Genomic DNA, 72,089 nt, shown 5'->3' with positions numbered 1-72,089 from the left:
TTAAACCGATTACTGCCAAGGCGATGAGACCACCATGACTGGCTCAGACCAAGTTGGATCCACCCTCTGAGGCTTCTGCCTCCTTCCCTGAAGGACACAGATACATGTTGAATAAAATCAGGACTTTGTTAGCAAGGAAGAAGTGCTAAGGGCTTCACAGTGTATTTCACTTTTCTCCCTTTCATTTTTCAAGTAGTTGTGTCTAATATTACTTGTCACAATTATAATTACCTCTCGACCCTAGACTTGCTGTAATCCTTTTTTCTTATGTGTAAATATATGCAGAGATAATATAAAAATAGGCATAGAATGTATTAATTTTTTATTGCTGTGTATCAAATTACCAGAAATTTAGCTTCTTAAAGTAACAGGGGATTATGATATGAGGACCTTATTCAGATTGCAGTTCAAACAAAACAACTACAAATACGTTTGGAGACAATGTGGGAAATTTGAACAGGTACCAGGTATTAGATGACATTAAGGAATTATGGTAATTCTGCTAGGTTTGATAACAGCAGTGAACATTGTAAGAAAATGTTTATAATTTTTAGAGATCTGTTCCAGAGTATGTAGGGGTAAAATAATGGCTCGGCTCTAATTAATAATTCAGAGAGAAGGAAGGAGAAAAGGAGGAAGGAAAAAAGGAAGGGAGGGAGGGGAAAGAGAGAGACACTAGACAAAGTAAATGTGGCAAATTCTTGATAAGAATTGAATCCTGTGATAAGTATATATGGTAATTCATTATCTTATTCTATTTTTCATATGTTTTAAAATTTTCATAATGAAACATTTTAAAATGAGATTTACCAAGTTGCTGTTAAAATTTAATGTGTTTAGGTACTTACTTCTCCACTCGAATGCCTTTGCAAAAATTAAAAGAATAATGTAGTAGGATGCTTATCGTTCTATATTTTTAATAAGAAGAGACTTAACAATGAAATGATAAGTGTGCTTAAAATAGATACCTTCTAGATCAATTTTAAAGTTACATTCCTCTAAAAGCACTTTAAAAGTCAAATCTGAATTGTTATTAAGTCCACGGTCTTGGCATTAGTCTTGAATCAAAATTTATTTCCCTTTCTCTCAGTGCTTTCAGAATATTTTTTTGAATTCATTTGGCAAGGTATCTGAAACTTTGCCTTGATTTATTCATAAATCCCTGGGTTCTGCCTGCATATTTGGCAGCAAGACCATTATGAAACTAGTTTCTGAGTAGACCCTGTCCTTCCATATATCGGAATCATTCAGAAAGACCCAGACATAAAGGGTGTTATAGAGGCAACCTAAGTAAATAGATTGTGGTGGTAGATGAGCTAAAAAGTAATAGAAAGATGCTTCTGTGCTGGCTCCTGCCCTGCTATGAAAATGCAGATATTATTTGCCTTTGCGATAATGCAACCCAACCACGTACATGGATGGATTACCACGGCCCCACTTTTGTCTTTTGTTTTGTTTTGTTTTCATCTGATCTCTGTGGTGGAATGTTACTTCACCCTGATCAGTGTACAACAGAATGACTACCTGTCTTAAATGTTATTAGTAAGGCTTTTCTATTTGTATTTATGCAGTAGCGTTGATGGAATTTTGTTATGAGTTGAATTATGTATCCAACACATTCAGATATTGAAGTTCTTACCTAATGCCTCAAAATGTGACTTTATTTGGCAGCAGGGTCATTGCAAATGTAATTAGTTAAAATGAGGTCAATTAAGGTGGGCTCTCATGTGATATGACTTGTATCCTTATAAAAAGAACACTGTGTGATGAGAAAGAGACATGCACAGAAGGAAGACAAAGTGAAGACATAGTGAGAAGGTGGCCGGCCATCCGTAAGCCAAGGAGAGAGACCTCAGAAGGAACCAACCCTGTCGACATTTTGATCTTGGATGTCTAGCCTCTAGAGCTGTGGGACAATAAACCTCTGTTGTTTAAGCCACCCAGTATGTTGTGTTTTGTTGCGGCAACCTCAGAAAAGTAATGCAAACTCCAGACAAAGATTAGATGTCTTCTCATTTATATTGCCATGTGGAGTCTTTATTTTTTGGCTACATGCTTCAGGCATTCTTAAAATCTACATCAGTAAAATATCCTTTGGGGTGTGTCTACAAAGCACTAAGAAAAGTGAAATATCCACTACTTTTGACTGATTCATAACCATTTATAACCCAGGACAGAGGAATCCCTAGTAGCTATCTGAATTGTCTTTCCTTATTGGCCACCTCTGCTTTGGCAGTTTCTACCCTTCATCACCCCAGTTAGTTTTCTTTCTTTTTTTTTAATGTGCGGAGTAGAGGGTGTATTAAGAAGTACTGAACACAAGATTATAATAGTTGTATTTGAAGAAGTATTTTTATGTTATAAAATTACTTTTTTTGGATGACTATATCTCTGCAGTCTAGTGGGAGAGAATAAAAATAGAAAAGACTTCACTACACAGCAAAGAAATAATAGGAAGTTTTCTCTGTAATGTGAGTCTTGTTTCCATTATTCGTTACACGACAAATGTGTATGACCCTGGGTAAGTCCCTGAACCCTTCTGAATTTCAGTTTACTCATATGCAAAATAGATACAACCAATTATAAGAATATTTAAGGTATAAAGTAAGATAGTTGATATGCATAAGTTTTGAAAATATAAAGCACTATGGAAATGTAAGACATTAAAATTATTAAGTCTATGAAGGCAGAGTCTGAATCCTAGTATAAACAAATATTCTTATAATACTTCCTAGCATATTGCCTTGTATATGGAGGAAATTCATGATTGTGAAACTAAACTAACTGCTGAGAATAGTTGTAGCTTAAGAGAACCTAATAATTCATCCTTCCTCCAGAAGTCAACTGAAGTTAAACACACAATAGCATTCTAATACTGGTGGTGATAGATTGTGTTTTTCAAAGAAGTGCTTCCAATCTTGTCCCATATGCTCTTCTTATAATGTGGCTGACACTCCTCCCACGTGGATGACGGGTCTGTGTTCCCTCCCCTTGTGACTGTCCTGTCCAACAGGGGATAGTGGAAGTGATGTTGTGTGTCTTCTGAGAGTAGGTAATAAAAGGATATAGCATCGTCCCACTTCCCCATCTCTCTCTCTCTTTTTGTCTTTCTATCTCTCTGTCTCTCTCTCTCTGTGTATCTCTAGGTCTCTCTTTCTCTCTCTCTCTCTGTCTCTCTTTCTATCTCAGAACACATGCCTTTGGGAGTCATCCATCATGTTACAAGAAAGCCCAGGTCACATGGAGAGCCATGTGTGGATACTGCAGTCAACAGCCCAGCTAAAATCTCCTCCTGCATCAGCTGTATGACACACAAGTGAATGAGTGTTCTCTTGATTGGAGCCGCGTTTTCAAGTTCTAGCTGAGATCCCAGACACCGTGGAGCAGAGATGAGCTGGTCTCACTGTGCCCCATCGGACTTTCAGACTCACAGAAAGTGTGAAAAATTACAAATGACGATTTTGGGGGGGGTGTTTGTTATGTGGCAACAGATAACCAATACATTGGTGAAAGAAGATTAGACAAAGGAGAGCCTCTTTATTACACCCTCAATTAACAAGTTACCCTCTGAGTTCAAGGTGAAGAAGCTACAGAAGGGCTGCAACTCACTTGGTCTTCCTTATGAATAAAAAAGGAATTGAAGATTATACTTTGAAGGGAACAGGAGAGGGAGAGGGGCAGTATCCTTGTTTCCCTGGAGTGACTTTGCCCTGATTATTCTACCATGGAGAGGAGTGAGTGCAGAAGCACTCTAGGCATGATATCAAAATGGGATCAGTGTTCACCAATAGTGAACATGCATCATCAAAAAATCAGAAAAGGGGAAGCAGACAATTATTTTTAACTCTTATTTAGTAGCCATTTTTTAAAATAGAAAGGTCAATGTGTGTGTGTTTAATATTTCTAGCACACATTGACCCACTCCCCAGTTATAACCTTCCCCTCTCTTGCCTGACCTACTTCGTGTTCAACATCGCTATGATTATGAAAATGAGGGACATGATTAGCATCAGTAGTAGTCACTGGACCACTGAGAACACATGCAGTGGTTTCAAAGGAAGAAATTGGGGACAGAACTCATAATACTGAAAGGTGGAATCTGGTTCTGAGTAATGAGGATGTGGTTTCTAAAATCATCTGATCTGCCCCACCAGAGCTGATATAACTTTTCTTCATGGAAAAAATAAGCATGAAAGCAGCCAGTGGTTCTTCTTAATCTGGTGCTATTTGAAAATTGTATGACAGCATTAATATTTGCTCCTTCCTTTTAATTGACTTCTTTGGAGATTTAATCCACAAAGCTTCCCTCTTTGCTTTAACCACCTCCCACCCCAGTACTTAGTTTTCCTCCAGTGTCTATGCTGCTATGTCAGTGTTTTTCACTACTTTCTCATAGGAGGATGATATTTTGTCCTGGTTTCAAATTTCATTTTAGTTTTTACTCAAGACTTCTGTACTTAGGGATCATCATCTCATGTAAGAAAAATATTGACATCTTCAAAATCTGTTGTAAAATTAGATGAATATCCAATTTAGAAATTTGCTGAGGTTCTTCAATTCACCTTCTAGTTTTGTTCAATTGATAAATCTCCTATTAAAAAATTCAGAGGTGAAATATTTTACAAACCTCACACTGTTTATGTCTTCCATAAAAAAAAGTAAGTGCAAGGTTAATGCTAGGTAGTCTTGTATGAAGTCAAAGAGGTGTATCAGCCCCTCTACTGGAAAAGAGCACTGGGGGAGCTGTCTACCACTGATCTTCCCCAGCCACAAATATGTTCTCTTTCATTCAACCTAGTCCAAGCTTGTCTCTTTGTCAAAACTTGTATTGGCCATTTCAAAATAGAGAGGTGCCACTTATTTACCGAAGAGTGCTCTAAAAGATTACTGACAAATTATAAGCAATTTCCAGTGCCTGTAAATGTTTCTGGTTGGTCGTTGAGATTGACCTTGAGACCATCTTAAGCAATCTGGGTATTTGTCTTTCATATATTTCTCTGATGGGTATGAATATTACTTGCATTAAAAATGATGGATGTGGGCAATTTCGTATTAATTGCCACAGGAAAAAAAAAAGTCTTAATACCTTGGGATGGGTAGCACTGACCAGAGAGAGAGAGAGAGAGAGAGAGAGAGAGAGAGAGGAACTATATTTCGGCTGCATATTTTTCCTGGAAATTTTTGCATAAACAAGGTTTGAATTGATGCTTTAGAATAGTGAGAAAAACGTGTCATTGGCAATTATCCTAGAATTACAAAAACTGCAAGAAAATGATGAAGTCACCTATTCAACTTAAAGTAATCTCCAGGCACAAGAAAGAAAATAGGACATTTATTCTGTCTCACACTTTTCTTGGATCTGTTGCTGAGGAGCTGAATCTCAGCAGGTTCTAAAAACAACTACATTTGTGCTTATTCTTACTTATTCCTTTCAGAATTTCTCTTATAACCGACATAAGCACTTATCACTTTATAATTTGCATTTCCCCATACAGTCTCCATGTTTAAAATTAATTAAAGAAATTTGTAAAAATATTCTACAAACTCAGTTCTGACTACCTCAGTGTGCTTTAAAGATGGGACTATTTGGCATACTTTAAAGTCCTGTTAGTTGTGTGTGCATGTGTGTGTGTGTGAACTTAGTGAGCATTCTTTTTACTACGTATTGAAAGAAATTTGGTAAAAGTAATTTACTAAAAAAGCGTATGTGTATAATGTTTAATTAGCTATATTACATTAGACAGACCTAACAAGAGCAAGTTATTTGTTCGTCCAGGCAGAATATTTACAATTTCAGTCCTGTTTCAATACATTTATTTTTTCTTTCTCTGAACCATATACCACATGCTTTCCCTTCCGAGAGCTACAGCAGAAAGTAGTCTAACCGTGGGATGAGAGTCGGGGATAAGTGTGAGTACGGGGTGAAAGTCATATGATTATATGTGCTGTTCAAGATGCCATAGAGTGGATACAAGTCATATAATGAGTCCACCATTACCCCTAACAATGACAGGGAGACAGTTTTATTTTTCTATTCCACTTTATGTGTACATACACAGGAAATAAATTTACCCTGTAAAAAATATGAAGCACAGGCTCAAGAGGTTATTAATTAAAAGCGTAAGTACTGGTTTTATAGCTCAAGATTATTATGAAGCTGCAAAGAATAGCTCTGATGGAGTGTTTCTCAAAAAATTTTGAAACGTGTGTTTCACTTTTAATAATCAAAAAGTCTTCATTTGCAAAGAAATGATGTGTTTAGGACTCACTGTCCTCGTGAACTAATCTTGTTGAGAGACTCCCTGGTCTCATCATGTGGCACTCGACACCTCCTTGGGTCCCATGTTTCTTCTCTTCATATGACCTTGTAGGTTTGTAATGAAAAAATTCCCACATACTTCTGTTGTGCAGTTTCGGCCACAATAGTAATAGATCTGACCCAAAGGAAAGGATAAGAGCTCTCAATTTTCTTCATAAACTGTGGACTGACAAATGGATAATTAGGTGTTTTTACTCTTCTTAATGCCAAAATCAGATCAACCGTTAAGGACAGTCAGTTGCTAAGTAGGCAAATAACAAAAATATAGTGCCACACTGGGTTAACAACCACAAAAATATCCATTTAAGGACTGTGTATCAAATAATGGAAGCTTAAAAATGCTTGAGTTAGAGAAAGCAGGACAGAATAGTCTCAAACTGCAAACACATAGCTCTTTTGAACATCAGCAAAATTTACCTCTGAGTCTTTGTAGTGTTCTATCTTATCCTCAAAGAATTTATATCCTAAACCTACAGATGGGCAAACATGTTATTTTAATATCTTCTGTTTAGTTTTCTTGAAAATTTCATTTTGGAAACTCCCTATTTGAGTTTTTAAATATCTCATGACTAAGGGATTGCATTAGTCCCATTACTTAAACAGTTAATTTAAAGAAATGATCGAAGATATATGAGTTACAGACAGGGGTGACTTGAATTAAGATGTGGGCAATTTTAATCAAGACATGCTATATTCAGTAAACTCTGTAAGATCAGTGAAGGGAAAAATGTGTTAAGGTTAATCAGTTTTGAAGAAATGTAACTAGTAGATAATGTGCCCTGATTTTTTTCTCTGTGACAGGAGTAATAAGCACAATCACTGTTCATCTATATTTCACTGGGCATAAATGCAAATTTCACATTTTCCAGAAGAGAGAATTTTATTACATTATATTGATTTAGAAATAATTCATTAACCTCTACTCCTTTTTCTTTACATATCAATCTGTCTCTATTCAAGGTTTTGTCTTCATTTTTCAACAAGTTACTGAGAAGTGTCTTATATTGCAGGCTATTAAAAGACTGTTTTTTATACATTCAGTTTTGTCATTCTTGGCACAAAACTGGTACTGGTTTTCTGTACATTTTTGGATATCGTCTGGGTGTTCAGGAATGCTTGTTATATTTCCTTGAAGTTGAGGATTTTGACAGTTTTGTATAATGCAAAATATTTGTTGCGCTCTTCTGGACCTCCACCAGTTTTTGAAAATGAGGTATGTTTATATGTTGATTTTTTTCTTCCTCTTCCAAAGTCAGGTGTGTATAATGTTGATGGCTATAATGGAACTGAGTCTTACATAAGCTCAGTGATTTTCAATAGAGGAGAGGTCTTATGATCTACCTCCTCCCCTACCCTGCCACCTCCAGGACAGTTGTTGACATCTGAAGACATTTTTGATTGTCATGAGTACATGGATGGAGGTTACTACTGACATCTAGGGATAAAGGCCAGGGATTCTGCTAAGCATCTTACAATACACAGGGAAGTCCTCTGCAACAGAGGATTATCTGGCCCAAAATGTTAACAGTGCTTGAGGTTGAGAAACCCTGTTTTAGATGATTTGCACTGAAGGCTGGAATCCACTTTTCAGAAGTGTGAAATCAGATACAGCTTAATTTCTCTGTGCCTTTCTTTCCCTTTTCCATTAAAGCTGAAATTTAAACACCAAGTAAACAATCAGAGATGCACAAAAGTATCTAGGCCCAAGGATGCTTACCAAAATTTTACACATAATGGTAAAAGGTAGAAAACAACCTAAAAGTCTAACAATACAAAGTTTATAGTATTAATCATGTTTAATATATAATTGGAATATAAGAGCATAAAAACTTATAGGTGAGTGTTGGAATAATATGGAAAGTGTTGAGTGTATAAAGTGAAACATTATTGTACCATGTGACATATACAGAGCGATCTAACATTAGAAAAAATATATATGTTGTTTGTTTATTCTCATAGACAAAAGTTGAAAACAAAAAAATGTTAGTTACTTCTGAGAATATGGGTCAATTCTGCAGCTAATAAGTACTTTTTATTTATAAAAATAGGAATGACATTTTAAAAAGTGTGGATAACAATTTCATGTGGTTGTGAGAGCACACACTGTGGGGCGTGAGAGATGTGATCTTGCACACAACTGCTGTGTGACTTTGGGCTTCAGTTTTTTCATTTTTAAGTAATGCTCCCTTTAAATGGTTGTTTTAAAGATTAAATGGCTAAATTGCACAGTCAAATTTAGCTCTCTTCTTCCTCCAATGAGATAATTTGAGGCATTATTAAGAGGATTCTTGAAGGTGTTTTCCTTTTTATGTATTTCCAGCAGTGACTAATAGAGATCTCAGATCTCAGTTGGGCCCAGAAATGTAATTGCTAATTGATTTGTGAATGAATTGGTCTGATGTCATATTCCCATCCCCACCACTACCCTGGTTCCCAGTTTCAATTCAGTTTGATTTAATTCTATTCAGTTCATCAGTTCAGTTCAATTCAATTCAATTTTGTTCAATTCAGCTCACAACTCTTAATGGGAAACTTATCTATTTATATGATAAATGCAAATATGAATAAGACAAGATCCCTCTTCATCACAGCCACACAGCTTAGCAAGCAAGGCAGATGGATATACAAGAAATTCTAATATAAAGTGGCAAAGAACTTGAAACTGTGAAGTGAGTGGACAAGTAAGGGAAGGGTGGGAACATTTTATAAAACTAAGGGCAAGTGTTTGGTGTAGCCTTCAAGAATGGGAGGAGTTATTGGTGGAAAAGGAGAATTTTCCTTTGTGTTGCACAGACACCTTGGAGGTGTAGATTTCAGACATCTTCAGGAAGAGTAGAAGGTCCGATACGACTGGTATGTAGTGGACAGTTCAAGAACAATGAGAATTAGTCTGAAAAAGAAGATGGGTAGATTAGAGACATGCTTAACTATCAAGTGAAGGAAAACAGGTTTTATTTTGTGTGCAGTGTGGAGTCACTGAAAGTTCTTAATGAGGAAGTGACATGAAAATAACTCTGATTAGTGAACTGAGCAAGATTTAAAAGCTAAATTTAACACCTATTGTATCTTACATAAAAGTAGGCTAACTTACTACTACAGTAAGCATCTTGAAGCAAACCACATGTTTAGTATTTTTGTAACGAATTAGAATTAAGGAATTCTAGACAAAACTTAGGGCAAGAACAGTATCTTATGCTCTGGTCCTGATAAATGTTGATTGAGGGTCTAGTGATAATGATTGAATCCTGAATAAAATTATTATTTCTGTCTCTAAAATGATCAGATAGAATTAAACTTTGAAATTCATCTACTATACAGTCAAGAAATAAATTAATGCCAATGCTTAAATTACTAATTCCAAATATTCCAAGTGAAGGTACATGATTTGGAGACACTTTTGAGTATATATTTCATGTCGCCAATCTGTAGGATTTTTTTTTTGAGAAGATTATGCTCTTGGCTTATAACATTGTTGGTAAATTCATTTTCAGAAAGTAGAAAATCTTACTTCTATAGTCAGAAAAATTGGTCTTTATCAATTCTAACTTCAGTGCTTATGTTATTAATTTTAAAGAATGGCCTGGGGAAGAAAACTAAAAAGAGTTTGCTTATCTGAGGAAAAACATAATGGACCAGAGGACCTATCCACTTTCTTTTTAGATGAGTCTGTGGAATACATTGGCTCATTACCAAAATACATATTTTAAGAATTATACTTCTTTCTAAGCAGTGGTTTGCAGTCCATTTCCAAGTCTAAGGTGATTTAAATTACATGATTTCTCTGTGCATTTCAAATAAGGTTTTTAATATTTTAGTTTTAAGTAATAAAATGCCATTCAAGTGTGTAATTTATTACTAAACGTATTAATATTTATAGCCAAAAAATGATTTTCCTGAATGGTGGAAAAAACCCTCAATATCAATTTTTGCCTAGAAAAAAAAGGAACAACAATGAAGAATCCTGTGACAGAAGTATATTAAACATATATATTTTCTTTAGACCAAAAAATAAACTTTCCATCCAGCGGTTTTCTATAGGATCCTGCACTCTGAAATTCTAAGTTAAGTTTAATTGGTAGATTAAGTATTTGGAGATGTTTATGTGGTTGTGTATCACTTTGTAAACTCTGATTTTGGAAATGAAGAAATCAACTTACTGAAAATGCTATTTTACCTACTTAAATAAGGGTTTATGATGTCTACTGACATCAATCATTAATTTATGCATTCAATAAATATACATTCAGACCTTGATATGTACCGAACCCTGTTCTAGGCACTGAAAATATAGTAGTGGAAAGGCAAATCCTCAACTTCCATGGCCTTATGGAACTTACATTTCAATGGAAATCAAAAGTATTTCCTTTATTTTAATATATATTACTAAATGAAGAGTACAACTCATTTTTTATAGATATTATTCATTTTCAAATGCTGTAAACTTTCGATAGATTTCTACTGTTTGCCCAGGACTGTACTGCACCATGAAGTCTCTGAAAAGAGGAACACAAATGCCAGTGACTTTGAAGAGTTGATGACTATTTCTTTATTTCTGTCTCCATTCTGGGGATTTAACTTATTTCCCACTTAAATTACCTTGAATTACCACAGTACTCATCTGGTCCTACCCCTGCTTTCAGTTGCCAACTCTCACAATCCAGGATGAAATCAGGATGAAAACCACTGTTAGATTCACCTCCCTGAAGACCGCATTTCCAATGTCACTTCCTGCTTGAGAATCTTTAATGTTCAATTACTTTCAATGAGATCAAGACTTAATCCTAAAAATCTGTGTCAATCAGGGAAGCAGGACCATTGTGTATATTTTAGATGAGGTAGTCATTTTAAGAATAAGACCTAAACAATTGTGCAAGAAGCTGGGGAAGTGAAAGTCTGAAAGGTGAGTTGGAGCGTGAGAGAAGTCCCTCAGCAGCCCTCCTGAAGTCAGATGCATCCCTGCTGGAGTGGAGCCATGAGGGGACCTGCTGGAGGATGTTATGGAAGGCTGTGCCTCTGCATCAGGTGATGGGTCTGAAGCTGCACTTGGTGAGCAGAGCTGACAGGTAGGGAGAAGAGCTGGATGGAGGCAAGAGCAGAGTGGAGGAAAGTAAGGACTCGCCGCACCTCTCTGACTCTTACTATCTCTGACCTTAATGACCTTAATGAGGGTAGTGGCTGCTGGCTCATAGCCACCTTCCTAACATCATGCAAATTCTCTTTTGGTCACCTCTAACTTGAAACTATGGAAGACGGTGATTCTGTGAAGCATAGTTCCAGCCTCGCCAAATTTATGTAATACTATCAGCTTTTTTCTTCTTTTTTTAAATAAATTTATTTACTTATTTTTGGCTGCGTTGGGTCTTTGTTGCTGCGTGCGGGCTTTCTCTAATTGTGGCGAGCGGGGGCTACTCTTGGTTGCGGTGCGTGGGCTTCTCATTGCGGTGGCTTCTCTTGTTGCGGAGCACGGGCTCTAAGCGCGTGGGCTTCAGTAGTTGTGGCACGTGGGCTCAGTAGTTGTGGCTCGTGGGCTCTAGAGCGCAGGCTCAGTAGTTGTGGCGCACGGGCTTAGTTGCTCTGCGGCATGTGGGATCTTCCCGGACCAGGGCTCGAACCCGTGTCCCCTGCATTGGCAGGTGGATTATTAACCACTGCGCCACCATGGAAGTCCCACCATCAGTCTTATCTCTTCTGATTTCCCAGTCTCAAGTGCTTTTTTTCTTCTCTCAAACTGGTTTCCTTACTTCATTTCATAGTCCTCTGACTCATCCTACCATTGGGCTTTGTTAACATCATCTCATATATCTGAAATACTTATCTACCTTCTCTTTGCTGATCTGCAAACTTACTCCCTGATTTAGATTATTCATTGAACACCAGATTACAGAGACTTTGACTTTATTTAGGATTTTAATAGCACTTGTAAATATACTATAATCTGTATTTGAAATTCTCTTTTCTACTACTTTGAAATGGCTGCAGAATTTTGAGAAGGATGTGATTAACAATGTGAAAAAAATAGATTTGCTCAGAGGAAATGTTCATTGATCTTGATAAAAACAGTTATGAACAACCCAATGTTGGGAGTGGGAGAATTTTGCACAGGCTTACAGAAGACCAGGTGATCTAAAAGTAGGAGGAAAAAAGGTAACCTTGGTAAAGGTATAATATTTTTCAATATGGTGGGTCTAGACAGATAGATGAGGAATAAATGAAAGGGATGCTCATTATGCAGCAAGGAAAAGGAAAAAGTTTGGAGGTTAGGTTTACCAGAAAGCTGGAAGAGTTGTTTTTTTTTTAAAATTAATTAATTAATTAATTTATGGCTGTGTTGGGTCTTCGTTTCTGTGCGAGGGCTTTCTCTAGTTGCGGCAAGCGGGGGCCACTCTTCATCGTGGTGCCTGGGCCTCTCACTATCGCGGCCTCTCTTGCTGAGGAGCACAGGCTCCAGACGCGCAGGCTCAGTAGTTGTGGCTCACGGGCCCAGTTGCTCCGCGGCATGTGGGGTCTTCCCAGACCAGGGCTCGAACCCGTGTCCCCTGCATTGGCAGGCAGATTCTCAACCACTGTGCCACCAGGGAAGCCCTGGAAGAGTTCTGAGAAAAACAGCAAGATGAAAATTTCGGTTTTCACTTTTCAATATGACCTCATATTGATATCTGTAAAAACAAACAATAATAATAAAGAAAGTGGCAGCTATTGCTGTATCACTTGACTCATGCCGGGACCTGTTCTATGTGCTTTCCATATGTTAACTCAGTATTTTGTTCATACTCCAGAGAGGGAGGTACTCTCTCTTACCTTCATTTTACAAAGAACGAAAATGTGGCACAAAGAGTTTTAATTTTTTTGCCTGCACTATTATAGCTAGCAAAATATGGAGACAGAATATGAACTCAGCCAACCTGGCTTCAGAATCTATGTTTTTTTACCATTGCACTATATTGTTTCTCTATTTAATAGGCATTTAATTTGTGGAGTAAATAAAAGCAACTTATTTTCCTCCTGACTATCTAAGATATCCCAAGAACAGACTATTAAGAGTTCTAAACACTCAGTATCATCAACATATCAGCTTGGAAATCAGAAGAGAGGTCCCTCTACCTTTTTACTGTTAAACCCTTAATTTTTATATGTGCCTTTTTACTTTTCAATTCATCAAACTAGAGCAGCAAAGTATGACTCACAGACCAACAGGATCAGTATTGCCTGGAAACTTGTTAGAAATGCAGACTGTCATGTCTCGTCTCTTACTGAATCAGAGTTTGCCTTTACCAGCGTCCCCTGGTGATTTACATGTATGTTAAAGATTGAGAAAAACTACTTTAGATTACCTTTTAGAGTAAAGGTCTTCACAAACCACACCTGACACATTTCACAGCATTTTTTCCCCAACTATTTCTACCTTCTACCCAGGTTATCATACTAGCAGCCCATGAACTTCACATATCCCCTGGGGAACTTCGAAAAAAATACAGATTCTTGGATCTCACTCGAGATCTGTTGAATCTGGATTTCCTGGGAAAGGGCTGGGAATTGAAGTTCTTAAAAACTTCTTGAGTTTTTCTGAAGCAGAGTCCAGGCTCTAATGCCTCTTTACCCTCTATAATAAAAAGTGCAGAGGAAATACATGCGTTCATCAATCTCCAGACCAAAGGTCACCTTCTCTCACATGCTTCGCCCAAGTCTTCAGGTGAAATTGTTATTATTTCTTACATGTTAAGTAAACTTCTGTGATTGCACCTAGTACATCACATTAATCTATTTACATCTCTATTTCACGTCCTGGGTAGAGCTGTGAATAAGAGCTCCATACATTTCATTGAATCAAGGAATATATAGGCAGACGTGTTATGAGCATATAGCCACGTGAGTGGCTTTTGGTAACAGTGGTGATTTCTTACTATTGACCATGACTGCCCGCCTTCCCATCTGCTTTCCCTCAGTGGTAGACTTTTCACGGTCACATTCTTGAAGTTCCTTGTAGAGGAAAGGTCTGTGAATCATTTTATAGCATCATGTTGGATCATCATTTTTATGACAAATATTAAATATTTGTAATTATGTATTAGAGGAAAATGTATAGACACCAAATTATCTCCTTAAATAAGTTTTCAGAAATAGTTCATGAATAGCTTCATGTCAGAAACTAGCCAATGCATTTAATTTGTTCTTAGTTACAAAAAACTAGGTAATTAGGTTTACTTACTAATGCTCAAAGACTTTTTTTCCCTTCTCCTTAGAGCTCTAAGAATGATCTGATTGTTCAAGGGAATGAAAAATATGTTTTAAAAATTTTCTAAAGGAGGATTCCTTTAGAATCGGGAATGTCTAGGACTATACTTTGACCTCCTTTTAGTCTTTTTTTTTTTTAATGGCCTTCTTATAGAACTCTGGATGTTAGGAACTTCAAAGAGTGACTCATGGGAACTACACTTTCAACTTCCACTTCTAATTCTTAAACTTAGACCTTCCCAGTGGAAGTCAGAAATTGGGTTTCCTGTGAGTCTCCTGATTATTTAATTTATAATTTCTCCTCCTATTTGGCATACCAAAGTTAGCTAAAGCAACTTGGAAATTAGGCCATGTTACCACGAGATGACATCAATAAAAATAAATGAAAATCTCCCTTGCCATGTAAAGTTTGGCTTCCTTGTTTGTAAAAAATGTTTTACTACAGGCTAATTAAAGAGACATTTTTACCAGTTGGAATCAGATGAAATATCCACTATCTTGTGTAGCTTTTATTCTTCTTAAGGTTCATCTTAATTAACTTTAATTAACCCAGTTGTTCCAATTGTAAAACAAAGTTGTCAATTTTAGACAACATAATCAAAGGTATAATTATTGGGGAAATATATAAGCATAATATATCCTCTTTCAAATATAGTCAGAGTAAATGTTTCTTCTTCCTTAGGAAAAAATACTTCTACTGATTTGGCCCAAGATGAGGTCCATCATGTAAGGCAAAACTTCCTAACCACTAAACATAACAGAGTTTATGGACCCAAACCTCTATTACTAAGAATAAGAGGAATGTTTATACAAGAATGACACTGAAAAATAAAAATAAAAATCATTTATAAAATGTGTAAAATCCTAGCTATAGTATATATATATATATGCATCTCCACACCTCATTTCAGTAGCAGGTCACATTAAGAAGTGCAGAAGACAAGACAAATGTGGGGAAGTCAGAGAAGCTCCAGATATGAAAATGATTTTATAGGGGGGTTAAATTAGAACCAATGGAATAAAGATCTAATGACCAGGATACATTTTGAGAAAGAGAAGTGCAGTTCCAATCATATCAATAGAGTTAAAAGGGGGTAAAAGTCACCACAATTGATGAAAAGCCTTAATAGGCTTCCACCTAGTGAATTAACCAGTAGTTTGAATCAACCAAATTTATTTAGCATCACCTGAAGGAGACAGCTTATTTTTATTTTTTAATTTATTTTCTTTGTTTTTAAAAAATTAATTAATTTTTAAAATTGAAGTATATTTGACTTACAATATTATAATTTAAGGTGTACCACATGGCGTTTGATATTTTTATACATTACAAAATTATCACCATGATGATTCTAGTTGCTATCTGTCACCATACAAAGTTATTACAATATTACTGACCATATTCTTTTTAAAAAAATTTTTACCGGAGTATAGTTGATTTACAATGTTGTGTTAGTTTCTGCTGTACAGCAAAGTGAATCAGTTATACATATACATATATCCACTCTCTTTTAGATTCTTTTCCCATATAGGTCATTACAGAGTATTGAGTAGAGTTCCCTGTGCTATACAGTAGGTCCTTATTAGTTATCTACTTTATATATAGTAGTGTGTATATGTCAATCCCAATCTCCCAATTTATCCCTCCCCCACCTTCCCCCTTGGTAACCATAAGTTTGTTTTCTACATCGGTGACTCTAATTCTGTTTTGTAAATAAGTTCATTTGTACCATTTTTTAAGATTCCACATATAAGTGATATCATATGATATTTGTCTTTCTCTTTCTGACTTACTTAGTATGGTAATCTCTAGGTCCATCCATGTTGCTGAAAATGGCATTATTTAATTCTTTTTTATGGCTGAGTAATATTCCATTGTATATAAGTACCACATCTTCTTTATCCATTCATCTGTCGATGGACATTTAGGTTGCTTACATGTCTTGGTTATTGTAAATAGTGCTGCTATGAACATTGGGGTGCATGTATACTTTTGAACCATGTTTTTCTCTGGATATATGCCGGGGAGTGGGATTGCTGCATCATATGGTACCTCTATTTTTAGTTTTTTAAGGAACCTCTATATTATTCTCCATGATGGTTGTACCAATTTACATTTCCACCAACAGTGTAGGAGGGTTCCCTTTTCTCCACACCCTCTCCACTGTTTATTGTTTGTAGACTTTTTGATTCTGACCGGTGTGAGGTGATACCTCACTGTAGTTTTGATTTGCATTTCTCTGATAATTAGTGATGTTGAGCATCTTTTCACGTGCTTTTTGCCCATCTGTATGTATTGACTATTTTCTTTACGCTGCACGTTATATCCCTGTGACTTATTTATTTTATAACTAGAACTTTGTACCTCTCAATACCCTTCACCTACTTGGCCCAACCTTCCAATCCCTGTCCCTCTGGCAACCACCAGGTTGTTCTCAGTACCCATGAGACCCTCTGGGTCCATCCAGGCTATTATAAATGGCAAGATTTCACTCTTTTTTTTATGGTTGAGTAATATTGCATTGTATACATACAACATTTTCTTCATCGATTCATCTATCAATGGACACTTAAGTTGCTTCCATATCTTAGCTATTGTAAACAATGCTTCAGTGAACATAAGAGTACATATCTTTTTGAATTGGTGTTTTTGCTTTCTTCAGACAAAAGAAGTTTCATCCAAAGTGAAATTGCTAGGTCATATGGTAGTTCTATTTTTAATTTTTTGAGGAATGCTACAAGCTTGAATTACATTTCTTTGGCCTTTTAGAGAGACTTTGCTTAATCAACACATACATGTTCGTCTTGGCAAAGCTTCTCCTGCTCCTTTAAACAATGGACTGTATATGTTTAAGGACCATGGCTACTTACTTACCTTGTCATTTTTTTGTATTAGTAAGCTAGTATTAGGTGCAGAAAGAGATAAACATCATAAAAAATTAATGTTTATTGCATAATCAATCATGGGATACGCCAGCAAGGACGTCTTCAGTTTGAATTGGCAACAAGATGAGTATAAGAGGCCATTTGTATAGCAAAAAAACCAACTACTCATGCTTCCTAACAAGTCTATCAACACTTGCCTGATTTGCTTATTATAAACTCCAAAGGGCCAATGTTTAAAAAGAATGAAAAAATTGCCCAATTCATTATCAAATAAAAAAATGTAAATGTTCGAAGACTCTCCCAGGGCAATGTTCTAAATCACAACAGCTAGCATCAGTTATTTTTATGTATAATCTTGCAAATATTTTCAAATGAGGATTTTTTTCTCTTATACAACATTTGCATCTTACTGTGAACACATCATCCTTGGATTAGTAATTCCTTATCTTAGCAGGTTCTTTGTTTTTTAAATGTATAATATATACTTAACACTACATAATAAAAGTATAATATTATATAGTAATGAATTGGATCCCCACAAAAATATATTTCAGTAATCAGTCCTAGAGATAAAGACTTTTATGAATATAAGATGTAAACTGAATTTTCACTACATAGAATAAAATATAATGAAAACTCTAGAAATGGCATCTCTAAAGTTCACAAGTTGGAACTGAGATGCCCACTGGGCTCGAACAAGAAAGGGGGCACAGGGAAACACACACCCACAGAGCAAGTGCTTTGAAAATATCCAAAAAATAATAGAATGATAGAATTTGAGAGATGTAAGTGATTTAAGAAGAGCATTTAGTCTAACCCCTTTATTTCCAGACAAAGAAACTAATATTTAACATCCCACTATTACTACTAGAATTTTCAGAAAATTGAAGCAACATGTGTAATGGCAATATTTTACTTAAAAAATGATCCCCAATGTTTAGCAGCTAGTACAAATAAAGGAAAAAAAATGAAGTGCTTATTAGATTCTAAGAAGAAGCTTAGAGGTCTGGAAATTTTAAGAAGGAGCTGAGAGGTTTAGAAAAACAGAAGTCAGAGAACCAAGTACAAGCCTAGGCTATACCAACAAGATTTACATGACTTTGGTTTAGTCACTGAGCTTTTTTTGAGCTAGGGTTTCCTGGCCTGCCTCTTGTGAGGTTTTGTGAGGCTTGGTGAATATGTTCACCATTCATCCAGTGATGTAAGCCAACTTCCTCCCATTAACTGTAAGTCAGTTTGCCAAATGGTCTCCCTAAACCCAAGTCAAATTACTTAATATTCTTCTACATATTTGCAAATTTGATGGATAGAAATGTCTCCTTTAATTTACATTTTCTTGCTTATCAATGAGTTGATCACCATTTCTATATTCATTTCCTATTTTATTCTGTGGTATAACTATTTTACTGGGTGTGCATATCCTTTAACTATTTTTCTACTGGGTGACTGGTTTCATTAATTTGAGGTGGCTTTTTAACATGTAAAGAATATTACTTTTTTATGTTATGTACATTAAAATGTGTCCGTACAGTCTGTGACTCCTTTTTTAACTTTCTTGATGGTGGTTTGGCTTTATAAAATTGAAAATTTCAATGTGGTCAAATTTGCCAATATAATTCTCTACAACCACTGAATTGTACGTCTTACTCAGAAAGACTCTCTATATCCCTAATAAAACTATTATCCTATATTTTCTACTACTATATTTAAGAATTGTAACACATGTTGTTTTCTTTTACTTGATCTGGAACTTGGTTTTGTTTTTTGCATGTCATGATGTAAGGCTGAAATCTTATTCCAGTGTTTGAGACACTCACGTGTTAGGGTTATGTTGCTATTTACTGGCTATGTCTTTGCTTTATCAGTGACTACGGTATGATATACAGTCAAATCAGTTAGACGTATGTATTAGAAACAAGTGCAGTAACACTAACTTGGAAAAGAGACATGTCTCGTTTGAGTCCCTTTTGTTTGAGGAAACTCAGTCTTTACCAAGAAGTGAAACAATCTGGCTGTTCTGTTCTCTTAGTTGTTCTAAGAATGTTGGAGAACATTATGATGAAAGGGCCATTCTTAACCTGAATTTAGCTTAGACGTGTTCAATACTTATACTAGCACTAGCACTCTATGAGATTTCCCCTAAGACAAAAATTGAGGTAGTTCTGAGTATAAGCTTATAGATGTGTATAAATGTTTAAGCAGATATAAACTGTTTCTGTGGAACTTGTTCCATTTTCCAAGAGAGATCAGAAGCATTCTGTAGCATTGCTATTAGAATGTTATTCCATGAAACTCAAATGAATTCAGCCTCACAATTGCAGATACTAAGAGTTAGATATGAATTAACATCTATACGGAATCATATTGAAAACATAGTTTTCATGCTTTTAGATCATCCCCTCTTTGTGAGATCAGGAACCTAGTCCCAGTTTTCCAAATTTAGGATTTAAAAGCTGAGAATTTGGAAGCACAAAGATTTTTCTGCTTATGAAAAAGTTTAGAGTTGCAGGAGGGATTAGTTTCCCTCTATCGGAAGTAGAAGGATGACTTTGGGGAGTGGTTCTTTTGGTCCAGAAGAATCATGGGGGCTCTGAGGCCCACTGGTTGGTTCATAGAAGGCACCCAGCAACTGCTTATTAAATATTGATGAATAGCTTCTCCACATTCTGGACGGGAAGAGACCATGGGAAAAAAACAAATGGGTATGTTAATTGACTAACTACTAAAGAAAACAATTTTTGACATCCAACATAGGTCTTTAGCTTCCAAGATTAGGGATGCCCAAAAGCTTGATGTCTACATTCGGAATCACTGCTGTTGTTCTGGCTCTTAGATTACAAGCCTTGTTAAAGACTGTATTGGCTCCTGAAGATTCTTCACATATGCTGTTCACTTCTGCCTTGTCTGAGACCAGGCTGAGCACAGCCTTGCTGCAACTCAAGGAGAATGTGGAGGGTACAGGTGCAGCAAAAGATCATACTGGGACTTCTAAGCTCCCTATCACAAGGAATCCTTTAGTTAATTTTTTTGCCTAAAAAGGGGATATTGAGGTATATTCTCAAAACTAGTATGACTTAATATATTGTTTAATTTGTGCTAAGGTCAATGTGAAATTTGAATAATTGGATCTCTTCTCAGATAGTTGCTAAACTAAGTAAACAGAGTACATTTTGGAGAAAGAGTGGATGAGTGCTCTGCAAGATTAGGAGACGGCTTTCTGCTTTACGCAATGAAAGCATATGCAGAATATCTACCTAAACAGCACGTCCGCTCCATGTGCACTAACTAGAATTTTACGTTTGTCTGAGAAGTGGATGGATGCTCCGTGTAACACTAATCTCATTGTTTTGTCTTTTGGCTTCTTGACACCTATCTTTAAAATGGTGTGGGTGTATTAAAGCATCCATTTCTGTCCTTCCAATAATGAAGGTAACACTGATACCCTGTGTCTAGTTATAAAGAATAACAAAGCAGTAGGAGCCAGTGTATCTATTCTTCTTTGTGACAAGGAGTGATTTATAGCAACGTGCCGTGCTGAGCATATGCTCTATCTAACAAGGGTAGTTATTAATTGAGTGACCCATTGCTAGATCAAGCTCCAAGAAAAGTTTTGAAAACTTTAATTCTGTAGGATGACTTCTGTTTCTGTTTCTCTGCTACTCAATCGTACGTCTGCTAGTGCCCCACAATAAAGGGCCCTAAGATCTGAATGAATTTTACTATTGAAATGTATCATTCAAAATATTTATCTGCCGCTTTGTGATTTTTTTCTTTTTCCTTTTTTCATTCCTTTTTGCCACCATGGTCTCTACATTTTGATCAGTTTGTTTATTTATTTATTTAAGATTACAATCACATTTCCGAAGAGCCTACGGAGAAATGTTTTAAACACGGAGTCTTGATTTTAAGGAAAAATTGGGCAGGGTTAATTACAATAACAGCAAACGTGCAGTAATAACATTAGAAGGAATTCTATATAGTGTTTGTACAGGGTGTGGATGCTTATGAAAAGCCCTTGAACTCCCATGATCTCTTTCAATTTATGTAGACTTAAATCCTTCATTGTACTTTAAGTGGTCTTAGTCTAGTTTCTGTCATTTCAAGTTGTTTTTTACTAATTGGTAAAATCGGAAACAAGTGTATTGTTAACAACAACAACAAAAATTCAGAGCCGCTTACAGCTTAAGTCACTTGGCAGTGATTTTTCTTTTCTTCCAAGTGGCATGGAGGGCTCTGTCAGATTGAGTGTTCACCAGATAAATGAATGGCTGGAGAATTACCGTATGCTTTCTCCTCTGGGCGATGCACAGCACACTGATGGAGATACCTCCGGCCGGGCTTCTCCTCAGCAGTCTTCTGCCAACCTCCCCTCAGCTGCAGACCTAACACCAAAGCCAGCGGACAGCTTCATCCTTCTCTTTGTGAGCCAATGACTGTGGAAAGTACAAGCGTATTTGACAATAACTAAATTTGTTTGAAGAGCAAGTATAATACAGGAGGAAAAAACCCTAATCAGAATATTGTTATTTTGACACTTTTAGTTAGTTTTTAGAAAGTGCCTTCCTAATTTGCAGCTTGATGTGATCTCAACATCCAGTCGAAAGCTTAGGATTTTTCATCCCGTTGACAGGAAGCCATTAATAAAACAACAATCTTTTGTGTATAGTAATCTTTAATCTCACTTTGTCACACACTTCTCAGTAGCACTTCCACCCGTTTTACAGTATAATTTATGGCATCCAAACAACTCCTGCCTTGGAAAAGGTCATTCTGTCAAGGTTTACTTGTCTTTGAAGAAAAGTAATAGAGCATTATTTATGAACCGAAGAATGCACTTCACTACTTTAATCAATCAGGAAGATGCTTGTATTATTGTATCTTTTGCTGCTACCAACCGCCCCCACCCCAACTCCAACCCAAAGAACCACAAGCAAAGGATACGCCAATCTTGCTTTCTCTTTTATGTTGCAAAAGGCCTCTTACCTTTTATGTCTCTTCTGCTTTTGTGTTTATGGCACCATGGAAATAACAAGCCTGATGATGTCTGATATCTGGAAACAGTTTGTAAATTCTATGCAAGGGGTTGATCTATTCTAAAGATCATAGAACCTCTGGACAGGTGAAGCAGCCCATCCAATACGCTCATTATGGGAAATTCATCTGATAAAACAGAAGGGAATTTGCAATTAAAAACCTTGTGGATAAAGAAAAAGTTGAAGAGTTTTGAAACTGTCTTAGATAGTAATCAGCAAAACAAAAGCAATTATCATGTTTTTGTACAGAAGATCCCCAAACATAACCACAGTTGGTCCCCATATGTTTCTAGAAACTACCACGAGCACAAATTAGAACATGCTGTGTGGGGAAATGAATTGGTAGTTCATTAGAGAAAACAGTTACAGTTGGAATAAATGTCTCCAGTAAGGATTTAATTTAAGTTAGAAAGGATGTTGGGTGTGAATTAAATACCAATAGATAGCAATGCCATTCATAAAATTTTTAAAATTTGTTAAAAATATATCTAATTACAAAATGGTTAAATAAGAGTCCATGTATTTTTGGTAACCTATTTTATAATACATGAGTATGACTTTAAGAATATGTAAGAATCAACTGACAATGACTTCTTAGAACTTAATTGAAAAAAATAAACCACAGAACCAGAAAATGACATAAGCGTTTGATATATTTTCTTTTGAATGTCATATTAGCCAAAGCACCAAATAGAACATTGAAACCTTACAGTGATTTCCAAGTAGATTTAGAAGTTAAGACTGGGTCAAATAACCTTACATTATTTGTGTATTTATTTACACCACCACAGAGATTTTGGGGTGGCTTATATTCAATTAAGACTATTCACTTGAAAAGAAAAACAACTGATTAATTCATCAAAAATTAAAAAAAATAACTCCCATCCCTCAAAATGATGATTAAACCAGTTCCATTACCAAATGAGTAAACTGGATTTTAAGTATTTAAAAATTGTTGTAGTGATTGAAAATAATTGCTTTTAGATATAAATAGATATTTCGAATTCCAGAATGAGGATAATGAAAAGGGAATTCTCTCAAGGTTCAGGGGAGAAGGGACCTTGCAGTTGGGGCTGATGTGTAGGTGAAACAGAGGAAGGGAGATGTGAAAAGGTGAGAGGTTTTCTTGAAGTTCGGGTCTGGTCATTGCAAGTGGTACTTGCTTTACCTCCATGTTATAAACGCTCTCAGCTTCTCAATAAAAATGCTTATGAAGAAATGAAGACATGGGATAAAGACATGACAATTCACAATGTTAAATATAAGGTCAACTTTATGCCATAGGATAAAATGGAATTGCAATAGATAAAGTATAAAACCACACTTACAATAGAGCAACTTGCTCACTGGAAAGAAAGTAGGGATCTACCACACCTCTTCCCAAAGTAGGTATGAACCATATCTCTTCCCAAAGTAGTTATGAACCATATCTCTTCCCAAAGTGGGGATCTACCACACCTCTTCCCAAAGTAGGGATGTACCACACACCTTCCAAAACTAGGGCTCTCCCACAATTGCTTTTCAACATCTGTCCACTGGCTCACCAATCCTTACTTGGGTCTCTGCCATGCATATGCAATTGTTTGCACATCACCTCCTTTTGATACCACCTCCATATAAAAAATGTGCCTCTTTTTGTTTGTCAATTTGGATCTCACAATTCCCACAGAACAACAGGGAAGGAAGATATTGGCAGTGATTCCGTTCGCTGGTGGCTGGATAACAGTGAGGGAAAAATGCATAGAAGTGGGAGGGAGGTAGCAAGAGCCCTCTCCTAGGTATATAGGAGATCAAAAGTGCTATTGAATGCCATCATTTCAGGGGTGTCAGAGAATGAGGAGGTGAGGGTCAGAGTGGATACCACCTCAACTCAGCAAATCAGTTTGGATCATTGGTTAAAAATATGGGCTCAAGAGCAGATTATTGGGTCAATGGCACTTCCACAGTTTATTTAATCTCTAAGTCTCAGTTTCCCCATTGAGAAAATGGAGATGGTAATAGGAACTTCCTCAGAGAGTTATTGTGAAAATTAATTAAACAATCCATGTAAACTATTTAACTCTGCATGGCACATATGTGAACACTCAAACATATAAGTTATTTTAATTTGAGAATAGAAAATGATTGATCAAGGAAAATGTATCTTTGACGCAATTTAATATAGGAAAAGCCAGGGGCACCATACATAGAGAATGATTGTTTTAAGCTGGGGAGGGAAACTCCTGTATTTCTGGGACAGGATAGGATTTAGTGGGTTTTTCCCCCAATCATACACAGCACTTCTCTTTGAATTCTTGTCTTAGGGGCTTCTGGGGAAACCTACACTGAGATGCCACACATATCTCTAGTTGCCAAATGCTGTCTCTGGCTACACTTCATTTAAAGATGTGTAAACAGACGAGAACAACAACAACAAGAAGGTTATTAAAAAATAAAGCAAATTTTGGTATGAACTGAACATGACTTTTCAAAACCAATGGCAGAGACTAGTGTATGCACTTTGACACAGCTCACAGTCATTTTGAATGAAAAAATATCTACTAAGGAGAGACATACTGGTTCATTAAATAGATATTCCTAATTTTAAAATGTCTTCTAAGCAGAGGCAACTGGGAAACCTACAAAGAAAGAAATATCAGATTGGATTTTTATTTTTCCTCTGCAATATTTAGTATCAATTGATAGTGTTCTTTATTATTAAAAATTTTTATACATAGCTAAGTTTTTGTATCTTAAGGCCACAAAAAGTATATTTTCAGATATACCAGGATTCCAAAGATAAATTGTCATAAAAATTACAGAAAAAATATCCCAGTTAAGGAAGAAGTGGATCAAAATTAAGAACTCGAGAATTGTGAAGACATAACTTAAAAAGATAGTGGTGATATGAAACCATTCATATAGTTGACATGAGACCATTCAATATAGTTGATAAATAATTATTTTTTAATTAAACTCTTTATATTTGTTTTATAAATCCAATTATAAAATTGAATGAAAATGTTAAAAATTATTATTGAAAGAGAAAAGATATAATGTAAAAAACTACTAAATAAACATAACTGCTGCTCAAAATTTCAGACTGTATTAACAAATACTGAAATTTAGGGAATGAGTAAAAGAGAGCTTTATTTGTAGGCTTACTCCTTTTAAAGGAGTCAAACGTGAAATTTTATTTCTGTTACCTTTTAAAATTGATAATATATAACTCACAAATCCTAGAAAAAGTAAAAGTAAATGATTATATTCATATATAGAAAACAGAAGTTAAAGGAAATGGAAAAGAGCATAAAAACAGAAAGTATGATGCCCATGTTGACTTCCTTGACTGCAGTAGAAATTCCCCAAGGCAGGATCTTGTTGGTCTTATTTACCAGCATTACCAGAATCATGCCTGATATAATAGACACTCCAGTTATTTGTTGCCTGAACAAAGACTACACATACCATCTGTAAAATAAACATAAATGTGATAATCTTACCTAGTAAAGACAAAGTCTTTTAGAAAATTTACTTGAGATTATTACACTTTCTTTAGGCTTTGACAGATAATGTTTAAACACATAAAAGTAGAGCTATCAAGGAATTGATTAATAAATTGATGAGATTGAATTAATAAAGATAAAATTTTACATTATATAAAGAGGGCTATACCTCCCTTTCAAACGAATATGCCCTCAAGATACCAAAGAGTGCTAAAAGCCACAATATACAAAATAATTAAATGCCGATATTGGAATAGACAGATCAATGGCTTATATGTTTATTTGGAAACATAGTACTAAGCTTATGATAAAGTTACTATAACAAATTAATGAGGAATCAATTCATTAACGTTACATAACTCTTTGTAAAATGGACTATTTGGAGAAGAAGTCAAATTAGGTCTTTGCCTTACAATCTACAGGCAATTAGATTTAAAAAAGAAACCAGAGGCAAAGAAAAACCTAGAAGAAAGTATGCATGAATATTTGTTCCCTGTATAGGTAAGGACTTTGCATGCCTTCAAGAAAATGAAGAATTACACGTAAAATACTGATAGAATTATCCTTTAATAATTCAAGGTGACCTGGATATTATAAATCAATATGAAAATCTAATAAATGACAAACTGAGTTTTGTGTTTGTTGTATATATAATTTGTAATGCATATATTTGTAATATGCTATCTGTAATATTATATTTATACATTATATTTTATTCATATTACAAATATAATTTAAAAACTATACTTACCTTTAATTACCTTAAATGTAATGATCTCTTATGAATGATTAAGATAAATTTTACATCCTGATTTTTAAAAATAGATGAGTCATGAACAATTTACACAAGACATATAAATATGAAAATAAATATGCAAAGGTATTCAAACTCACGTGATTGTTCAAATTAAGGCAAATATAAAAATATATAGTATTTTTATTCATCAAATTAGAAAAACTATCTTTTAACATTTAATCACTGATGCTGATATGCATTCAGTGAAATCAATGCTCTTAGGCATTGCTCTAGCAAAGTAAATGAATCATTCCTAGAAAACGATTTGACATCAGGTTTCGAAAGCTTTTAGGAAGTTCATGTTGCTTCAACCAGTAACTCTACCTTAATTAAAGCTGCAGACAAATACTCATGAAGAATGTTCATCATATAATTTTTAAGTAAGTATACATAATTTATATATTCAGAAAAAAAGATATTTCTCTCAAAAGGAAAAAAGAAAATGATTAAGAAAAAATGGAGAACTGTATTAAACATAGAGTGACTATTCCATGTTGGGAAAAGAAACTTGTGTTTCCCTAGAGTAGAAATGAGTTGACCAGTTCTGGTGTCAAGTTAATGTGTTTGTGAGACACCACAAACAAAATGTATTTGAATATGCCTGAGTCCCATAAAACAAGTAGGCTTTCACTCACAGACTCAAAGTGAGGCTAAAAGCAGTATGTAGTCTGGAACTGGAAGTGATATTTGATTAGTTATTAAGAGCATAACCCCAGCAATCAGAGTCTTTTGAAAACTGGAGACATGGGTGAGTAAGCAGCAGGAGCTCCTGATGAATCAAGCTGCAAAAATCCTCAACAAAATATGAGCAAACTGAATCCAATACTGCATTAAAAGGATCACACACCCTGATCAAGTGGGATTTGTTCCAGGGATGCAAGTGTGGCTCAACATATGCAAATCAACAAATGTGATACACCATATTAAAAAATGAATGATAAAAATCAAATGATCATCTCAATAGATGTAGAAAAATTATTTGGCAAAATTCAACGTCTTTTCATGATAAAAACTCTCAACAAAGGACTATACCTCAACATAATAAAGACTATGTATGACAATCCCACAGTAAACATAATACTCAATGGGAAAAATCTGAAAGGTTTTCCCCTGCAATCATAAACAAGACAAGTATGTCCACTCCCATCACTTTTATTCAACATAGTACTGTAAGTCCTAGCCAGAGCAGTTAGACAATAATAAGAAATAAAAGGCATCCAGTTTGGAAAGAAAGAAGTAAAATTGTCTCTATTTGCAGATGACATGATATTACATATAGAAAATTCTAAAGACTCCACAAAAGTTGTTAGAACTAATAAATTAATTCAGTCAAGTTGCAGGGTACAAATCAATAAACAAAAAATTAGTGTCTCTATACACTAATAACAAACTATCAGAAAGAGAAGTTACAAAAAAAATCCCACTTACAATTGCATCAGAGAGAACAAAATACCTAGAGATAAATTTAAACAAGGAGGTGAAAGACCTGTACTCTGAAAAATAGAAGACATTGATGAAAGAAATCAAAGAAGCCACAACTAAATGGAAACAAATTTTTTGTTCATGGATCAGAAGAATTAATATTGTTAGCATATCCATACTACCCAAAGTAATCTATCAATTAAATGAACTTCCTATCAAAATTTCGATGACTTCCTTCACAGAAATAGAAAAAAAATCCAAAAATTTGTATGGAATCATGAAAGACCCTGAATAGTCAAAGCAACCTTGAGAAAGAAGAACAAAGCTGAAGGCATCAAACTTCTAATTTCAAGCTATATTACAAAGATATAGAATCAAAACAGTGTGGTACTGGCATAAAACAGACACATAGATTAATGGAACATAATAGAGAACCCAGGAATAAACATATGCATATATGTCCAATTAATTTATGACAAAGGAGCAAGAATATACAATGGGGAAAGGATAGTCTCTTTAATAAATAGTGCTGGGAAAATTGGACAGCCACATAAAAAAGAATGAAACTGGACCCCTATCTTACACTATACACAGAAATTAACTCAAAACATATTAAAGATTTCAGCATGAGACCTGAAACTGTAACACTCCCAGAAGAAAACACAGGGGCTGTTTGACATTGGTCTTGGAAATGATTTTTGCTGCAAAGACAACAAAAGCAAAAATAAACAAGTGGGGCTACATCAAATTAAAAAGCTTCTGCACCCGCACAGCAAAGGACACCATCAACAAAATAAAAAGGTAGTCCATGGAATGGGAGAAAATATTTGCAAAGCATGTAACTGATAAGAGGTTAAAATCCAAAATATATAAGGAACTCATATGACTCAATAGCAAAAAAACAAAACAAAACAAAAAACCTCAAATAACACAATTTTTTAAAAAGGCAGAGGAACTGAATTGAAAATTTTTTCCAAAGAAGACGTACAAATGGCTAACAGGTACATGAAAATGTACTCAACATCATTAATCATAGGGGAAATGATAATCAAAACCAGGATTTATCACTTCATCTCTGTTAAGATGTCACATATATATAAAAGAGAGGTAAGTGCTGGTGAGGACATGGAGAAAAGGCAACCCTTTTGCACTGTTGGTGGGAATGTAAACTGATACAGTCACTATGGAGAACAGTATGGGGGTTCTTCAAGAAATTAAAAATAGAACTGCCATATGATCCAACAATCTCACTTCTGAGTATATATCCAAAGGAAAAAAAATCACTGTCTTGAAGAGATATCTGTACTCCCACGTTCATTGCACCGTTATTCACTATAGTCAACATACGGAAACAATCCGAGTGTCTGTCGATTGACAAATGGATAAACATGCACTTGTGCCTTGGAGACAGACAGACATGGGTTCAAATGCTGGTTCTACAACTTAATAACAGATATCTTAGGTGAGTTATCTGACCACTAACTCTCAGTTTCTTCGATTGTATAATGTGGATTGTGTGTGTTTGTGTTGTATGTGTGCAATAAATTCCCAATCAGATTCTACTAAATGATGAGAGTTGGCATGAAACTTTAAATCTATTTACCATCTCTGACTTGGCAGAAAATCATTACAAAATCACAATCATCATTTAGTAAGTCAAAATGCTTTTTTGAAAGGACACTAACATCACTAAAAGAGATTTGTATCTCTTTTATATGTAGGAGACCCAAATAGAACTGAGTATTTCTATACTACCCAAAGCTTAGCAAAATGATATCTCTATTTTAGAATCCCTCCACTTTCTAATGTTTGATCCCAAATTCATCCTGCTTGCTGATTTATGTTAAGCCCTGTGGTTTTCTAAAATTCTGTTTCTTTTATGATTGCACAATATTGTACTCCAAAACCTAACGCGTTAGGTACAATGACCATGGAAATGATAAAGCACAGTTTCTAAAGAATGTGGCATATATGTACGTGGTCTTTTCTTTTTCAACTAGAAGGAACTGTTTTAGAATAGAAAATAGGAATACATTTTAAAACCCATAAAGTAGGAAGACATAGTATTCTAAGGAACAATAATTAAAGCTAAGGAGATTATAATGCAGCCAAGAATGGTTATATCACTTATTTGTGCACTGAAATTGAAATAATGCTATTCAAAATTCTATTGAAAATATGATTGCTAATATCAGAGATGGCATAAATGAAGCTAAATTTTAATGAGGAAAGAAAATGGAATGACTCTCCAAGCCTGTGTAATTTGTTCAGCTCAGAGCTAAATATATAATCTAAAAATGTATAGAAACTGATATGCTCATCATTCCATAGCAGTAAAATGTGAGTGGATTACCAGAAAAGATTCATTACCGCTGAAAGATGATGATTCTTTGAAGCAAGAAGAGAGACAGTAGATGGCATTTCTTCACAAAGGGCTAGTTTATTTTGAGGGTGAATTTCACACGTGTTGGAATGTTATACACATTCCTGATGGCTTACAAGTATTTGTGTTTACAGACTATAATGAGCAGCTAACTGAAGATCAGGCTTTCACTAAGGTTTAAATCCATCTTATGTCCTGCTGGGAACCTTGAAAATTATAATATATCTTTGTTTTTTCGTTTAAATGAAATGCCAGAGAAATTACACTATTCAAAAAAATAGAGTGCAGAAGGAAGAAATGAAATTCTAATTAATGAAGAAGATTTCGCTGAGTTTTTTGGTTACTAAAGTGGTAGTTAATACTTTTCCTGTTTGTAACACAGCCTATGTTAACCACTGCCTATCCTACAGGTCTGAAGGGGGAGCAAATGTGCCCCCAATCAAGGAATCGTCCCTGTCTACTTGCTTGTGATTTTCAGAAATAGTATCACTAGCTCAAGGGCTTTGCCATGAGGCTTATGTCTTAACTGATAGAAACATTGCTTACTTAGGAAGTTGTGAAGAGGTGGATTCCTGGCTTCCACTGCTCCTTTCAGGTAATTTCCTTCTGCCAGCACCTTCAGAAGGAGATAAGAGAGGAATTTCTGATCTAGTAAAAGAGTTCCTCAACCTCCCTGCTTCTCACTTATCCCCCAAAAGGTCCACTGCAATCCCATGTGTATGGGTGAATGTATGTATAAATATACGTATATGTGTGTATGTCTGTAAGTACATGTGTTTGCATATACATATTCACCATTTATTAATTCATGCAGCCATACATTCACTAAATTGACTACATATTTACTATGTGCTGTTGTTTAATTGCTAGGAGTACAAAGCAGAGGAAGACTTGAAGTCACCGTGTTTGAATCAGGTAAACTTGAATTAAAATATTTACTCTGCCTATTGTCTGTGTAACCCTACGAAAGTGTCCTAAACATTTCTTTATCCAGTGGTGATAAAGTAACTCCTAGAGTTAATGTCAGAAATAAATAGTTTCTTTGTGACCAAAGGACATAGCACTTAGAGTAAGTACTCAATAAATGACAGCAACATAGTAATAATTACATTTTTAATCTAATGAAAAACAATTTCTTCCTTCTCTTTAAACACCAGTTTCTCTCTCCCTAATGGATCATTTGCACTAAAATACAAACATTTTGCTGTTTCATTTATTTAGAAAAAATCTTCCTTACCCCACTTCTCCATCCACTTAGAGCCCCATTTCTCCTCCTCTTTACAGCAAAATCCCGTAAGTTGTCGTTCTGTTCAATCCCTCCCCTCCCATTCTCCTTTGAAACCAATGAAATCAGGTCTTCTCCCTCTCAACTGCATCAAAACTACTTTTTGTGAAGGCCACCAATGGCTTCTATTTTGCCAAACTAAGCTCAGTAGTCAATCCTTATCTCAACTGATTCTCAGCATCATCTACCTAAGTTAATGTCTCCTTCCTTTATGAAACATTCTCTTTACCTTGCTTCCAGGGCGATCGTCTCCTGGTTTTTCTCCTGTCTCCCCAGGAGTTCCTTCTCTGTCTTCTCTGTGGATTCCTCATCCTCTCCCCAAACCCTTCCAGTGCTCATGCTTAGTCCTTGGGTCATTTTTATCTCTCTACATTTACTCCCCTGGAGAGCTCTTCTAGTTTCATAGCTTTCTATGTCAAAGACTTACAGATTTATGTCTCCAACCTAGACCTTCCCCCTGAATTCCAAGCTTGCTTTAATCGCTTTTTCTTACTTGCTATCTTTAGTTCGATGTCCAACTGACATCTTGAAATGAGCGGTTTTGATCTTTCCTCAAAACTTGCTTCTCCTGAAGTCTTTCTTGATCATAGTCAATGGCAACTCCATCTTTCCCATTGTTCACATCAAGAACCACACTATCATCCTTGATTCTCTTTTCCTTCTCCTGTTATGTATATTATCTCACCTGTCATATCTACTGCCATTGCCTTAAGAATAGATCCCAGATCTGACCTCTTCTCACCACCCTGGCAAACCATTGGCATCTATTGAATGAGTCAGCTGCCTCATAACTAGACTTCCTGCCCTTGCCTCTGCATAACCTGGCAGCTAGAGTAGTCCTTTTAAATCCATGTCAGCTCCTGAGGCTTCTTTGTTGAAAATCCTCCAATTATCTCCTATGTCACTTTCATTAAAAACCAATAGCCCACAGGGCTGGCCTTACAAGGCTTCTCTCCTCTCCTTGCCCTCCATGCCCCGACCACACCAGCCTCCACGGTGCTGCCCCTCAGTCTTACCCCAGGCTCCAGGATTTTCTGTCTGTGCTTCCCTTTTCCCCCAGATACCCACTGGGCTCACTCCCTCACCTTCTTCAGGTCTTTGCTCAAATGTTCTCTTCTTCTGAGGGCTTCACTGAGACTCCTCTGTTGAGGATTGAACCTTGACCCCGCTCCAGCACTGCCCATTCTTCTTTCTCATTGTCTTTCTCTACAGCGCTTATCACCATCTGATATACTACTTACTTTATCTATATCTATAACAACTGGAATTTATTTTAATAATTAATAGGTGTGGCTCCCATTTAATATTTATGAATATTTCACCTGAATGGTTTCTTGTTACACTGCATGTTCCTTGCAGACCCGTGTATCTCACCTATGTCAGTGGGGGACCCAGGGAAGGGTGAATGCAGCCTGTGCTGGATACTAGGGAATTGTCTGGAGAGACACTGCAAGCAATAATCATAGCGACCGAAAGCTGGTCAGCTTTTTATTACCACCATGTATGTCATGTACAACGTCAGTAATAATGTGCTTTTCCTTGCTGGGGCACGCCTCTCCGTGGCCCCAGCCCCTTAGAATGCCCCTGTTTTGAATTCCTGTCTCTCAGCACAGTACTCTTGTTATTGAGTGCCAGAGGGATTTTTCTGGAAATTGTGAACTATATTGAAGTCTCACTGAGTGCCTGATCTCTGGCAACTTATTTGATATCCTTTCTTTTTTGTATCCAATTTATCTGAAATTGCCCTCTTTTCTTTCAGCTCCTCCATTGAATTTCACCAACCCAAAGTTCATCTCCAGGGACCACACTTGATTTTGCCCCTCCTACTTTGCTTCTGTCAACTTCTCCAACAGTTGACACACCGGTGCTTCAAAACTTTGTGTTCATGCTTCCCCCCCACCCCATATCTATACCAAACCTCTGCCCTGGGGGAACTTTTTTTCTTTTGTTACTAATGTGAAGCCTATTTATTGGTGAGGACTGTTTTACCTTAGAATCTGCCATTGTGCACAGCAGCTGAGTGTCAGATCTTTAGGATATTGGACAAAATAGACCAAATTTTCGTTACATGCCAGGCAGTCTTCTAAGCCCTTTGCAAACCAACAAACACGCAAATAATGAACACTCATAACTAAACCCCATGAGAAAAGTTGTTTTATTATCTTCACAGATGGGGCCCTGAGAAGCAGAGTGACCACTGGCCAGGTGTCACTGTAGTTAAATGGTGGAGCCAGGGTTTGAACCCCAAGTCATTTCAGAGTCTGAGCCAGGAACACATCTGTGCCTGTGCACTACATATGTTATCCGATGCCATTCTCAAGAAGCTCCGTGCAGTAAGATTTATTATTCTCATTTTATGGATGAAGAAACTGTGGCTTGGAGAGACAAAGTAATGTGTCTCAATTCACACAGTAGGTCAGTGGTGGGGTTGGAATATGAACTCAGATCCATGTGACATGAATCCATGCCCTTCTCATGCCATCTTTCTCACTGTCAAGTTCTGTGACATCTACAGAGAGCCCTGGGATGCTTCGAAATCACACGGGGAGTTGCCATCACAGCGAGAAACCACTAAAAGAAGGAGGGGCAGCCCCAAAACTAAGTTCCTCAACTTTCTGATAGTAACTTGGGGCCCACAGGGGTCTGGGGGCACCCTGGTACTGCTGTTGTCCAAGGTCCCAGGTCCCTGCATCCGTCCCTCTCCTTTGACCATCAACGGTCTCCACTGTGTGGGACAGACAACCTTGGGGGGAGGCTCATGACACTACAGGTGGCCTAGAGAATGTCATGTAGAATATTAGCCATCCCTTCATTTTAAACCTTTTTGATTAAAAATAAAAACTCACAAACTAAGTGTCTTTTCTTTTAGAACATCATTTGCTTTTATTACACATTTGATTAATGATATGAATTGGCCAAAAAACATTTTCCTCCCTGAGTTTCCTACTCTGTGGAAAGAGAGCATGTTACTAGAAAGAAAAAAAGAAATTTAAACACTTTGTATTTGAATTTCTTGATCTCATCACTTGGATCACTGGCTCAGATACACAATTTTGCATATTTGTTTCTTTCTGTAATGTTTGTCTTCCATAGTCTCCTGGTTAAAATTCTGAAAATGAACATAACTCCCATTTTCCTGGCTGTAAATCATTAGTTTCAGACTTACTTTATTAAACAAAAAAACAAGGAATTAAAAAACATATTCTAGAAAAACATGGTTAATAACAGAAAAAAATACCAAGGAGAGTAAAATTCATGAGGTGGTGACTCTTATCCCTTGCTCTTTGACTGAAGTTTTCATTTTTCAATCAATTGTTTCTGTATCTGCTAGGCATCACCTTGGACAATTTTCCTTGTGTTTATGGGAGTGCTTATAAAATTGCTTTGGATGAAAATGCAGGAAGCCAATACTTGAAAACTTTTCTGGGCTTTTTTTTCATGTACCACTTAGATAGGAGAAGAGCTGAAGAGATCAAGGATAAAAGTAAAAGTGTGAATGACACAGGCAAGAACTGTTTTTCAAAAAGGGTTTAAAACTGAGGCAAAAAAAGGTCTGTTGGTTTATGCATTTTCCTATTCTTGCTACAATCATTGTCTCAGGAATGAATTCATATTCTGCATCATTTTCGGTTACCTTTATAGTCTTTCTCACAGGAATGAAGAATGAAAATTTTAATGCCTCATATATTCTATGAATTACTGTAGATGGCTAGACTGCACTACTTTGATCTTTCCTATATTCTGTGGTTTGATTGGATCGTGATGTGAATGGAAAGCAGCACAAAACAAATCAGTTTCTGAGGGAAAGACCTTAACAAGAAATGGAGAAAAGGTACCTCAGCCCACTTCAGAATATTACACATGTGGCAGTAAGGGTCCAGATAACTGCTCCTGTGTCCAACTCAAAATGATCACAGTCTTTCGGGTTACACATTCTAACCTGAGAATTCATTACGAAAAATGGCGATCGAGCTTTGGAACAAATAACCATTTAATATCATTTAGATTTATGTGTTTGCTTCCCAGGAGTCCTAGCATTGTGCCTGGCACGTTGCAGGTTGACAGGACATGTGGAATGAACAAATGAAGGAATGACTGAATTCAACAGTAATATGCAAAGATAAATGGGACTGCATAGGTAAATTTTTCTACTCCGATGCATGTTTCTCTAACGCAAATTAGCTCATCCTCGGTTAGTAAATAGGAGAATCATGTTACTATAATGTGGAAATTGTGTTGGTTCATAAGCAATTTTTCCGAGCATTTTAATGATTTGTGTCACCAAATCATACCAGCTGATCTCCAAGTACAGAGCACAGGGGAACTCAGCAAGTGCATAGGGCATGGTTCCTGGAATCCAGGGAGCTTTTTGCCCTTGTGTCCAAACCAAAAGCCTCAACCCATCTGCACACCCCTTTCAATCAGTCTACCACTACCTTTAATTAAAGGTAAAGTCTTATAGCTACTGCCATATTATTTTAAATTGGGAATTCAATGTGTCTTTTTTCTGAATTAGAATTTAATTAGGATTATTTTGGTTTAGTTAATGCTCTGGTTACCAGATTACATAGCTTTCCGCAACTGCCTATGGCCTTATTTCCCCTGCCCTCAAAACCTTATCATCTTTAGTGTGTAATTTTGCAGAACCTAAGATTTTTTTCCCCTTCAGGAAGGCATGTGTTTCATTAGAGTGGAAAAGCCAATATTGGTTAAACAGGAGAGAGTTGAGGAAAAAAGTTAACCTATGTAGAGGGGAAAAAATGGTTTGATGTCTCTGATTATCTTGGCAAGAAAAATCTTACAGTATCAGAGCTGTGGCTGATTTTGCAGATTGGATATTCCTGCCTATTCCTTATACCAGTGAAAGCACATTACCCAGAAGATGTAAGTAAATTGCCAAAGATCTTACACTTGATATTGACAGACCGAACTCGGTTACCATGCTGGGACACCCATCTAAGAACTTCTCACACTCATGGAAACTTGACTGTCATCCTGATGCTGCCCACAACTTCAGAATGAGTCTTACATCATGTTAATGCTCTAGTTTCCTCATGGGTAAAGCAAGGATTTCTTTCCTTGTCATTAGCTTGTGTTAGAGTAGATAACTCTGCCTCTCAGTTTGCCAGGGCAGTTTCAGTTTGTACCTGTTTTCTTGGTTGCTAATTATTAATAGTCTTCACTCTTCCTGTAAGTGACTTGGTTTGGAAGATAACTTATAAGACTACCCTAGTTATGAGGCACCATCAGGAATTCAAAAGTCATTTGTGCCTTCCCCTACTTTGTGTGTTCAAATCCTACCCATTCTTCACCACCCTGTTTAAATTCAGGTTTTTTTGTAGTCCTTCCAGGCTTGCATAGCAAGAAGGCAATTTCTATCTTTAAATTTCTTAGTAATTTATTGGTAAGTTCCTAATTCTGTATCATTTTTGGATCCTGTGTTCCCTAGTTTGTTTCATCGTTTATGTCAGTGTTTCTCAGAGGGGACACTCCTGGCATTTTGGGTGGGACTAGCCTTGGGTGTGCAGAATCATCTCTAATACTGCAGGGTGCTTAGCAGTCCTGGAAGTGAACAGGGCCCCTCATTAATGTGGCAGTTCAATCTGTCTCCACACATTCCAACACACCCGATCCCCTCTAAGGGGTAGAATGCCTATCTTCCAACCCCAGTTGTAAATCACAGTTAAGATTGAAGGCTCAAAGAGGCAAGATCTAGGCTTAATTTGGTTTTGCATCCTTCCTGCACTCCAGTACACACACACACACACACACACAAACACTCCTTGATGGAAATGTGATGAGTCAGTAGAATGAATGATCTAAAAGGGCTATGGAAGGCATCTAATATAATTTCACAATACTGAAGGAAAATGGAAATGCTGAGGTTGAGCTGAGAAGATGTTTAAAACTCTTTAGCAAAACTTACCTCTCTCTATACTCTTACATCTTCAGTAGGGTAGATGCAAATATCTAAGGACAGGTGTGGTCCCTGGAAGATGATGGGACAGTTCTCACCACTTCCACCCCAAACACTGAAGGTGATGGATTAGTCAGAGACTCTCATGCTAATCAGAACTTTTGAAAAACTTACTTGCTTATCAGTTTTACTACTACTTTTCTTCCTACTCCTATTCCCCCTACTCCTGTTAATAGCAGTTGTAATAGCTAACATACCTTTAATGCTTTTGTGTGTGCCTGAGACCTTTGCAGTTTTTTGAAATGAATTATGTAATTGAATCCTTACAAGACAGCAATAAAGTAGGTGCTATAGTTGTCATTAATCTCCCCTTTTATTGGTGGAGAAACCGAAGCACAGAGAGGGTAAATAACCTGCCCAAGTTTAGGCAGGAAGTGGTGGAGCCGGGATCTGGACCCAGGTGGTTTGACTTCAGAGCCAGCCACCGTTAGTCAGAAAAAATGCTCTCTCTGTATCACCAGACCTCCTTCATCCGGAGATGTGTAATCTGGTCACAATGTTTGCTGATTCTGAAAAACATCTCATGACCCTCTTGTATTTATGATGCAGCATAATGATGTGCCATAATCATAACCATGTATTTCCTGCCACTTATTTATTTTTGTTTGAGCTTAGAGAGGTGAATGTAGTGTACTGGTACACACACCTGAGCAGGGATTTACTATACATGGTCCACAGGGAGGCAGTGGGTGAAGTGGGGAAGAATATTGGCTCTCCATGCCAGACTTCTTGGGTTCAAATCCTGGCTCCACTGCTGACTAGCTGTGTGACCTATAGCGAAACTCTGTCTCAATTGCCAGATCCCTAAAATAGAGATAGTATTAGTATATACCTCAGAGGATTGTTGTGAGGGTTAATGAAATAATATATTGAAACCCCTAGAACTCAACCTGGCGCAGAGTTGTAGCCATTTTAATGACGATGTTCTTGAAGACAGAGCAGGAAATCCAGTTGTCTTCAGTCTGTGTTGTAGATCAAGAAATCTAAATATATAGCAAATTTGTCTTTGATTAGGACTCTTGAAGTGAGCTGGAAGCAGCAAGACCCAGGTTCCAGCAATGGATTGGGAATGCAATGACCATATCTCTGATCTCCAATCCCCATTAGTTTGTGGTATTGGACAAATGGTTTACTTCTCTCTCCCTGGTTGCCTCTGCAAACTGAAAGAAAAAAAAGGAAGTTTATCTTCTTCAAAAGCCTGAAAAAAAATTCATGTAAATGTTAAGCATGTTATGCTGAGGGAGAGACTAGTCTTTTCTTCAGGGCTGGCTGTACAGTTTTCATCCCCAGATAGTACAACCTCTGGTGACCATGCCACTTCAGTCGTCTTGAGAAATAAACACAAGGAACGCTTTGAGAAATATAATTTTGAGAACCACCCCCCCCAAAATCTCTCCATTACAGAGGGAAGTGTAAAGCTCTCTATTTTCCCTCTTGTGACATTCAACTATTACAGGCAAGAATTCCATTTTATTGGCTTCTTGTAATCAAGATGATGTGATCTTTACAGGATTAATATCTCATTCTTTTGCTAACTAATTTACTCTAATAATGCAGGAAGATGCTTTACAGTGTGAAAAACACCTTGGGGTATTGGGATTGGATATAATAGCTAGAATGAAGCCATTATAGTTGGAGGAGTAAAGCCATTATATAGGAGTAAAATCTTAAATAAAAATTTGTAACCATGGGATACGGAAAATTTCTTTTTTTAATGTTAGAGTTTTGCTTTTATTAGTCCTTTGTTAAAAGAGCTGCTCTGTTTTTACAGTAAATTTTCGAGGGCCTCTACCTTTGCTTAGCCTTTTGTCATCTTTCATTCTATTATTCTTGTTATTCATTTTATACAAAGCCAAATTAGGTGGTCCCATCACAATGTTGATATTCATTCACATGTAGCTGAAAGAAAAGACTCCCAGGCCTCCTATCTGCCTTGCCTGCTCCATTAGATTGTGAGCTCACCCAAGGGAGAGACTTTCTTCCGAATCTCTCTATTCCTAGGAACTAATCAAGTAGCGACACACAGTAAATGCTCATTCAATGAGTGGTAAATAAACAGTGATTTTCCTCTGCACCAGAACAACTCAGAATTTATATTTCATAAGACCCAGGTAGGATAAATCATTCACTGTAGACTCACCAGTTCTGCAGGGTAGCAATTGCTGCCGTGGCCAGCCTACTAACTCTGACTTCAGTTATTCCTTAAGCACTTTTAAGAATGTTCCACCTCCTTCGTAGTTTCACCACTGAATGTCTTCATCATAAAATGACGAACAGTGAGATTTGGATTCTATCTACTCAGAATCTCATCTAGATTCAGACCCCACCTGCTCAACCATTGGTCTCCACAACCAATGTTCCAACCACATGCTGAGAGATCTTGGGCCCTTCTCTTCTTCCTCCATACTCTGTCTTTGTGGTCTCAATTATATCCACTTCTTATTCTAAAAAGCATCTTCATGTGTATCCCTCCCTAATTCATGTCTTCTCTTCAGACCTACCCTCTGAACTTCTCCTTTCATATTGAACTGCATGTTTGAGCTATTTCTTTTACCTACAGCTTCCTACCAACTCTCTCTGCTTTCACTATTGCGTCTTTCCATTTCATTCTGCACGCTGAACAAAAAAAGATTTTTTAAAAATCATTTTTTATGCTTAAACCCCTAAATGGCTTTCTAGCACACTTGGAATAACGGCTACACTTTGTGCCATGGCAGACAAAAAACTTTATGATCAGGTCCCTGCTTCTCTCTGTAGTACCTATCATAACTTTCAATTATTTTATTTGTAATTTTATTCATTTTTAAAAATCTATCTCCCTCTCTGGAACATCAGATATTTGAGGGCAGAGACAATATCAGCTCCATTTTTTATTGTATTCCCAGCACCTAATATTCTGTCTGATACATGAAAAGTACATGGAAAGTATTTGGGGAATAAATAAGAAGAACTTTCTATAACATCTTGCCCACACATTCTCCACCTGAATCATTATGCTCAATTGCATTCTACTCATTCTTTTCTCCCTGCAAATTATGACATTTTATATTTTACTAAGAATATTAGGTATAAATCTTTCAGTATTTCCTTCTCTTTGGCTATTTCTAGTTACTGTTTTGACTGTTTCCATCTCCACACCCTTGCTACCCACCTTGAACCAAGCAATATTCCTCTTGTTCTTGCCAGACTTCCACATGGGTTCTTGAACTTGCCTTCTTACCTCACTCATCAGGGCTTGGCCCCATCTATCAATTATTCTCTCCCCAGCATCTTCAATCTCTTCTTCTCCACACCGGCTTCTTCTCTTTTCAACATATTTAGGCATCCTCTATCTTTTGACGTTCCCTTTGGCTAACATCTCATTCCTTGTGTCTTTTTATTATCAAATCTTTTGATGTGCTGCCATATCCATTCCCTCTAATTCTTTAGTGCTTATTCTTTCTTCACGCCCCTGTAAGCTAAATATACTTTTTCCTCCGTTAAATTTTCTCCATGTCCCAGTACTTTCCTAACTGTCAAATCCAATTCAAGAAAATGTGTTCGCTGTTTACAACAACCTTCTTTCTGAAACTCTCCTATTCTGCACCCCAGAATTCCAGACAGATCTTGTTCTTTTCTAGCTCTCTGATCAGCAATTTTCTATCCTCTTCATGGGATTGCTATCATTTTTACTGCCCTGTAAGTGCATATTTCTTCATAATTAAATCTTCTCCATTTGATTTTCGCTTTGTAGAGTCTCCCAAGAAAAACTCATTTACATCTAACATAGATTAAATTTATCTTTCTTCCAGCTTAGTTTTCCCCTGGGTTCCTGCTTTTGTTTATGTCATCATGGGCCTCCACTCAAACCTTCAATAAGTCTGTTTACTGCAATCACCTTACTTCCTATGAGGTCCCAGCCCCTACCATATTACTTAGCACAAGCGGGCACTCAAAATGAATATTTGAACTAAATGAGAACATCCTATAATCTCACCTCCAGTACAGCAAGTCTTTAAATGTTCATCATCTTCACAACCAGTATCTTATCCAATTGATTCTTCACCTGCCTTGAAATATGTTCCCATTTTTGTTGTCTAGACAAGTACAGGAGTGGCAAGCTGATTTTATCTTTTGAGCCCACCCGTAGGATGGTGATTGCTACCTAAAGTATTAAGAAGGATTTTTGAGGTCTCATGAAGACTCGGTAGGAAAGAGCGTGAGGACTGTTGAGAGATAGCTCTGGGAAGAAGGCACGTAGAGAGGTAAGTGGTGTGTGCTAACTAGGTTAATCCCTTGCCTACAAGATAAAGATCATATTTATTAGCCTAAGAAATCAAAGCCTGAATTTTTGGCTCATGGCTGGTGGCTCATACTTGCTTTCAATAACATCTCTACTTATTTATAGTTCCCAATATTTTTCTTCAGCAAACTCATTGTTCTTCAAACAAATCTCCCAGCTTTTCATGCTGCGGAATGCTCATATATTACCCCAACTTAGAACTTCCTTTAATATCCTTACCTCCTCTCTCTCTTCTCAGTTTAAATCCATCATTTTCTGTAAAGCTTTCTCAGAAGAGTTTAATCCAGAGCAGTGTCTTCTGAAGTTCTATGATAATGATTATCTGAGCTGTTCATGGGGCATTTAAGCACACGGTATCTTGGGATATTGCCTGTATTTTTATGTGAACTATTAAGTGCCTCTTGTATCAGTTTCCAATTTCTGTGTTATATCTTTAATTAAACTTTAAGGGCTTCTATATACCTGGCACATAAGAAGCCTGCTTACACATGCTACTATGTGTAGTAATCTCCAAGGCTAGAGGGACTGTTTACCTAACAAATTGCCTTTCACGTAGTAAGTGCTCATGACATCTTGTTGGTTTAAATTCCAAATGCTAATAGATATTTCTAGGTTCATCGTGTGTTTTACTTTGTGCCCTATGCAGTATTTACATCATCTCATTTAGTCCTTGTAAAAATCTTATGAGCTGTGTTATAATATCCAAGCTTTGCAGAAGCTATGAGGTTTGGAAATATTGAAGTTAAAAAACTTATCCAATGTAAGTTACACAGATAGTAATTGCTGGAGCCATGGTTCAAATGAAAGTCAGAAGTACTAAGAGTATCACTGGAAAAAGGAGTGGAAAAGCATGCTTTATTCTTAAAGAAAACCCTGTTACTCAGAGGAGCTATCTCAAAGTGTTAACTGTCTGTGGTCATTGGCTATTGTGACAAAATGGCCCTGGAAGTTCTGCACCTGAGAGCTGTACAACCAGCATTCTCAAATGCTAATAAATCTTCTAGCAAAATGAACCCATGGTTTTCTTATATAGCTTTAGTTGAGAATCTCTACCTCTAGAACGCAAGCTGTGGAAACCAGGAAATGGATTGAGACTTAACTATTACAAGAGAAAACATTCTATTTGCCTATTATCCTGAGCGCAAGGAGGGCTAAACAGCTCCAGCACTCTTAATACACTTGGCTCAGATAGATGTTTGGGGGACGCCCCAGATCAACTTGTAACTTTTGGAATTCCAAGTCAATTGGAATTGGATTCCAAGTCAATTGGAATCGCTGAAAAGACCACAGACAACTGGGGATATTCAAAATGACCTCTATCTTTGTAGATAACTATAGGCTGTCTAAGCTGAGACTGAAAACCTCTAGAAGACCTTGTAGAGCAGATATAGGCATGGACAGTACAAGAGGGTCAATATATCCATTCAAGTGGCTGCAGGATGCCCCTAACTGCCTTAGAAAGGTGTAATTTAACTGCAGCCATCATAGTTCCCCACTTGGGGGCACCAAAATGATGCCTCTGTTTTCTTTATTCCTCATGGCAAGAATTATTTTACAATGAGATGAAGAGAATTCCGTTTGCAATTATTTTAGTATGAGGGCAAGTTGGTAATGGTTTATATTTATCATTCACTCACACAGCCTGCTTTTAATGCTTGCAATCTCTCTGTTAATGAACTAGAAATTGGCTGCTTCCAAGAAGTGGTAATGTCCTTCTGATGGATAGTGCATTGGGCTAGGAGTCAGCCGACCCAGGTGCCAGAACAGAATGAGAGTCAGAAGTGACTTCGGAGGTTATAATCCGACCTCCAACTAATTCACAAATAACCTCTCCAATGCCCCTGACAAGTGATCATCCACTTCCAGTTCAGGAGGACCACTGGGTAATTGCGTGATTAGGTGAAGCACTTAGCAAATACATTATAGAATCATAGAATGATTGAGCAGGAGAGGACCTTGGAGGTGGGCTTGTCAGTCCCTTCACTCTGAGATGAGGGCCAGTGAGGTTAAGTGACTTACCTCTGAAGGTTAGCAGTACAGCGAGAACTAAATGTCTTGATGCCCAAGTCAGAAGAATCACTCCACCATAACAATTTCTCTTAATTTAGTTAAATGGAGGTAGAGGCAACTATTTCCTAGATGTCAGAGCTTCAGGAAAAATCATTGCAAATTGAGAATACTATCATTTGAATATTCTGATTACAGAATTGAGGCAGAACCTAGAGGGGGAAGAAGGGAGATGGCAATGGTTATGGGGCCAGTTAGAAGTTAATTCAATCAAGTAGCACATCCTGGATTCAAATGGTATTATGTGCAAGAATAATACCCTTTTCTTGAGGCTCACTTTCAGGAAGGTTGATTATAGCAACCTCCAGATTTGAAGAAGAAATATTTATCTTCCCAACAACCTTGACTTGACCTCAGGATTAGAAGAGTTCACTGGTTAATCTAAATTTACTCATTCACATTTCACTTTTTAATCCATTTTGTCAGGTTTATCGCTAAAATATAAGTAACTTTTAAAATGCATCCATCTCTGCCTCAAACTCTGTTACTTTCAGCCACAGCTCCTTATTTGAACAGCTTGAGCACTAATTTGAATCACACTTTACTTGTGGGGTGCTCAGAAATTGTGTGATACCTTAGGGAGTTGCCTGACAGAGATTTTTAAGATGTTTTAAAATGAAGTACATCTAAATTCTTTAAATTACATATGGTTTAATCTAGAAAAGGACAATTGAAGCCTTCATTAAAATAGATTTATTCCAATTTCATATGTGGAAATAAATTTGTCTGAGATAACTTGGTGTATGCCTATCCAGATTGTAGCATTTCCCCACTTTCTAAATTAAATGTTGCTGTATGTGAATCTTGGCTCCACAGTGGCATATATTAAAAGGCTTAGTCATCATTATTGTAAACATCCCAGAATTGAGTCAGGTTTTGCTGGAACTTAGAAGTAACTTCTTTTTTTTCTTCTCTTTTTCGTTTTCACTTCTTATATTTCCCTGCACTTCTCCTTTACATTTGCTTGCTATTTTTTCTTTCATCTCTTTCAGCCTTTGTCAAGAATCTAAAACTGTCTTCCTCTGTTTAAAAACCTAGTATTCTCTGTCTTGAGTCAAAGGGGCAGTTCTGGGCCTTTATGTAGTAGGAAGAAAGGAGACTTTCTTACTATATAGGAAGCAATTTATTTTTACTATATCAGTTCATATTTTTTAAATCTTATAAGGTAATGTTAAAAGATCCATTTAAATATTAGGAGAAAAGCTCAGAGATTTAGTATCTTAACAAGGCCACATAAATAGTCAGTGGCAGAGCTGGAACTTCAACCAGGGCGTCTCCTACTCCAAAGCCTGTGCACGTGGCACTCCATCATGCCTCTCACAAGTACTTGACTTAAGTCAAAACCAAAGCATTTCTTTAAAAAAAAAAAAAAAAGAAACAAAATAAAGCAAAGCAAACAACAACAAAAAGCACATCTGTCTTTTAATTTGCCGTAAAGAAAGCAAAAATTATATATATTTTATTTATCTGGGGCCACTTGGCTTTTCCTTTTTCATGAGGTAGCCCCATTTCTTGAATCATCCAGAAACACTCTTACTGCTTCTTGGCTTCTACTTTTGATATTAAGACAGCATGGTAATTGGTAACAACAACAACGAACAAAGCATACCATTTGCACTGTGATGATTTCATGTGAGTAAAGACAAAATCAAGATTCAATCTATGTACATGATGAATTCACTCTGAGAATCACTGTTCCATAGCCCAGAACTGTACCACTCACGCAGCCAACCATCTTCTCTTGTACTTATTATAAGTACAAACTGGGGCCCAGGGAGATTTTCCAGATGTCCCGCACACACCCATTGCCATTACTATAAGATTATCTGGGGAAAATAATTCTAAGTATACATCATATTGATAATGGGCCAACACATTTCCTTTGCATGTGTGTTCTGGTACATATTTAATTCTACCTTATATCATTCATTTGTTCAGCAAATGCTCTTCAGAACTAGAACCAACTTTGAATCTTGAAGCAAGGATTCAAGTTCAGGCAAATTATAAAGTCATCTTCTCACCTGCAAAAACATGAGACGTAATAAAATAATGTCTGAAATTACTTAGTACTATGCTTAGCACATAGTTAATTCTAGTTAATGAGAGCTGTTTTGACTTTTTTCTCTTTGTCTATTCTAGGTCATAAGCAGACTGAAAGCAAGGCACATGGATGAAGTACCTCTGTATCCTCTGTGGCACTCAACACAGCAGGCACTGAACGACTCATGGTTTTCCGCTGTGCCATGTGTGTGGAAAGGATCAAGCACACGGATTCTATGATCCAACTCCTTGCAGCCTGTAATAAATATCTATCAACATTGAATAGTTTATTGAGAATTACATAATTATTTAATTCTATCCAATATATTCAGCCACTTTATACAAACCAACTACCTTATCTTCTTTCTTTTTATAGCAAATTGGAGAATGTAAACATTTTTATAGAGGGATAAAAGGATATCTCATGACTTCTAGTCTGCTTGGCCCTTAAAGAAGAAAGAAAAGGAGGAGTTTCCCATGAAAGGCTCTGATATCTGACCTAATTTTGAGATAGGAAGGGCACCAAGTTGCTACTCCTCTGGGATCTCAGCTAGAAAAGGGCTTGGCTACAGCTCAAAATGCAATACAAAATAAAATAGGTAAATAAAGTATTTAAAGTTGGAGTCACTGTTATATTATTTAATGCTGTACAGAGTAAAGACAGGGACCTTCATTGCTGAAGGTATTGTTACTAAAGAATAATTATCCTGATCACCTGGAAGTTTCTGGAAGTTTCTGTGGGTATGCTGATTTTGAGTCCCCTCCTCTGCCAAAGTTCCTGTGGGGTATCTCCCCCCACGCCCCCCACCCCAAGCTGGAGGGGAAAAAGATGACGGCCGTCCAACCACTGTTCCCAACACCCAGTAAGTAGGTAAGCTGTCCTTTACCTATGGAGATACTGGCTGAGCTGGTTTGAATGCAGACATCATAGACTACAATATATGCCCTTTTAGTATTTTCCCATCAATCATTTGAGAACGATCAGGCTCTTTCATTTCCTATTGTACGAAACAGCAGACATTTTCTCTGCCTTGCATGTAACTATATTAGTGGGAGGGCATTCTCTAAAGAAATCATATTGAACTCTTTTTCTTTCTTTTAAAGAGATTTTACCGAAGTCATAAGAGGAGTAATTGGTAGGTTTTCTTTTTGCCTGTCTTAAGGGGAAAAAATGCTCTCTCCTGTTTTAAAGATCTATAAACAGCTCAGCTAATAGAAAGTGGGTGGGCAAAAAAAGTAAAATAAAATAATAAAAGCACTAACTTCTGAACTTTAGCAGAAGCCTATACGTTGGAATAAAGAAAATGATTCAGAGGAGCTCTTTGATAGTTTTTTCCACTACAACAAAGTACAGCCCTGCTTGTCAGCCCATCTGTATTTTCCCTTCATCTAATAAACTGGCTGGGCCAGAGCTGCAAAGGAACATTATAATATTGACAATGTTTCTGGAAAACCATGTGCTTTAGAATGAATTAACTTTTGCTGCACTGCTGAACATATGAAGAAAAATTGGCTTAGTAGGAAAAAAAATTGACTTTAACCCTTTTTTTTTTTTCTTCTGCTATTGGAGCCCGATGCAGCACTCAAAATGAATAGGATCCTTCAAAAGAGCTGGGGCATTTGTCCCTTATAAAGAAGCCCATCTTCACACACCCTTAGGCTATCATACATCTCTGAAGCTTCAAGAGATTTCTGGCAGATCTTGGAGTGACGTAAATGAAATTGCAGATAAAACTTACCAAATAAGCAAGTTATGGGAGCTGTGAAGAGGTTAACTTATTGGTAATAGTGCAAAAACATAGTAATTAATAATAAATAATGGAACAAACAATATGTCAAAATAGAAACATAATAACTTTGGGTTACTGTGCAAGTCGTTTAGTATGCATTATCTCTTGGGCCATGAAGATTAACCACTGCGTTTCTAGTTCTAGAAATGGAACTAGGAGAAAGTTCCTTTCTCTCTAAATGAGTGGCCTTTGCATAAAGATCACAAACACATGGGGTATAAGTAGAATGAAATCCAAGCCTAATGTCAGCTTCTGTCTTCCTTAGACCAGAGGGAAGAAATGGGGGAGTCACCAACCCAAGGAGCTGGTAGGGCTGCAGTTCCTGGCCATTCTAGGTGCATGTCCTGGGAGACATTGCAGTTTGGGCATCCAATAGGCCCTCCAAGAAAATGATCCTTCCTCATTCTCTTGGAGGAAGGGAGAGGTTACTTCTGTCCCTGGATCTACAGGTGGGAGAACAGCATGGACCAGAGGCATGCATAGTGCCTCACACTGCCCTGGAGAGATGGCCAAAGTATCCTTCCTATGGGGCCAATGGTTTAGAGAACACCAATGGAGGGTGGTCATGTATCCAGGCCACAATGCCCTGTTTCCAGTGAGTCACCAATCTTTTTGAAATGTGCAAGTTAAAGCAGGTCACACGCCTACATTTCAATCATGAATTGATACCTTTTTGCCAACCGCAGCATTATGACTGAGTTGTGTCACTGACTTCATGTCGAAGACTTGCAGACTTCAACTAATTTAGAGAACATAAGGCAGTAAAGGAAAGAAAGGCGCATTATGGCAGGCCTCTGCTCTAAAAGTGATTATCTCAAGGATCCCCCCCAAATACAGCTCTAAAACTGCAAATTATCTGTATTTCCTCAAGACTTCCCTGTCCCAGTGGAATAATCAGGGTGAAAAGTGATCATAAAACTAATATTCCATGGCCTGACTCCTACTAGCTGGGTCACCACTCTTGAAACCCTCCCTCTTTGTAAGATTGTCCACTAACCCTCTCTGTTTTTTCAGTTCCCACATGAACACCTTCTTGGGTAGCACCAAGATATTCACACATAGCTTAAAGAATCCATTTTTCCCTTTACCATACCTGTCACATCCTCTGGTCACCAGTCACTGATGCCAAGGCTTCAGTTCTCAGGGGCTCCAGCTGTGACTCTAATCTCTGTGCTGCATGCCTAGGTGAGTCACTAGACTCTCTTAACAGAGCCCAGCACACAGCCCTCCTCCTCTCTGCCCTCTGTCCCTGCGCTCCCCATCCCAGCTTTCCCTGTTGTCTTCCTACCCTTGTCTCCTCCACATTCTCAATGAACTATCCTTACTTGGGAGCTTTAGACAAACAACTCTCTCCATATTCCCCAGTGGCAACTGAAATGAACATTAATTATTAAAATGGGAAGAAATGATGAAATCAGTGTTTTTAAGAACAACAACAACAAAATTTAACATTTCTGGAAGGATCTCAGACTGAACTGTTGGTGATGTGAGGCTCTAGTTTCTGTTAGGGAAAATCTGTACTGAAGAAAACAAAAAGCTTTGTGGAAATAGTGGAAAGAATCAAAGTCTCTAATTACTTTAAGAAGATAAGGAAAAGAATATTTTATACTGTGTTATAGTAGTAAGATAAGTGTGTCACAAAGAAGTGCTTTGTAGCTAGACAGCCCCAGGCTCAAATCCATGTCCCTCATAGCAAGTTTACCAAGATATGGACTTTTGCAAGTTATGTAACTTCTCTAAGTGTCAGATCTTGGGTTTTTGTTTTGTGTTTTAAAGTCTACAGAGTAGGATCTAATATTAGTTTTTTGGGTTTTTCTTTGTTTTGTTGTTGTAGAGAAATGTTTAAAGATTGAGGTAACTTCCAAACGCAATGCCTGGCTCATGGTAAGTTACCAAGAAATGTTACTGTTTTTGCCTCCTTATTCTAATGGATATTCCACTCAGGTTCATCGGTTTCATGAGCTCTTTAAAAGCCACCGGATTTCAACTTTAGCCAGTGCTGTTTACGCCAACATACTCAGAGCTCCCTTTAGTGGGAATCTGATGAATTTTCCTCTTCAATTTCCATTCCTCACATGGAAAAGCAGCATCAGGAGGAAACAATTTTGATGTGTTTCTTAGGTTTGGTGAAACATTGGCTATTGCAAGCTTGATGTCCCACTAATAGTTTGAAATAATTTATAAAGGGGACCCAATGGAAAGGAAGTGTGTCTTCAAGTCCTGTGCAATTTTCTGACAGACAGCTGTGACTCTACTATGGTGTTTTGTGAAAAATGGTTTACCTTCAGAGAAGTAGAATAGTTTGCATATACTACATGCTGTAAAAGCCTCAGAGTTAGGTCATCATCCAAACTTTCAACTCTCTGAAGATTACTGGCTGTGATCCTTTGTGGCTTCCATATTGTATTGCATGAAAAAAGAGCTTCAAAACGGCAAAGGCTCTATTTTTTATTGGGAAAACAATCAAAGGCAATGAATTTTCTTCAACCTTTCTGAGCTTTATCCAATATAATGGAAAATTGCTCAACTCAATCCCTCTTCATTAGTTCTCCAAGACCTGAATAAAATGCTCCTTGGAAATTTATATTTGTAATGAAATATTGGATAGAATTCAATGAGGGCTTTAAGATCATCTAGTCTATTGTCCTCACTTTCCAGATGATGAAGCTGGGACTAGATGGAAGTGATGTACCCACTTGAGGTGGCCTGGTTAGTTAGTAGGAAGGTCTTACCCAAATTTACCACCTGAGACCACCTAATTATATGCGTTTTCCTCCCTACCATCTACATCATAAAACGTTTATTTCCTTATCTTCTCAAAGCAATTGGAGACTTTGATTCCTTCCACTATTTCCACAAAGTTATTTTCAGTACAGATTTTCCCTGTCAGAAAGTACAGCCTGAAATCCCCAACAGTTAGTTTGAGATACATTCGCACAAGTTAACTTCCTTTTTTGTTCTTCAAAACAATGATTTCCTCCCATTTAAATGGTTAATGCTCATTTCGATTGCCTTCAGAAAAACCAGAGAGAGTGATTTGTCTAATGCTACAGAGAAGGACTGTTTTTTAAGCTTTGCCACGTTGTGTCTTGGAGGACCCCTAAATTGTAGTCTCTATACATCAAATACTTCAAGTAGAGAATGCAACTACTAATCTCTCTATTTGGTCTATTTTGTGCTGCTAGATTTTATTCACTTAAGTAGATTAAATCAACTGGGGATTGGGTGGAGAGTGTAAACTCACTAAGCAAAGAGAGTTGTACACTAAAAGAAACATCATTGCTCAAGCCATAGATATGAGAAAATGAAAGGCAGGTTGTATTTTAGAAATAACCTTTTATAAATCGGGGAGTTGGTGTAGTTTTGGGGCTCTCTACAATCATTCTTTCATTCTTACTTATTGACTATAAGTTGGAATGCAAATTTTATTCATTTTAATTGATTATTATAATGGTCAATGAAAAGTTATAATTGTGTAGTAATCATGTAGCTATGGGATTCTAAGCACTTTTTAGATAAGTACCATCTTTTGTTTGTTTTACTAAGCAAGCATAACTCATAATTGTGTTTGATTAATTCTTATTTTCATTGAGGTCATTTCTTAATTGATAATTCAACCATTCTCACAATAGCAATTATATACTTTTTAAACTTAAAAAAAATGACAATTGGAGAAAGGCACACATTTCTAGGAGACACTGGAATGGTGTGCTGTCTTGGCAAATCACATCACTGGGTCGGTCCTCTTTTGAAGGTTGTTTCTCCAGCTTTTATTTTCTCTATTCCTTAGTCCTACAAATGCCTACAATACATGTCTAGCTTGTTATCTGGCCAATACTTCAGAATAAATACTGTATACTCAAAGCTAAATTTTTTTTTTTTTTTACTTTCAAAATTACTATTTTCCCCTCTGAGTTCCCTGTTTCTCTTAATGACACCATAATTCTCCCAGACACAGAAATGAAATGAAGTCATTACTATCCCCAGTACAGTAAAGCATCTAAGCCAGGCAGATTCTCTGGTTTCGAATCTTGACACTGCCAGTTCCTAAGATAAAGAATGTTACCAAGGTAGCAGCACATGATGTGTATATATTGTCCTATTGTGTTTGTGGGTATCAATTTTCTATTCTAAACTGTGAAATCCATAAGGACAATGAGTATATCTTATTAATATTTACATATCTTATAGTATAAACACGGCACAACGTTGTACACACGATAAAAGTTCAGTCGTATATGAATGAATGAGTAATTGAATGAAAATATAGGTGAATAGCAGAATTTAAAATTTGAAATGGATACGAAATTTTCCATTTACCCTTCTGTCAGTTGGATCATCTCTCCAAGTTACCAGGAACTCTATATTTAATGAAATCAGCCTAAGAAATTATTCTGAAATAGTGCTCATATTTAGACAAGATATTTTAAAAATATCTCAAGCCTAACTTTGGAAACTGGCAGACGTGATTTCCAAAGGTAATAAAATTATTACAGGAATTTGATCACACCAAGGATATAGTTACTTTCATGGACAGAAATTATTAGCATTGAAAACAGAATTCAATATCAAGAATATAGTTTTATACAAAAGTTTTATCATTGATAAAATTTGTTTACTTTGAATCTAGGAAAGCATCTGAATACCTTAGGGTGTGAAGTGGTCGGAATGAAAAATAAATGAATAATGGCTTATTATTCATATACATGAGGATTTTTAATATCTCCACCTGAATGCACTGATATCATGAGAAGGAGGAGAAATAGAGCTAATTACAAAAAGGGTATGTCACTCCTTTTCTTCACTTTTGGGAAAATATCTAAAAATTCAAACCTGACCCAGTTCTGTGTAGGTAAAAACTTTTATCTTCCTTTTGGTTCTTGTTATTACCATTTAAATAAACTATTTAATAAAATAATGTTTTTTGACTGTCTCCTTCTGCAAGGGAGTGTACTAGAAGCTGGTCATAAAAGAATGCCTATTTAATAGCAGAGGTTGTGTATTATATATACATGTATATAATATATACACTATGTAAATATATATGCATGTTAAAAATGTGTATGCATATGTACACATATATAACAGGAGCAATTGAAAAGCTAAAATAGTTACCAAAAAAATACTGTAGGAAAAAAATAATCATACTATACATACTATGATTGGTAAGCAGTGATAGTTATGATATTGGTACTAGAATCCAATAATAAGCAGAAATATATTCAACTAATCAGCATTAGTTTATCTGCCATATTCCAGGTGTTGTGAGGTAGGAAAAGATGAAAATTTTCCCTCCAGGAGTTTACAGCATAGGAGGAGAGATAATACATGAATGTAGGAAACTATCATATATGACTTCATGTCTCAGGAGAGGTATAGATTCCATGTTGGTCTAGGTGGGAGGAGCGCCAGTAGGGGGTGGCTCTCTGGTGTGAGATGATGAATTACGGAAACGAAAAAGCTTCGAAAAGTCATGCTTTGTAAGGGGTGCAGGACCACCTATGGAAAGTACAACCTGCATTTTATACCCCTGGAAGCTCTGGACCCAAACATAATGTCAGCGGAAAGAATGTCCAAATTTTTAATACAAATGAAAATGACAATTTCCATTCATAGGTACACCAGACAGATTGTAGGGCAGATCTGGGGGACTCTGGATTTCTTGCATGTGCTGTGGCTCTCGTCCCTTGCAACTGCACAGCTGCTCCCGGGGGGCAGATGTGAAGACAGTCCTCTTGCTGCGACTGCTGTCTTTGGCAGCAGCAATGGGCTCAGGGAATTATATCTCTTACTCAACTCACTAAACAGCAGTTTGGAGCAATAAGCTGTAGAATTTTAAAATGCTGATTTGAAATAGATTGCCCTTGACTTTCCACAGTGGAGACTGATTGGTCTTCGTGGCTGTATTTTGTTTGTTTTTGATCATTGCCTAATAATCCACAGATCCAAAATGTTCTGTGCTTTGTGAATAGAACTTGCAAATAATAATAGGTTAGATTTGGGGTGAAGGAAAAGTATAACAGGAGTAGAGAAGCTCACATAGAAGCTCCAATTTCTTTAATCTTCCTATTAATTTTGTGCTGGGCTGTTCTCATGGATTCGTATTTGCCCTAGACAGTTCATCATTTATGATAAAAATTCTCAATATTATCTCACTGTCTCATTACCTAATTAAAAATGTACTTTTTCCCCCCTTTTTTCTTTAAAAGGTCTTATCTGGGCTCTGAATAAATGTTCTTTTATCCCAAAGTTTGCCAGTGGTGAGGAGATACATACTGTTTGTGTGGTTTTCATTTAAATTACTTTGTTTTAAAATATACTGTGTTGTCTTCATCGTCCCTGAGCCAGAATACACGCTACTTCCCCAACATTTTCTCCATATATCCATTGGCATGTAATGAATCTGAAGTCTGTCCTGGTTACAGACTACAAATCTTTGTTGCAAATCTTTAAGTGTTTCTGAAATTTCAGGCAGTATTTTAAACCAAGCTTCCACATTGTAAAATTGGGGAACTTTAAAAGATCCTCATAGGAGATATAGGAGTGCTGATATATGCTGGGGGTGAAACCAAGATCTGATGCAGTACGAAGAATCACTGAGGTTCTTGTTTATACACACACACACACATGCACACACACACTTCCCATGTTTACTCTTGATTTGCTAAATCAGAATCTCTTAGTGAGAGCCTGGAAATATGTACATAGTTTTGTGTACTCTTCACCTGGCTTCCCCTACTAGTGACATCTTATGTAGCTATAAAACCATATTAAAACCAGGAAACTGACATTGGCACATTAACTAGACTACAGATCATATTCAGTTTTCACCATTTTAAAACCTGCATTCACTTGTGTGTGTCTCTGTGCGTATGCATGTGCACATGTGTGGTTCTATGCAGTAGCATTTTGCATTTTTGATAAGCCCTCCAAGTGAGTTATGATCAGACAAGTTTTATACACACCGATTTCGTGCAATTATTCACAAACAGAATTCAGAAGAATTTCCCTGGTGTCTTTTTTTTTTTTTTAAATTAATTTTTATTGGAGTATAGTTGCTTTACAATGTTGTGTTCGTTTCTACTGTACAGCAAAATGAATCAGCTAGACATATACATATATTCCCTCTTTTTTGGATTTCCTTCCCATTTAGGTCATCACAGTGCATTAAGTAGAGTTCCCTGTGCTATACAGTACGTTCTCATTAGGTGTCTATTTTACACATAGTATCAATAGAGTATATGTGTCAATCCCAATCTCCCAATTCCTCCCCTGCCACCACCGTTTCCCCTTGGTACCCATACATTTGTTCTCTGTGTCAGTGTCTCTATTTCTGCTTTGCAAATAAGATCACCTATACCATTTTTCTAGATTCCACATATACACGTTAATATAAAATATTTGTTTTTCTCTTCCTGATTTCACTCTGTATGACACTCCGTAGGTCCATCCATGTCTCTACAAATGACCCCCTGGTGTCTTTTTTTTTTTTTTGGCTGCGTTGGGTCTTCTTTGCTGCGCACGGGTTTTCTGTAGTTGCGGCGAGCAGGGGCTACTCTTCGTCGTGGTATGCGGGCTTTTCATTGCGGTGGCTTCTCCTGTTGTGGAGCATGGGCTCTAGGCGCGTGGTCTTCAGTAGTTGTGGCACGTGGGCTCTAGAGTGCAGGCTCAGTAGTTATGGCGCACGGGTTTAGTTGCTCCGCGGTATGTGGAATCTTCCCGGACTAGGGCTCGAACCTGTGTCCCCTGCATTGACGGGCGGATTCTTAACCACTGCACCACCAAGGAATTCTCCACACCCCCCCCCCCCCACCGTCTTTTTAAAACCATAGCCCCACCCCCCAAATACCACCCAGGTTCTCAATGAGGCGGACTGGATTAGACCAGGGATTAGCATCAAACATGAGCTGATTCTGATGCTGTTTTTCTACAAACCAAACTTTGAGAAACCCTGATTGTTATTTTAGCAGGTAGAACCAGGCTTCAGCGGAGAGACCTTTATTGAGAGGAAGCATGATGGAACAGCAATGGAACATGATTAGTTATTTAAGGGAACATGTGTACTAGGACCAGCTTTTTAATAATTACCTCTATCAAATGGGGCAATCCGGTTCACCACTCTGGTACTCAACTTCCCCATCTGTAAAATAAAGTGAATGGATTATATCATCTTTTATGTCCCTTGAAGCTCTAAAATATTCTAACTTCATGCTTGTAGTTCTTGGATTCTCTAGATTTGGCAAAAGTCTCATCTCTTTTTTTACAGGGCATGATGTAAGACACAGACATTCAACAAAGTTATATTGATGTGAAGGGATCAAGTTGATTTCATGAATCTAAGGAGATTATTAATGATATGAATGTTGTTGATATATTTTAATCCACAAGACGGGTTTCGTGCGTAAATAGAAAAAATAATAAATAAATTAACCATTGTATAATACACATATTCTACAAATATTTAATGAAAATAAATTGCTTTGAGTTTTTCCAATCAAATTAAGTACCTGTGAATTTCCAATTTTAGTTAATATTAAATTGAATTTTGATAAATATTCTACTCCCCTTCAGTTCAATATAAATTCTTTAAAGAGATTATCTATCTTCCCATTTATTTTGTTACACTTTTGACCTAATTGTTATGAACCACATTTTGTAAGCTTTCAGATGAAATCTCAATCATTCTAGCTAGTCAAGCAATTTAGGATGAGTTCGCTGAAAGCAGTTTTCTACAAAGATAGAATTAGACCAGCAGCTGGAACCACTTTTGCCACCCAGAAATATAATAGTTTATTTATTATCGCTTGTCTTTATTGTATCTATTCACAGCTGAAGTCATTAGGCACAATTTAAGATATTCTGTAATGAAAACCATTCTGTCTCTATAACTTTTGACAAAAACAATGATAAAAAAAAAAAAAAAAGAGTAAACACACAAAGGCCCAAAGGACACAACTCTATTATTTCTCTCAGTCCTAGGGAAAGTAGAAAGGGCAGCTGCCAATCGGAACCTCACAGTTGAGTTTCAAATTCTCCCCAGATTTGATGACTTTGGCCCTTTTAAGTACTTTGGCCCTTTTAACTATTCCTTCTTTGATTTCTGAAAAAACATTTTGTCTCAATTTCTGGCCTGTTGATAGGGAAAAGTTGCTGTAGGCATGCATGACTAAAAAGATAGCTTTGTCAGTTTCCAGTGGCTGGGCTTAGTCATACATTCTTGCACTTGAATACTCTTTGAAATTATTTTTCTATTGATGAAATCCCTTGAACGAGATACTGCAACTTTCATTGCCCTGTAGTTGAATATTTTATTTGCTTATTGGAGTAGGATTGTTTTAAATACTACAAATATAGGGTAAGAGGCAAACTAAGTGGTATAGGAATGAGGTATCAGCCTAGAAGCCAGAACAGCCGGGTCCAGTCCCAGCCTTGTCTCACATCAGTCACATTGCCTTGAGCAAGACGCTGATCTCTTTCTCAGCCTCAGCTTTCTTTTTGCCGCTTTGAGAATGGTATAAATATCTGTTGTGTTCATTCCACTGGATTACATAATAAGGTTATGAATGTTAAGGTAATTTGCAAATGCAGATTTTAGAGCTTAGTTTCGTCACCTCTGTAATGAGAAACCAGATGAAGAATACAAAATGGAAGATAATTAAATCCTATAATTTCTCTATCATCAGTGTATATTTTAAAAGATATAATGCTGTTTCAAGGCTAATATTTTATTGTGTATATGCTAAATATAATGTTTGACAAGACACACACAAACATATATGGAATTATTTTGGGGAGGAAAGGTGACAATAACTACCAGTAAGATGTGGGGGAGGACCTTTATTTTTTATTAAACTTTTGAGAATTCTTTTAGATGTACAGAAAGCTTGTGAAGTTAGGACAGAGAGGTCCCATATATCCCACTCCCTGTTCCCACTGTTATTAACATCTTACCTTATTATGGTACACTTGTCTCAATTAATGAACCAATACTGATGCATTTTTATTAACTAAAGTCCATTGTTTATTCAGATTTTCTTAATTTTTACCTAATGCCCCTTTTCTGTTCCAGGATCCCATCTAGGATACCATATTATATTTAGTTGTTATGTATCCTTGGGTCCTTCTGCCTGTGACAATTTCCCAGGCTTTCCTTGTTTTTGATGACCTCAGCAATCTGGGGGATTCCTGGTCAGGTACTTTGGATAATATCCATCAACTGGGATTATCTGACGTTTTTCTCATTTTCAGATTGGGGTTCTCGGTTTGGAAGAGGAAGATCACAGAGGTGAAGTGTCCTTCTCATCATATCTTATCAAGGGTGCCCACTAACAACATGACTGATCACTGTTGATGTTGACCTTGATCACCTGGCTGAGGTATGGATAACACACTTGATTCATGTTGACTGACATTATGGAAATAAGTGTTAGACACGTGGAATCTGAATTCTATTTTAATTTCATTTGCATCGAATAGAATGATTATTGGAGCCTGAAGTCTTCTCTTCAATGTGGAGCTGAGTCAGCAATCTAGGATTACTCTGCCTAAAGTCATAAAATAGGCTAATAAAACATGATAGGTGTAATTGGTAAATTATAAAGCAGTATATATGTTAGTTTTAAAATATTATTCTGGAAAGAATCCATCTGCATCAGTGTGCTAGGATAATAATAATTAGCTTTACAGGTTAATGGAAAACTAGTGTTATTTATGAAACACCATAAGGAACGATTCATTATTCCTCATGGTATTAATTTTGCAAATACCTGGAAAACCTCCTTTAATTATCAAAATTGTACAAGCCTTCTCCCTGAGCCAGGGCTAGATCCTTATTCTGCTTTTTTGTCAAATCTATTCTAATCTTCCAAATGCCCCATTTTGGGGCTCTCTTCACTATGTATCATCCATACTTTTCTGACCAGGGCTGCTTCCTTAACCAGTTTTTCTTACCACTATCACCAAGAGATATGCTATCAATTGCTCTCAGAATAAGTGGTTTCCATTTATTTGACTATGAAGTACTAATTAAATATGGTAACATTGACAATGTAACCTATATCCAAATCACAAGCATAGCAAAATTGTATGTGTAAAGGCTAAAAATTAAAAATCTTGAACATATTGACAGGGTAGATAGTTATATTCTTGAGCTTACTGGAAAAATTCCTTAGTGATGGCTTGACATTTGCGGGGCGGCGGGGGTGAAGAGACGTTAACATATGTTTGCCAAATTACCTTATTCACTCAACCTAAATACACTATTATGTACCCAGTTTGAAATAAGTAATATGTTTTCTTTTAATACTGAATAACCAGGACTAAAACTACGAACCAGTTAAAAATAATTATACCTATAAGATTATAGGACTATGGGATGACTGGATTCCACTGATGTTAACAATAGTTAAAAGTTCATAACAATACAGATAAAAATATAAATCTCTTACTAATTTCAAACTCCAGAGAATATAAAAAATTAATGCATAGATATTTTCTAATTGAGAACTTAAATGCATAGATATAAAATAAGTTCCATTTGTTTTACAGAAAATACCATAGAGCAATATTATTATGAAACACAGCTAGGCAAGGAGTGAGGGAAGGCTAAGAACCAATAAAATTAAAGTTACATGGATAGGTGTTCTTTATAGTAAGATTCTGATACTGAAGAATTTTTACATGTAGTATTCGTTCGGAGCCTTGTATTTACCATCGGTCTTCCAGTAAGAATTAATCATCCTGTATGCTTTACTATTTAGACCAAATTTAGTTTTTTAAAAAATAATAATTAAATACCAGTGCCTTAGACTAGGAGTGTTCTATCACTCACTATGTGAAATAATTATTTATTGAAATAATTTTAAAAGACACACTTGTTTTTCATTATTGAATTACTTGCTTTTCAGACTTACATTCCTGTTTCAGAGCTTGCTGCATGGTGTCGGACTGGAAGTGGATTCTCCCAATGCAACGGAAGAAGAACGCACTGGAAATAGTTACGTGGTACAGTTTCAGATGATGGAGCATGTTGGGCTTTTCTTTAGATTGCATGGTTTACGGTAATTTGTCTAGGACTTTGTACTTATTAAGTACTTCATCTGGCACTGTATCTCATGCCAATTTTCAAACTCGAGGGAGGAAATGCCCAGCCTTGAAGATTCTCTTATACCTGGCAAGTCACATGGTCCTATCTTCCAAACGCTGACTTTGCAGCCTTTCCCCCACTCGGACCTTTCCATTTCTTCACTGTGGCACCTGTTGTTACTTTCCTAGTTAAGACTTTAGTTGCCAAGAGTAGAGTAGAACCTTTACCAAGATTCACCAGTTATTAACTTTTTTTTTTTACTTGATATGAATAATTTATTGAATGAGAAACAAGAACAGGGAGATTTCAAACCCAAAACTGGTATAAAGTTCAGAGACATGGCATTACAGGATAGCTTCTAAAGTGAAAAGGAGGATGTTGCTTAGCCTTTACAATGATTGGTTATTACATTGGAGGTTTCCAGACTGCAGGAGGTTGGTTAAAAGTGATTATCTTATACCATTTGGGGAAGATGACTTAAGTTTTATGATTATCAAAGACACTGACAAGAAATAACCTAAATTACATTTCACTTACGTTCATGAAATGAACCACTTAGTTTTGCATAAGTGGCTTAAAGGGTTTTTGTCAGCTTGAGGGAGTTTTAAACCTGGCTTCATTTCATTTTATTTTAAAAGAATTATCAAAATAACTTAAGACAATCTAAAGGTCCAGTAATAGGAATTCATAATATAAATTACAGAATTTCCATATGATAGACGACTATGCAGTTATTTATTCATGTGGGGATATTAAACAACATGGAAAAATGTTACCATGATTCTATATATTGGAAATGTGAACACACCTGCCCTGACCACACCCCGTTGTGAGCAAAACAGCCTCACACACTCCTTTTGCAGCCAGGGAGGGGGGCCTTGCTTTACCACATGTTTCCTCCTTCCACTGTTGTTGATTGGCTCAGGAGAGTAACAGATCCCAGGGTAACCAATTAGTAGACCTGCCAGCAACCTATTATCTGTATGCGCTGGATGAAACACAGCAGGGCAAAGTTTGAAATTTGTACTAAAAACCCAGAAATCACGAGGCAATAAGAGTGAGAGCTCAGCTAAAAGGCAATAAGGTAGATTAAAGATTGAGAAACTGCTGTAAGAAGTAGTAAACTGAAACTATGAGGGAACAAAACTTAAGAATAAGTAGACAGAGCAATTGAAGGCGGGGCAAACAGACAGATGGAGGGCAGCCAACCATGCTGTCAATGCAGCTCTGCAGCAGGGACTCCAGCTCCTGCTGTGGGGTTCTTGGCAGATGCCTGGGCTCCAGATCCAAACTCCAGCCCTTTGCACAGGAACCTGCCCTAACCTGGCCCCTGTTCTTAGATTTCCAAGACAATTTCCTTGTCATTCTTTGCAAATCCTTTCAGGATGGCCTCAGTGGATCTCTGTCTTGCAACTGTTACGAGGGTGTGTAGATTATGAGCCCAATTTTTTTTTTTAATTCTTCAATTTTATTTTATTTATTTTTTTATACAGCGGGTTCTTATTAGTCATCAGTTTTATACACATCAGTGTATACATGTCATTCCCAATCACCCAATTCATCTCACACCCCCCACCCCCGCTGCTTTCCCCCCTTGGTGTCCGTACATTTGTTCTCTACATCTGTGTCTCAATTTCTGCCCTGCAAACCGGTTCATCTGTACCATTTTTCTAGGTTCCACATATATGCGTTAATATACTATATTTGTTTTTCTCTTTCTGACTTACTTCACTCTGTATGACAGTCTCTAGTTACATCCACGTCTCAACAGATGACCCAATTTCGTTCCTTTTTATGGCTGAGTAATATTCCATTGTCTATATGTACCACAACTTCTTTATCCATTTGTTTGTCGATGGGCATTTAGGTTGCTTCCATGACCTGGGTATTGTAAATAGTGCTGCAATGAACATTGGGGTGCATGTGTCTTTTTGAATTATGGTTTTCTCTGGGTATATGCCCAGTAGTGGGATTGCTGGATCATATGGTAATTCTATTTTTAGTTTTTTAAGGAACCTCCATACTGTTCTCCATAGTGGCTGTATCAATTTACATTCCCACCAACAGTGCAAGAGGGTTCCCTTTTCTCCACACCCTCTCCAGCATATGTTGTTTGTAGATTTTCTGATGAAGCCCATTTTAACTGGTGTGAGGTGATACCTCATTGTAGTTTTGATTTGCATTTCTCTAATAATTAGTGACGTTGAGCAGCTATTCATGTGCTTCTTGGCCATCTCTATGTCTTCTTTGGAGAAATGTCTATTTAGGCCTTCTGCCCATTTTTGGATTGGGTTGTTTGTTTTTTTGATATTGAGCTGCATAAGCTGTTTATATGTTATGGAGATTAATCCTTTGTCCGTAAGCCTTTGTCCGTTGATTCATTTGCAAATATTTTCTCCCATTCTGAGGGTTGTCTTTCGTCTTGTTTATGGTTTCCTTTGCTGTGCAAAAGCTTTTAAGTTTCATTAGGTCCCATTTGTTTATTTTTGTTTTTATTTCCATAACTCTAGGAGGTGGATCAAAAAAGATCTTGCTGTGATTTATGTCAAAGAGTGTTCCTCCTATGTTTTCCTCTAAGAGTTTTATAGTGTCCAGTCTTACATTTAGGTCTCTAATCCATTTTGAGTTTATTTTTGTGTATGGTGTTAGGGAATGTTCTAATTTCATGCTTTTACATGTAGCTGTCCAGTTTTCCCAGCACCACTAATTGAAGAGGCTGTCTTTTCTCCTTTGTATATCCTTGCCTCCTTTGTCAGATTAGTTGACCCTAGGTGTGTGGGTTTATCTCTGGGCTTTCTATCTTGTTCCATTGATCTATGTTTCTGTTTTTGTGCCAGTACCATATTGTCTTGATTACTGTAGCTTTGTGGTATAGTCTGAAGTTAGGGAGTCTGATTCCTCCAGCTCTGTTTTTTTCCCTCAAGACTGCTTTGGCTATTCGGGGTCTTTTGTGTCTCCATACAAATTTTAAGATTTTTTGCTCTAGTTTTTCCCTTTCTGTTTTCAAATTTTTCTTTGTCTTTAATTTTTGCCAATTTGATTACTATGTGTCTCGGCATGTTTCTCCTTGGGTTTTTCCTGTATGGGGCTTGCTGCACTTCCTTGACTTGGGTGGCTCTTTCCTTTCCCATATTAGGGAAGTTTTCGACTATGATCTCTTCAAATATTTTCTCTGGTCCTTTCTCTCTCTCTTCTCCTTCTGGGACCCCTATAATGTGAATGTTGTTGCATTTAATGTTGTCCCAGAGGTCTCTTAGGCTGTCTTCATTTCTTTTCATTCTTTTTTCTTTATTCTGTTCCACAGCAGTGAATTCCACCATTCTGTCTTCCAGGTCACTTATCCGTTCTTCTGCCTCAGTTATTCTGCTATTGATTCCTTCTAGTGTAGTTTTCATTTCAGTTATTGTATTGTTCATCTCTGTTTGTTTGTTCTTTAATTCTTCTAGGTCTTTGTTAAACATTTCTTGCATGTTCTTGATCTTTTCCTCCATTTTTTTCCCGAGGTCCTGGATCATCTTTACTGTCATTATTCTGAATTCTTTTTCTGGAAGTTTGCCTATCTCCACTTCATTTGGTTGTTTTTCTGGGGTTTTATCTTGTTCCTTCATCTGGTACATAGCCCTCTGCCTTTTCATCTTGTGTATCTTTCTGTGAATGTGGTTTTTGTTCCACAGGCTGCAGGACTGTAGTTCTTCTTGCTCTGCTGTGTGCCCTCTGTTGGATGAGGCTATCTAAGAGGCTTGTAGTTATTAACTTTTTGAAACATTTGCTTGTTCAACCTCTCTCTTTCTTTATACACACACACACACACACACACACACACACATTTTGGCTAAACTATTTAAGAGGTAGTTTACAAGCATCGTGATACTATACTCCTAAATATTTCAGATGTATCTATCAGCAAGTATAGTCTGCTGTATAACCACAATACAACTACCAAACTCAAGAAACTTAACATAGATACAATACTATTATTTAATATACAGCCTATTCAAGTTGTTCCATTTGTGTTAATAATATAGTTTATCATTATATTTCAATGTTTTATTGAAGTATAATTACATACTGTAAAATGCACAGATTTAAGTGTACAGTTTAATGTTTTGATAAATGTGTACCTTCATGTAACCAACACCCCAATCAAGATATAGAGTATTTCTGTAACTCAAGAAAGTTCTTTCTTGCCCCTTTGTAGTCAGCCCTCTTTCCTCTACATCTCTTAGAGGAAACCACTACAGTATTTTTTCCTTATAGATTACATTTGCATAAATTTCACATCCAGTGTGTATTCTTACGTGTTTAGTTTCTTTCTCTCTGGTCTTGGATTCTGATATCTGTAAATAAAGTTTTATTGGAACACAGCCATTCTCATTCAGTTGTACTGTCTATGATGCTTTCACACGGTAAAAACAGCACTGAGTAGTTGTGACAAGGCTTGCTTGTAGTTGCTACTTGGTGTACTACAAATTACTGCAATCCAATTATAACTTAACAGCATTTTGAATGTCATGCTCATTATTGTGACATAGCATTTAATTATTTATTTTTTTATTAACAGTGTCTACTCAACATGTCAAAATAAGGAAAGAAAAGTTGGGTTTGAATGTTGTACTTTTTTGAAAGAGTGGCGGGTGAATTATTTGTTATCAAATTAGATGGCAAAGCATTGTGTTTATTATGCAGTGACACTGTAGCTGTGCTAAACTAATACTATATACATCAATATTATTAGATTAGGCACTCTTTATAATAGTCCCACACACAGAAAAGCAATTTTCAGAAAAACTGGACATTTTAAAATGGAATATCTCATCGAAACAAACTTTCTTTAAAAAATTTAAAATATTGAAATAAGGCTGAAGTCAAAGTAAATGCTCATTTTGTTAACCAAGCGAGGAAAACCATTTACCAATGTTGAATTAATTTAATTGTGTTTGATTGCAGCAGATGAAGAAATGTGTCCAGAGAAAATAAGCTTGATTAAGGCTATTAGTCTTTTAGTGAGAACAGTTGCTGGAAGAGGTAAGGACATTGAGGACAACAGATGGAGTAAACATACTTTCCATATTCCTCCCACTGAATACAATACATCTAAAATCCCTGGATATTATATATTGAAAAACATAAGAAGACTCTGAAAAGTGGAGAGAAGAAGGCAGACTGGATAACGAGCTTAGGACCCAAAGAATGCTGAGTTCCCTGACCTTTTCTTTCTGACTCATCTATCCCACACTGGGACTGGAGAAGCTAGCACCCTAACAATGCCAGTGGGAACAGACAAAAAAAGAAACAAAACAAAACCAAGAAAAGCATGCTCTCTCTAGCCAAAAGGCCAGGAAAAGGGCTACCTAGCAAGACAGAAACTTTTAGATAATAACGGTTCTACTCCAACCAAGCACCACAGAAGAAGCTGTGGCCAAGTCTTACCCATCGTCAAAACTGGAGTGGAGAGTCTTGGTGTGTAACAAGGTACCCCAAACCACCTGCCATTGTTGTGTCAGAGGCTGAGGGGGGAAACAGGATCTTTGTCCATACTGAGTGGCAATGAGGAGCCTGTGGTGTTGGTGAAAATGACATGGGAGCCTGGAATTCATCAACACGTGGTGACCTGGTGTCAGAGAAAGCCTAGAGGAGGGTCACGTCTTTAACCACCTCTCAGAAAATATGAGACCAACCCTCCTCCCAGTGTCAGTGGGGACCCATCATTAACAAGGACCCTCCCCCTTCAAGTTGTAAACAGAATCCTAATGGAGAATCTGTATCTAATTCCACTTGGCAGTAACAAGGTGGAGTTGTTCCCCAACTGGAGTTATGTCAGGGGGAGCTTGCTAAAATACAAGGCTTATATAAGACCCAGAGTCTCACAGCATATGAAATGTCCAGATTTCAAAAGAAAATCACTTGCTATACTAATAACCTGGAAAATCTAAATTTGAATGAAGAAAGACATCATTAGATGTCAACACTGAAATAACACAGATGTTAGAATTATCTGACAAGGATTTTAAAGCAGCCTTCATTAAAAAGCTTCCACAGGTAATTGTGAACACCCTCAAAACAAATGAAAAATAGACATTATCAGCAAGAAACAGAAGATATAAAGAAGAATCAGGTGGAAATTCTAGAACTGAAAACTACAATAGCCAAAAAATAAAGTCAATGAATAGTCTAACAGAAGAAAAAGTGTATGTATTGATAGAACAATTGGAGAGAGAGAAAATAGACTGAAAATAAAAGTGAACAGAGCTTCGGGGACCTGTGGGCTATAACAAAAAATCTAACGTTCACGTCATCAGTGTTCCAGAAGGAGAGGAGAAAGAGAATTCAAAGAAATAATGGATTAAATTTCTCCAAATTTGGCAGAAGACATAAACTTACAGATTCAAGAAGCTGAGTGAACCCCAAAAAGGATAAATCTAAAGACACATCATAGTTAAACTTCTGAAAATTAAAGACAAAGAAGAAAATCTTGAAGGCAGTCAGAGAGGAACACAGCAAACAATTTGAATGATAGCAGATTTCTTATCAGAAACCATGGAGGCCAGAAAGAAGTAGCATAGCATTTTTCAAGTGCTGAAATAAGTCAACCCAGAATTCTATATCCAGAGAAAATATTTTCAGAAATGAAGAAGAAATTAAGACATTCTCAGATTGAAAGGAAAACTAAGAGAATTCATTGCTTGTAGACCTACTGTAAAAGAATGACTAAAAGAAGTCCTCTAAACAGAAAGGAAATGATAAAAGAAGGAATTTTGCAACACCAGGAAGGAAGAAAGAAGAAGAGAATGAACAAAAATGTGAGTAAATATAAGACTTTCCTTCTTCTCTTGCATTTTTATAATTATATTTAATGTTTGAAGCAAAAATTATAACTGTGTAATGTGGTCCTCTGTTTATGTAGAAGAAAAATTAAAGCTAATTATGTTATACATGGGGAAGGGTAAATGGACATAAAGGGAAGTAAGGTTTCTATACTCTACTCAAACACATAAAATGTCGACATTAGTAGACTGTAAGTTATGCTAATATAGTATAGTATGCAAAGTAACTACTAATACAGTTATGGAAATAGATACACTTAAAAACATGGATAAATCAAAATGGAATTCTAAGAAAGTTTAAGGAACTGACAAGAAGATAGGGAAAAAAAAGAAACAAATGAAAAACAGAGAGAGCAAACAGAAAAAAAATAAAATGGCATAATTAAGTCTCAACCTATCACTAATTACAGAAAATGTAAATAGTCTGAATATATTGAATTAAAAGATAGAGGTTGGCATAATAGATTTAAAAAACAAAAAGAAAGCATGATCTAACTATTTGCTGTCTATAGGAAACTTGCTTCAAATATAATGATATGTGTAGGTTGAAAGTGAAAGGATGAACTGAGATATACTACACAAACACTAATCAAAAGAAAGCAGGGGTGGCTATATTAATATCAGATTAAGTGGACTTCAAGGCAAAGAAAACCACTGGAGACAGAGAGTCAATCCACTAGGAAGACACAGGAATCCTAAATTTGTATGCACCAAAAAGCCAAGCTGCAAAACTTGTGAAGCGAAAACTGATAGAACTGAAAGGAGAGAGACAAATCCACAATTATAGCCGAAGACTTTAAAACCCCATCTCAACAACTGACAAAACAGCTAGACAGAAAATCATCAAGGATAGAACTCAACAGGACAATCAACCAAAAGGATCTAATCAATATTTATAAAGCACTCTACCTACCAACAGCAGAATATACATTATTTTCATGCATCCATGGAACATATGCCAAAATAAATATTTTCCTGTGCCATAAAACAAATCTTGACAAATTTAAAAGAATTGAAATCACATGGGGTGTTCTCTCTAACCACAATGGAATAACACTAGAAATCAAGAACAGGAAGAGATCAGCAGAATCCCCAAACACCTGGCAACTAAAACAGCACACATAAATAATCTGTTGGTCAAGGAAGAAGTCTTGAGACAAATAACAAATACATTGAACTTAGTGAAAATGAAAGCAAAACATCAAAAATTGTGGGGTGCTGCTAAAGCAGCGCTTAGATGAAAATCTGTAGCCCTAAATGCTTACAGACAAAAAAGGAAAAGTCCCAAATCAATAATCTAAGCTCTCACTTCAAGAACTTAGAAGATAAAGAGCAAAATAAACCCATAGTCGAGGAGAAAAAAAAAGAGCAAGAATCAATAAAATTGAAAACAGACACACAATAGAAAAGTCAATGAAACATAAGCTTTTATTTGAAAAGATCAATAAAATAGACAAAACTCCAGCAAGATTGACAAATAAAAAGACAGGAGAGAAATTTCTATTATCAGTTTGAAACAATGGATCACACTACAGAGTTTGCATACATCGAAAGAATAAGAGAATACTCTGAGCAACCCTAGACACATAAATTTGACAATTTAGATGAAATAGATTAATTTCGTGAAAAGTATATAAACTACTCCAACTCATCTAATGAACAGCCCAATAACGACTAATGAAATTAAATTTATACACACACATATATATGTATACACACATATTAATCAAATAGAATAAAAACCCAGAAATAGTTCCATATAAGTATGGCCAGGTTGTAGTGGAAGGAGAGGCTCTCTGGAAGCAGCTGGTGGTGAAAGGAGTGTGGCAGGCAAAGAGGATTCAGGCAATCCTGGTTTTCAATAACCACGGGAAGCCGTGGCTTGTCTGCTTCTACCAGCGTTTCCCAGAAGAAATTCAACAGCAGATTATTCGAGAGATCTTCCGTCTAGTTCTCAAATGGGATGACAACATCCGTAACTTCTTGGAGGGTGGAAGTTTGATTGGTGGGTCTGACTACAAACTGATTTATCAGCATTATGCTACCCTCTACTTTGTATTTTGTGGGGATTCATCAGAGAGTGAACTTGGGATCTTGGACCTCATCCAGGATCTTGTGGAGACTCTGGACAAGTCTTTCGAAAATGTTTGTGAATTGGATTTGATCTTCCATATGGATAAGGTGAGCTACATTCTTCAGGAGGTGGTGATGGGTAGGATGGTGTTGGAAATAAACATGAATGAAATCGTGGCTCAGACTGAAGCTCAGAACAGGCTGGAGAAATCTGAGGGTGGCCTTTCAGCAGCGCCCGCCTGGGCCGTGTCCACCTTGAAAAACATCAGCCTGCTGGAGATGCCTCGGATTATCAACACTGGCGATCTCAACATCAAGGTCCCCAACCTGTCGCAGTTTGTCTGAGGGTAGAAGACGGCTGAACTGAGTCCTTGGAACCAACAAAGCAGAGCCAGTCCTGCAGCAAAACCCGATGTGCGCCCTAGAGGAGTCCAGCCTCGGGCCCTGGCCCCTGCTGTCCTGCAGCGGGAAGGAGTCCTGTGTCCACTGCCAGCCTGTGCTTGCTTCTCACATGTGCGGCCTTGCCCCTCTCTCCTGCACGCGGCCACTGCAGATGTGAGGGGTCCTGGCTTCCTCAGTGGGGTGCAGGTGCCCAAGCCACTCGCCCCCTTTACCTGCCACGTGCAGCCACTCCCAGGGATTGCAGACTCTCGTGAGAACAGACCCTCACCACGAGGATGTTCTCCGACTAGAGTCTTCAACCTTAGCACTGCGAGGCTCCCTGAGGTCCTGTAGCATTGACTTCCCTGGTGAGGTGCCGTAGCTAGAAAAGGGCTGACCCTCTAGGTTTGGGGATGTGGTGAGTGGCAAACAAGGGCAGGATGTTATGAGGTCCAGAGTTGCCTACTGGCTCTGCTAGAGTTGGCACACCCAGGATCCTTTTGTATAGCCACGCTGTCTCATCACCACCTCCTGCGGCATACACGCTCCACTGCCACAGCCCTGGCTCTGCTCTCCCAGGTGTTTATGTGCAGGACACAGCACAAGTCACAGGCCTGTCGCTTGCCTGCCCCCCACGTTTCTGCCAACAGGGAGGGCACACCTCACAGCCAGAGGGGTCCCCCTCAAAGGGGAGGAGCCCCGTGTCTGCAGAAGGCAAAGCTGACAACATGTGGAGCATCTCAGAATCATGACTCTTCCAGGTTTTAAAATACATTCTCCTCCCGCGGAGCAGACGGGCCCGTTGCTGTGTTATGGATGAAGAGTCTTCTTTGTACAGGAAGCCCACTGCTGTCTACACCAGCTTCCGGAGCACGAGAGCCGGAGCTGGGGTCATGTGTGCTAGAGCCGGCACCGGGGGAGGCTGGCGACGCGGGCAGCGTGCCGGCTGAGACCGGTGGCGGTGCAGCGTCTTCTCCCCAGTGTGCGAGGGGGCCCTGCCTGAGCTCCCTCTGGGCACGCCCTGCTCCCCTCAGATGACAGTCCCCTAGAGCTAGCTGTGGAAACCTGTAAATGTTTACATGTGATAAGAGTCTTTCTTCCTGTGGTTAACTTAGAGCTGAAGCTCCTCCTCGGAGCAGTGCCTTTTACTCCTGCGCTGCCTCGGGGCCGGGTCTCAGGTAGGATGTTGAGCTGCCTTGAGATTAGGGAGCTCGCTGCACCATCATGGTAAAGTCTCCCGGCCTGGGAGCTTCTCGTGCCTGCCGGCCGGTGGCCCGAACTGTCTCGTCAGGCCTCCTGATGCTGTCGCAGAGCCCGTCTGAGATGGTGCCTGACAGGACCATGGTCAGGACCACGTCTTTTCCTGCTTTGAACCGTGCTTCTCGTGGTTGGTGCTCTTTCCTCCCTGTAGCCTCTTAACCTCAGTCTTTTGGAACATCTGCGATAACCACAGAGGTGGGCAGTGTTGATCAGAAGAGTTTACTTTTCTTTTTTTTTACAGACATTTCAGCATATTCACATCCCTCTCTTTCACATTTGCTGAAAGTGATATAGGAACAAAATGATATTTATTTTGTACCTACTGTAAGGTGGCAGGAGCGAGATCCTTCCACAATCCTTACGACAGACACTGTTATCTCCATTTTGCAAGTCAAGAAAGTAAGAATCAGAGAGGTCAAGTAACCGGCTTTAGATCACAAGGGCTAAGAACTGAGACTGCCTGTCTGCCTAAATCCACAGTTCTTTTTTTTTCACTGCTCAGAATGGCCTCTCCCAATTTTATTTTCTTTCTTATGGATAAGGAAACCTCAAAAAGGTTAGGTGGCTTCTCAGAAACTGTGATAAAAACCAGCTTGGTTTTTCTCAGAAACTGTGGTAAAAACCAGCTTGGTAGCCAGTGACAGCATCAAAGCGTGTAAGAGCTGGAGGGTCCTCCACATGCCTCCGCTGAGCTGGTGAGGAAGCAGAAGACCAGAGTGTTAAGTGTTATGTCAAGGGTCACAAAGCTAGAACGAAGTCATTTTTCTTTTTTAAAAATTTTTGTTGGAGTATAGTTGATTTACAATGTTGTGTTAGTTAAAGGTGTACAGTAAAGTGAATCAGTTACACGTATAAAAAAAAAAGTATGGCCAATGAATTTTTGACAAAATGTAAAAGAATTCAATGGAGAATGAACAGTCTTTTCAAAAAATGGTGTTAAGCAATTAGAAATTTATAACCAGACATTGAATCTTGGCATAATCTCACATCTTATATAAAAATTCAGTAAAAAAGGATCATAGATTTAAATATAAAATATACAATTATAAAAATTTTAGCTGATAACATAGGAGAAAATCTTTGAGAGAGAACAAGGGTTTGGTGAAGAATCCTTAGATGTGATACTAAAAGCATGATTGATAAAAAAAATAGAATTGATAAATTAGACTTCATCACGATTAGAAACTTTTGCTCTATAAAAGACTCCATGAAGATGATGAAAAGTTATAGATTGGAAGAAAATATATGAACACCACATATCCGAAAAAGGGCTCAAAAGCCAACAGTGAGAAGCACACAATCCATTTAGAACATAGGCGACATCCATTTCACTGAAAAGGATATAAAGACAAGCAAATGAAAAGATGTTCATCACTAGTCATCAGGGAAATGCAAATGAAGACCACAACGAGAAATCATTTTGTATCTATTAGAATGGCTAAAACTAAAAATAGTGATAATACCAAATG

General features: G+C 37.2%; 1 protein-coding gene across 1 annotated transcript; it reads left to right on the top strand.

Annotated features, from left to right (window-relative positions):
* The first annotated feature begins 47,036 nt into the window (after nt 1-47,036).
* Nucleotides 47,037-69,324, top strand: LOC133077002 (AP-3 complex subunit sigma-2-like). The gene is made up of 5 exons (XM_061171716.1): nt 47,037-47,070; nt 49,832-49,881; nt 59,923-60,056; nt 66,028-66,121; nt 68,680-69,324. Exons 1-5 carry the CDS (start codon nt 47,037-47,039, stop codon nt 69,322-69,324), a joined length of 957 nt encoding a protein of 318 aa, XP_061027699.1.
* The last annotated feature ends 2,765 nt before the right edge of the window (nt 69,325-72,089 follow it).

Source organism: Eubalaena glacialis, chromosome 17, assembly GCF_028564815.1.
Source record: "Eubalaena glacialis isolate mEubGla1 chromosome 17, mEubGla1.1.hap2.+ XY, whole genome shotgun sequence".
Lineage (NCBI taxonomy): Eukaryota > Metazoa > Chordata > Mammalia > Artiodactyla > Balaenidae > Eubalaena > Eubalaena glacialis.
The sequence above is the reverse complement of the archived record's forward strand: the minus strand, read 5'-3'. Positions and strand labels throughout refer to the sequence as shown.

What these genes read in the sequence shown, in the direction of transcription:
- LOC133077002 (XM_061171716.1), top strand. Translation starts at nt 47,037, where the DNA reads ATGACGGCCGTCCAACCACTGTTCCCAACACCCA. An exon ending in TTTAGATTGCATGGTTTACG is followed by an intron (nt 60,057 to 66,027) that starts GTAATTTGTCTA and finishes ATTTGAATGAAG; the next exon opens with AAAGACATCATTAGATGTCA. An exon ending in TCATTAAAAAGCTTCCACAG is followed by an intron (nt 66,122 to 68,679) that starts GTAATTGTGAAC and finishes AAGTATGGCCAG; the next exon opens with GTTGTAGTGGAAGGAGAGGC.